A 60,948-nucleotide genomic window follows, 5' to 3' on the forward strand; every position below is an offset into this window, starting at 1 on the left:
AATTCAGACACCATAATACTTCTTCTTTCTGAGGATACGGCCACAGCGCACACACAGCTATACTGCTGGACACAAGAGCATTTACGTGGGCAAGACCTGCTAGTAGTACACGGTCTGGAAGACGAGTTTTGAGGTGATCTCCTCACAGGATGACATCTGCATGATGCAGAATTACTCAGGCTCTCCAGTGCTGCTTCCTAGTCATGCCACAACCTGCTGCAGGGCTCTGGGCAAATCACAGCATCCCTCTTATCCTCGTTTCTCAGCCTGTAAACTGGGGATGCTTTCTGCACTGAAAGGTGTTACATGGTTAAAGGATTGGAGTTATTTGGAAGGAAGGAAAGAACCTGAGCAGGCGGGTTATTTATCTCCCCAAGTTTGGAAGCGGCATTTGATCTCAGTGGAGAGAGCTAAAGGTAGGTGAGCTAAATCTCATCCCTAATGTCTATAAAGCAGACATTGGCTTGAGAATGCAGCTTTATTTATGGACAATAGAGAAAAGGGTATTACTGGGACATCTGTCTCATAAACTGTTTGAGATCAAATGATCATACCCCCACCCCAGAATTTCTGATGGGACTGTCTTCTAATATTGAAGAGTGTTCCTAAAGACATCCCGTCTGAATGGGAAATATTTGAGGAGGAGTGAGAGGAAATTAAATAAAAAATACTCCTAACCTCAAAACCCAACAGTGTTTAGAGACGCAAGATCACAGCAACAGAGCTGGGAAGAGATGGGGTTTCTGTCACACAATCTCTTCCCAGTCTGTGAAGAGGTAACTGGAGGCAAAAATGATCAGAGGGCCCCGGGAAGACTTTACTGGAGCCTTTCAATATATAAAGGAGGTCATAAGAAAGACGGAGGGAGGCTTTTTACCAGGGTCTGTAGTGAGAGGACAAGAGGCAATGATTTTAAACTGAAAGAGGGTAGATTTAGATTAGATGTAAGGAAGAAGTTCTTCATTATGAGGGTGGTGAGACACTGGCCCAGGTTGCCCAGAGAGGTGGTCGATGCCCCATCCCTGGAACCATCCAAGCTCAGGTTGGACGGGGCTCTGAGCAACCTGATCTGGTTGAAGATGTCCCTGCTCGTGGCAGGGGAGTTGGACTAGAGGATCTTTGAAGGTCCCTTCCAACCCAAACCATTCAAAGATTCTATGATTTAAGAACTCTCTTCTTTAACATTAACTATATTCAGGTGAACAATTTTTTTATTGACTAAAAGTATGAGATTTTTCAATAAATACGTAAGATGGTTAATTTACTGTTTTCAATTAAACAAAGAAAAACTGTATCAGAGAAGACATATTTTCCATTTAATAAACTGAAGATTTTTACAAGAAAATATTTTTTTTTCAGAAAGGGAGCTTTTTGTTGAAGAAAGAATGATGCAAACCTAAACTGAGAGAACAGTTCAGATTGTCCAATTTTTTATCGCTGATTTTGCCTGTACCTTTCAGCCAAGGCACAAAATGACACCTATAGAATTAGGGAACATTTCTAAAAATCATATGCGGGGTTACATATGTTTGGAGGCTGAAGGGAAACGGGGATCCGCTTCCTAACCCTACAGTCTGCATTATGTTAATGGCAGACAGTAATTATGAATGGAGTGAGTCAGGACTCCGCAATTACAGTCTTGCTTCTGCCACCAAATCACCACATGCACTTTGCCAAGTCCCTTAACCTCAGTGAGCTCTGTCTGACCTGTTTGCAGTACCAGAATGATAATTCCTCTCTTAAGGGACCTGGGAACATCCGTTATTCTCTGCAAAATCCTAAAGAGCTGGTGAACACACTCTGTTATTAGTTTCCTCTAAGGTGACATTAATGAGTTGGAAAGAGATTGGTGTCTTTTGGGAGAAATGTCTGTAGTAATAGGCTGAGCCTTGGGAGATAAAATTGTTAGCATGAAAATATTTGGCTAGGAAAGAAGATCCACAGCAACACATGGTAAAAGCACAGCCAAGCCCATTGGGGAACTGAGGCGAAGCAGTGTTGAATAAACTGATGTGGTCATTAAGTACAGCGTTCCCTTGATGCTTTTTGATGAGAAATATCCAAAAGAGCTTAATTACGGGAGGATGTAGGATCCTGATGCCCACTGATTTCACTTGAAGGCACATCTCCTGGACTTTCTTCAGGCTGGATGTCGAAAAATGAGTCATGTCATGGGAATGGTGTTAGGGAGGTGAGACCAGGATTTGACTGTACACCTTATCCTGCCTAGGCATGAAAATCTTTCAGGGGTCCTGTGGGATGAAGACGAACAGGTTATTAGTACACAAAGTGCCTGACTACCACACCATCCTTTTGCAACTATAGGTTCATATGTAAAAGTGGAGTCTACATCTTTTGTGCAGTTATACAGGAAAAACCGTGTAATATATAAGTAAGTCCCCAAATCCTGCAGCTTTTCATACGTTTCTCAGTAGGACGAGGAGAAGAAATGTGTGTTATCAACATCACAGTGACACACAAGTGTCAGCCACTCTTGGGAACAGTATTTGCTCAAGGTGCACAGTGCAGTACAAACCTCTACAACACCAGGTCTGTGGTGCTTAGCACTGAAACAGGCAAAACATCTGGGGAGGCAAGAGGGGAAAGTATTCATCACCCCTGCTTATTATCATCATTACTGCTAATATTGTTTCTGGGCAACTGAAGGACACAGATCCATCCCCTGCTTCTAATTTATGCACAGCCCTGTCCCCAGCATTGGTGAATGCCCTTGCAGTGAAAATGGCAGGATAAGCCTCAGCATCCGTCTTAGGATCACAGAAAAAAGGTAGGGTGATATTTATCCCACCTAAATTTAGGCACTCAGAGTTGTATCTCCATTAGTTATCTAAATATTACTATGCCCATTCCCTGCCCAAATAACCTTAATATTAAACTTCTTATTAGGGTGGTACACCTACATTCCCTATTGGGAATTGCCCCGATCAGTGCAAACTCCCAAAATGTGCACAGGACTCAGCTGGGTCAGTGTTGGCTGAGAACCTCCAGGTGTGGTCAGGGTATTTTATGCACCTGTTTTAAAATAAGAAAACGTGTCCTTTGTAAAAGTGCCTTTCATTCTTACTCCATTCTTCAATGTAGTCTCCAGGAGGTAGGAAGGGGAGCAAGAGCAGTGAGGTTGGATTTAGATGGCTCCAGCATGCTTCCTGCACTTAAATGAATCCCAACAACACATGAAGAGCCTGGAGCACCGTAGACAAGACCCAGATTCACCAGCAGTGTTTTAGTGCCTGTAAGTAATGTTACCATCGCTGAACTGCCAGAGGACTTCAGCCAGGGCCCAGCAACGCCCCATGCCAGCTTCTCTACAAATGCAAAACAATGACGACAAAGTAAGTCCTTCACCCCAAGCACTTTACAAACAGGGGATCCAGGAAGCTGAAATACTGAGTTAACATATTAATGTTAGGATATGGCCTCACTCTGACCACATGCTGGTTTCATTGAGTGCAGCCCCCTAAAGTTCAGTGCAACTACTTCTCATTTGCTTCCATATAAGCTCAGGCCCACCAGATGTAGTTTACTCCACCCCTTTCTTGCACCTTTTTAGCACCTAATCATGCCCATGTCAATGTGAGGTAGCTCCACTGAAGACCAGTTACCCTAGATTTACCGCAGCACCACACAAAATGGAATGGGGTGCTGTGATTTCCACCCTGAGACCTGCAGGGAAGAAACAGGCTGAGCGACACCAAAGCTCAGCTGTAGTGGAAGGAGATCTCAAGCCAATGGCGAAAGTCCTGAGCTCCTTGCAGCTGCTGAAGTTAATGTTTAGGCTCTTTGGGCCGTGGTCACACAATTCACTGATAGCTGTCTGCAAGAGACCTGAGCCTTTCTATGTACCTATGCAGAAGCAGCTGAGAAGATGGAGCACAGCCCACGGGTCTGCTAAGGTCCAGATTCTCTGTGACACCCTTTTCCTCTCAAAGGAAGCAAAGAACTTGTGTTTAATACACTTAGGGCACAAAGAACTTGTATTTAATACTTTTTAATGCACTTCTAATAGAAACTCTTGCAAGCCTGCTGAGGAGCTGGCATCTTCTGGGGCTTCCAAGGTGGAGTCTGGCCTTTGGTCCAGCTGGAAGCTGATCTTGATGTAGCGGTGTAAACTCAGAGGGGCTGAAAGTCAATGAAATTGCGTAGTACAGAGGAAGGTGGCTGGAAAACAAGCTGCACCCAGGGCAACAGCAAGGAGAAGTTGTGGGCTAAGTGGGCAATTGCAGGAAGCCTGGGAGAAGCAATCTGAAACCGTGCTGGAGGATAGATGGGAATGGGCAATTCCTATTCACATCTTAAAAAACAGGAATATAGTTCCCAGGGGAGAGCCAGGACTGGGTGGAGGTAACCAGTGCCAATCCTTTTGTTTCAGCAATGTGTCAAGAGGAAGGACGGGCTCCAGGGAGCTATTGGGTGGCTGTAGTAACATCCTGAGCAATATGGACCTGCTCTGCGGGCTGTGTCCTCGACTGGGACACATCTCGGGCTACACCCGTGCTATGAAACAGAACTGCAACAGCACTGACTGTCTGACCCTCAGGCCAGCAGGCATCATCTGGCTATGCCTTTACTTATTTAGCCTCCGAAATCAGGTGGGCCCACCCCAGCTGCCTCTTGGGAATGGTCCTTGGTCCGTGTTGACTCCTGACCTGCATCTGGGAATTGGTTGGGGTGCGTTAAATGGCTCAGACCAAAAACTTTGCCGAAGATTACAACTATGCTGTAATGGTGAGGAGAGGACTCACTTTTCAAGAGAAGGTTTTGGTAGGTTCCCATTGACGGTGGTCACAAACACCCTTTTCTCTCCCACACACAAAGCTCTCCTCAATCCCTCCTGCACTTCCCCACCAAAGACATTTCACTTGCAGGACACATCTGAGCCCACTGCTTCCTCACCAGAGTTTTGCTCTCAGGCCAAATGGCCGTCATGGACTTTTGTGGGTCTTGTACAGACTCTCTCTTTCTTGATGTCCTGGCCATACACAACGCAGATCTCTGCGCTTGCCTCCGTTCTCCACTCCACGCTACCAACCAACCACCATTTTGCTGCCACCTCCGTTTGCTGTTCCCAAGGCCAGGGTAGGGTGAGAGGGAGAGCACAGTCTGCTCCTCACTCCACACCTCCACTTCTTCCTTCAAACCCTCAGTTTAAATGAGCTTCAGCCCAGAGACATATTGTCCTGCCTTTTCTATGCAGAAAGACAGTAAAGGTCAGGGAACGAACCAGAAAGATTTTGTTTCCACTACTCAGACACTTGCTTTTTCATTCCAATTCATCTAGACATTGGCTGCTGTCAAGCTTAGATCTTTCTGTGCTTCAGCTGGCTTAGCTTCTCCAGCCCCTCACACTGGAGATGTCCTGCACTGGGGCAAGGCAGGAAAAGCCTTTCTGCTTTCTGAATACAAAGTAATTTAGAGTGGCTTAAAATTACAGTTTAACCAAAGCCGTACATCGTGGTTATAGTCATTAACCTCAGGGTTTCTGTTAAAAAGCCCCTTCTGAGCAGGGACGCTTTCTAGGCTTGTAAAGATAATAGGAGAGCAAGCCCTCTTCAGAGCCCTCCAACTCCCAACGTCTCATTGCTCCTGATCACCCATAGCTTCCCCTCTCTCTCTCAGTAGCCCACATCTCTGATTGCCTCCTTCGCTGGTCCCGGTGTTTGTGTGAGAGCACAAGCTGTCTCAGGACTTATTTTCAAGTATTAGTACTTCTGCTACAGTGAGAGATGGGAGAACATATAGTAATAGACTGAGAGCCCAGAAGGCAGTTTCTGAAATATCACACACACACACAAAAATGCACCTCCAGGTGTTTGTCAGGAACTCACAAAGTCCTCAAAGCTGTGTTTTCCATCCTGGCTTCTTAAACTGAAATGAGATTTTCTTTCATTTCCCTCTTCACACCTCCTCTCAAAAAAACGTTGTGGAAGTACATTCTGGCTCCTTCTCAGGACTTTGGACTGTCATTAGCATTCCATGCATTATTCAGTGGGCTGATTATGAATGAATCAGCATAGATCCCTCCCCTTTGAAAGCTAAGAAAAACTGCAACTTCGTCAGAATGCCCCATGGCCCTTCCCAACCCAGCTGACTGCAAAAGGAAATTCAATTTCTTAGTGATGTTTAATTAAAATTTAATTAATTTGTTAAGAAGCAGTGAATGTCCTGAATAGATTTTTATTTCAAAGGGAATGCTTGAAAATTGGTGCTCTGATCCTCTGTAGTGTTGGGAAAGTAATGAATGGATGCATTTTTGTAAGGAAGGTAGTCAGATTGTAAGAGTTGTGGGGCCAGAAGCCCAGGAGGGTTGGGGGGAGATGTTTGATCCATGACTGAAGTTGTATTATTTGCAAAACAAATAAGGAATGAATTGTTATTAAACATCCTCTGATCAGAAGGGTTAGCAAGAAGCAAAGATCTCCTTCAGGTTGTAAAGCCTTGGCTAAATTCTACTTAAACCTAGTGATCCAGGAGCAATGATACAGTGAAGTCCAGCTACCTTTCTGGTTGTGCTTCCCTTCTCCTCCTTCCTTCCTCTCAAAATGTACCCTGCAACAATTTCATCAGACTGAGATCTGATCCCGTATCGAATGTGCTGAATGGATAAAACCTGCAGTAGAAACAAGTTGTCTGTGAGATTAATTCATCTCTGAAATCAACATTATGCAAACAGGACCCACCCTAATTTGTGTGAACAAGCTGTGCATTATCTTATGATTAAACAGCTTTGTAAGCATCAAAATACCTAATCTCTCAGGCTTCCCTGTGCAGGGTCTAATCCAGGACAGATTAGTACATTCTTTTCTGATCTGCTCTGCACCTTCAATATGATGCTTAGGACCTGGGAGGGGAGGGAGTCCAAGTACTATGCAGGCACAGGTACCAGCTTTGTGTTGAGTCACGCATTAACGGCATCTTAATTTTATTTCATAGGTATTCTAAAAGCCCCAGTGGGCAAACAGGTTTATTCCAGCATCAGGGCAAAACCCTGTTATCTCTCTTTGGCCATGTGGCGGACATGGACCACCTCCTAAAGGTGAGTGAGATGGGAAGCCAACCAGCACATCATGCAAAATAACATGGTGCCATAGTACCATTCCCTCTTCTCCTTCCATCCAGTGCAGGAACTAGATAGGCAGATAACTCTTTTTTCACCCAGCTCTTATGTGGACATCTCCTGCTGAACTGTGTTGATGTGGCTTTGTTGCTGGTTTCTCTCATCACTTGCTCCATCCTTCTCGTTCTCAATGGAGGCATGAAGGAGAAAGAGACCATCCTCATCTCTCTCTTAGCTTAGATCTGATTCCTGCCTTATATGCATCAATTCAAGTAAGAAAGAATTTCAAAATACCAAGGAGATGGATGTAAAAACAGCCCAAGAGGAGAACAAACCTTATTACACCTTCTGGGGTGCAATAGAGTGTAACAGAACAGCATAATAGTGTAACAGAGCACCTGTTCTCCTTTGTATGGAAGTATTTGGTACTTGTAAGACACATCCAGAATACCGGATCTGGTTTTGGGCTTCCCGGTTTGGGGCTTTTCCACAAGGAGGAGACTGACAAACTGGAGAGAGTCAGACAGAAGGTCACCAACATGGTTAGGGACTAAAGGGCAGGATTTACAAGCAGAGGCTGAGGGAACTGGGTTTGTTCACCCATAAGCAGAGATGTCTAAAGGGGATCTTATTGCTGTCTTCAACTACCTAATGGGAGGGTATAGAGAAGGTAGAGTCAGGTTCTCCTTGGATGTCCACAGTGAAAGGGAAAGAGAAAATGGACTTTGATTGCAAGAACAGAAGGAGGCAGGGTGGGGGCAGGGGTTGGAAATCCACCATGAAGACAATAAAAAATTGGAGGAGGTACCCAGAGATGTTGGGGGATCTCCATCCTTGGAGATACTCAAAACATTGCTGAGTATGATCCTGAGCAATATCTCATAATTTTGAAATTGGATCTAACTTCAGACTCCCCCTGCTTTGAATGGGGGGGTCGGATCAGAGATGTCCCGAGGTCCCTTCTGAACTGCATCGCTCCGTGATTCTGTGAAGAGCCCAGGACAAGCCCCCAGCTGCAGGTGTTGTACCCAACACTGGATGTAAGGGAAGCTTTAAGGAAGTTCACCCCAAGCTCCACAAAGGTGACGGTCCATCACCGCTCAGAGGTGTGCTGAGCACACATCGGGCACTCCCAGCGGTGCAAAGTGACTCTGTTCTCTCATACGCAAACAAGGGAAGTATTACCTCTAATTTATTTCTTTGCAGCAAGTGGGGGCAAGAAAGAAACAAACTGCCTGACGATGTTTATAAATGGCCATAACAATGCAGATACTTCAAAGTACTCAAGTACTGAGTGGGTTTGCACACTCTGAAACCGCTAAGACAATGCAAACTGAGGTTCTTGCAGGGTAAAGCCCTCAAGATACCAATATATTCATATGCAACAAAGCCACAACCAACAGAGGCAACATAATATTGCAATATCTGTAAATCGAACAATGCCTTGGTTCCCCTGATACAGTTTGGCCATGTCCATACTGCTAAATTCAGCCTTCAAAACCAGGTGGTCCTGTACTAACTCTTGATCCATGCCTGGGAATTGTTTGCAAGAGTGGTGTAAGGTCATGCTGAAACCATGCCAGGGACTTAACATTAGTTTTAGTAGTAGCCAAAGTTCCCAGTGACTCAAGTAAGTGGTCTGGTCATCCATACACGTGCTCAGGGCTAATTCACTACTTCTATTTACCAGTGCATTCCTGGTGATCCTCAAGGGACTCCACTACTGGAAGTGAGTATAAAATGCTCCATTAAGAACCTTCACACCTCTCATTAAAGAGCTGGGGCCACGTCAGTGAAGAGTCAGAGCTGGGCAAGGCGGTGACATGCCTACAGCAGCAGGGGTGGAGGATTAACAAATTGGTTTTGGAAGAAGAAAAGTGTAAAGGCTACCCTTGTTCACTGGGAAGAACCCATCTGCTCTGGGGCTTGCAGCAGTGGCATAGTCAGGTTTCTGCAAAACTCCATCCAGTAGAACCAATTTCTCACTCCTGGCCAGACATGAACATAATACTCAGAGAGGGGCTGAGTTCTGGATTCATTTCAATGGTGTAAAACCATAGAGCTCCTTCAGCTTTAATCTGATTACTCTAGATTAATACTACCGTGATGGAGAATCTGTATCTAGACCTGATGCCCAAGAACGTATGTAAGTCCAAAGCAATATGATACAGGTAAAATCAGTAGCAGTATTTTTTGCTGCCATGTGAAGAACTGAAGTCCCAGGTTTTTATTTAACTTTTCACTTCTGACGTGGTATAAGTATAGTTTGAAAAGGTTGGGACAAAGAAATCACAAGGACAGTGTCTGGCAGAACCTGAGACCAGAACCCAAAGCCACGTTGCCTGAGCTAAACAGTAGTCTCTTGAGCCAGTCTTACAAAGGGGCACATTCTCACACACCTGAGTATTGCAAGTACGTGGGGGTTGAGTAAAATTGTTTGCTGCAGTGAACCACAGGCACGTGTAGGGGTGAGCACCATTTTGCCCCAGAGGAGCAGTGGTCAGGACCCCCTCTTGCCTGCCGGCCTCAGGGGAGCCCAGGGATGTTTACCTGCTGCACTCAGATCCTCATTTGGCAGAGGATGGATGGATGTTGTCATCTTTATTACAAAACAGGGAAGTTCTTCAGCAGCTCACTGGGAGGTAGGGTGAGGGCATGATTTCATACCAATCACACCGGTATGAATATGCCAGCAACCCTACCAGACTTGTTCTGCTGGGCTGTGCTCCCAGACATTTTGCCCAGAGTATAGCAGAGCATGACTGCTCCTGGTGTTCCCAGCAACCACGGCTCTAACAAACCCTTCCCTCCTGGGCTCTTCCCAGCCTGGGGCAGCTCTCAGACCACCATGGACTCTTCTGCCTGTATTTACACATGATGCAAATTGTACTCCCTCTCCGAAACAACATCTGCCTGCTATGGCCTGAATTTTGAGCTAACCAACCAAAGCTCTTTACATAAAACCTCTCTGGAGGCATCTTTTCCTTTCTACTGGCAGAGAAGCACAAGGACCATGCAAGGATGGAGCACAGTCATGTGGTGGGTGGGGAGGTTACAGTACTAATCAAGTCCCTAATGCTTAGTGCTAATATATCAGTGCTTTAGCGTATAAGGCAGTTCTCTCTTATGTGGATTTTGGGTCCAAGAACATTACTAGGAAAGGTCTATCATCTCTTGCCCTTGTGTTCTGCATCACACCCACAGCTCTCTGCACTGTGTGGTCTGTTGCAAGAGACAGCACCTTGGAGGGTGAAGAAATCCAGTCCTGAAAACCCTTACCATTACCCACTGCAGGTGTAACTGGCGTAAGGCCAGAGACCTTCACCTCAGCTCAACAAGGCTTGTGGTACGTCAGCTGCCTCCCAACGGCAACCTGAGATCCTAATCTCAGAGCCCACTGAACAGAGAGCGTGGTAAGTGCAGGGTTGTTGGACCGAGGCAGTGATATCACCCTGTCCATCTGCCCAGTTGTGTCACAGCGCTAAGAGATGAACCTGTGAAGATATGTCAGGGGCCGTGCTCCAGCTGAGATAAGATAAGAGCAGCAAGGCCTGGCAAAGCTCCAGCTCTCCTTTTGGCTGACCCAGAAGAGCCGCTGATGATGGAGGGTCCTGCTCAGATCTCCCACTGTGGTCACAGCCCCACCGGGACCCTGGGGTCGGTCTTAGAGAGGGGCCCAGGCAGAAGGTGAGGTCTGGGGAGATGCTCGAGCATCCCACAGCCATCTCTTATCTCTGTAACGGACCAAAGCAAGGTAATCTCGCTGTCCTGCCAGTCAGACTCCTCCAAGGCGACCGGCATTTTGAGACTTGTGGTTTTGGCCTCCCCGCTATCCACCTTGATGGGTCTAGTCTTTTTGGTGCTGTTGGGCAGCAGAAGACAGCACGGTCATTGCCTGTGGTCTGGCTCAGGAAAACCAGCTGGCTGGGTTCAGAAAGGTGCTGCCCACCCTAGGGGTAGCAACAACTTGGTAATAAACTTCATCCAATGTGCTTGACTTTACCTGTGCCCTTTTAACAATTTAATTTTTGATGTGCCTGTCCTGAATTAATAACATAACAATCCCCTTCAGATCCTGAAGGCTAAATTCCTCCATCAGCCCCAGCAGCGCAAATCCAGAGCCATTTTATGAAAGTGAGCAGAGGGCAATTGAGTAACTTCATTTTCACTCGTGCTGACCCCGATAGTTTAATGCATTTATACAGCTGCATTTCAGGACAGAACGGGGTTTCCTAGTTTGTTGGGGTTCCAGGTGTTTCTATTTTTATAAAACACAGGAGTGAACAAAAAGCTTTTTCGAATGACCCTGCATTGTTGAAGTACGATGTGTGTTTGGTGAGGAAGGAGGGGAGATTTGGAAAAGAAATAAATTTAGTCTCAATGGGAAAGAGGGATGTGTTGTAGCTAGGACAGAGGCCTGCCTGCAGCTGTATTTCCTAAGTTTCTAGACTCTCCAGAGGTCCTCATATAGTCTTGATAACACCTAGGCTTCATAGTCCTCCTAGAAGCTGGTCATCCACAGTTGGGATCATCTGAGCAAACCAGTCCTTAAGTACAGTCTGCCTAAAATTATACAATATTGACATATCACCATACATACAGGGACTGCAATGAGCGTTATTAGTTCTAGGAATTATTTTGGTAGAGAGCACTAACTGATAACTGAGACAAACAGGGAGGTCTACGCTCATTCTCTTCTGCTGTGCAGCACAATTACCTCTTGATTAATACCTCTGGGAGGCTGGGACCAAGATCCTTTTACTATATGTAAAATACTGCTATATAGAGAAAATGAGGCCCTATTCAGCAGAACCTAGGAGGAAGATAAGCACCTCCTGGAAGCGAGGTGCTGGCTTATATTCCTTTGTGAACTGGGAGTAAGTGATTTGCCCAAAGTAACCCCCATTGTACTGTACTCAGTTTTTCTGAGTGACACCTAACACCCTTGGTAATTTCAGCTGTTAAGCGTAAAACCTTTAAATAATGGATTAGAAACAGGTGCTAATAATACCCAAATGTAAGGAGGGGTTTATGGGAGTCAAAGAGCTTTAGGTTTGCCCTGTCTTTCCATCAGCAAGTTTCTCCTGTCTTCTGCTAAATTTCTCATTGTGGGGCAAGAGGTATTTATTAATGGAGGAGGGGGATTAGAAAAGGGGACCCCGGGTTTGTTGCATGACCTGCTGCCGTGTCACATTCAATGTGCTAGTTCCTCTGCCTTTCTCTCACTCTCAATGCAGATGAACATTGTGGCTTTTTCTTGGGCTCAGGACCTTATAGGACTCTTGATTTGGAGAGCAGACAGGGTCAGGGCAGCCACTGTGGCGTTGAGCTGGGACCGACAGTGTGATTCTTAATTTATTAAAAAGTCTTGAATGTGGGTTAATAGTTATCCACCCTGTGCGGAATTGACTGGAGTTCAGCCCTGAATTTGAGAAACATTCCCAGCAGAATTTTTCTCAAGCCTAACACGTATTCCAAAACGCCTTTCCCCCCTTGAATTCTCCCTTAACACTTAATAAAAAAAATCCTCAGCCACCTCTGCAGGTGAGTCCATTTTCATTAATGCCTTGAAGCTGCATGGAGATTTACAGGTGAAATAGGCCAGGGAGGCTGCCAAAATGCAATTAATGCTAATAAACAATAAATTATTAAGACAGTCTCGGAGGAGAAAAGTGCTGGAAATCCCACTCTGAGCAACTCAATGTGTAATCTTCTTTTGGAAAAAAACCCCAGTCAACAACTGCAGCATAAGGTCAAGCTGATCATGTGCAGCTTTAACTTACGAAGCCACGGCACAAGGTAAAGCTGAAGAGATTCCCCTCGTTCTGATGATAAACAACAATCAACCCCTCGAGAGATTTAACATGACACCTGCCTGACGTTACAGCCTGCAACATGTGGAGTCCTCACACGTATCTGAAGTGAGCCTTGTTTTCAGCTGTGGTTTGAACACCACTGCAGGTATGATTTCTTTCAGATGGGACAGGGGTGAGGAAGAAGGCGGGAGTACACCACACAAAAGGAAAATCATTTTACACCACTATTCTTGTGACCTTGTCTTTTGGAGTATTATTTGGGGCAAATCATGCAGAATTAGATTCTGCTGTAGTTACAGCTGTTGAATAATACATTGCAAACAGCCTCTGGTCTGTCACCAGTGGGGCAATAGTCACTTGCAAGGGTAGTTCAGAGCTGGCTGAGGTCTCTCCCTGTCTCCCTTCATGCAGAAGAAACAGAAGCATCTGAAGGTAGGTAGTCATTGCTGGGACTACTTATTTACAGCCACAGGTCATGTGGGGATTCACTGTATAAACTCAGACGTTGAAATCTTTATGCTTATACTGTATGTGTTTTGCCTGTGATGTTCTTCCTAGACGAGACATGGTCAACAGAGCCTGGAAAAGGGTTCAGCTCATTCTAAAGCAGAAGGCCCAGAGGTGTCTGTCTTCCCCTGGGTAAAATTCCAAAATTTACAGTTTTATTCCCTAATTTTTTCCTCCCCCAAAGAAAAAAAAACACATCAACTTGCAAGGGGGACAGTACTATTTCTTACTTCAGCACAAATCTAACTTATTTCACAGGCATCCACAGAGTGTCTTTAGGTTTAGTTTTAACAGTGTTGAACCCCTGTTGGAGATTTGCTGGCTGTCAGGCTCCTGGGTTGAAGCTGATCTGCATCTAAGGGGGGGTAAGAAGGCATCTGGCCTTGTTAAAAGAGTACTTCACACTTAGGAAAAAAAGATGGGCATCACCAACGTTTTTGTTGGTAAAACATGACAGAAGCCTTATTTGCAATTAGGATTCCTGATCACCACCAAAAGAATAGCTGCAGTTATTGGGTGATAGTTATTCAGTACTGCAGTTACCTAATTGCTTTCACTCTGGGATACAGAAAGAAAGTGCCTATCCTCATGAGCACTATATGACCAGGCAGGCTGAGAGTGGGCACCCATCCCACCTAACTCTAGATGTCTATGAGGTAGAGGTCAGCATCTGAGCTAATATCTCAGACTTCATTTATTCCCTGGAGAGAAAGAAGCGCTCTTGAGGGTGAATCAGCTGACCTGTTTTTGACATCAGCTATAGCATGTGAAGAATTGTGCCCTGAGGAGCATGCTGAGCAGGGAGCGTAGGCTGCTATCTCACAGGGTCCGTAGTTTAGACACTTCTATTCGGTCAGGTGGTTTCCACCCTTGCTGTGTCCCAGTACAGGGTTGGGATGGCTTTCAGCCATGGACCATCATCGCCGCATACTTTTGGTCCACCCAAAGGAAGCCCAGATGAGGAAGTGGGAATGGAGCCTCAGCATAAACTGGAAAGTTTTGGGGTAAATGATCATTAACAGGGACTGCAGAGCACACCAGCTTTGCAGGCCAGGCAATGTTTTTATTTAAGAAAGCATGAGAGTCTTTTGGCGAGGAAGCACGGTCTGGGGTGAGGGTACTGAGCGAGGCATTAGGACAGTTGGGGTCTGCACCTGGTGTGACTGTGGAAAAAATTCCGGAATTTTCCACGGGTGAATGAGGAATAATGTTTCCCCTCACCTCTTTGGGGTTGTGATATTTGTCATTCCTTATCATTTATAGGTGCCCTCTAAGATCCCCTGATGGAATATTTGAAACTTTGTCCTGGATTCTGAATTTTTCTTTTTGCTATTAACGAGTTTTTTTCCAGGCTGGGAGGGACCTTTGCAATCATTTAATTTGATTTATTTACTGCATATCACAGGCTGGAAACTTAAAACATGGGCTTTGTGATCAGAAAAGGCAAGAAAGCCTTTGCCACCAGGAGCCAGCTTTTCCCCTGCGTTCGAGCTCGTGACTCGAATACACGCGTATAGAGGAGAAGGAGGCACTGGGTCAGGCTTGTCAAGCAGCAGAGACCGTGATGCGCACAGTGATGCAAATTTCTCAGTCATCAGCTCTGTATGAGGAGCAAGAAAAAAACATCTTTAAAACCTCATTAGTTAATTATCGTCACTGCAGATGGTGCCCAGCTGTAAGCTCCTTTCTGCTCATCTTAATCCCATTCCAAGTGGCTACCCGAGGCGGAAAAGCCCATTTGGTTTTTTATCTGGGGAAGTGGTTGAGCACAGGAGCACATGGCGGTGGGGAAAGCTGTGAGAAGGGGAGAGATGTAAAGTTTTAGGAAGGGAGATGGGGGCCCATCCCACTGTGTAGGCAGCGGGTGAGCAGAAGTGTTCTATCTTTCTTTTGTAGGGCTTAGAAATGCAAACCAGGGAGATTTCTCTGCCTGGCTTTTGATCTCCACTGTGAGCGCTCAGGGGAGGCCTGACCTGAGATGGATTATTGACCAGAGCAAAGCGATGTACCTGGATTACCTTCACTGCGGTGAGTTGAATCTGCCTCTCTCTGTCCTTCTATGCGCTTGTGAATCAATACAGGGAAAAGGAGCAGTAAGGGAGATGCTGGACCAACGGAGAGCAGGCGGCAGCAGGAGGTCAGATGTTAGTATTGATTGTCTTTTTCAGTAGCTCTGTTGTCCTTTTTTCTTACATCTTCTGTTTCTTACTAGGGAAGTGGGATGTGATGGATGTTCACGTGGCAGAAATAGGTGCCCATGATGAATATGAGTTATACTTATGGGGGAAGGTTGCTGATGCGATCACACCATAGTTGGTGGCTCTATTTTGCTCTGTTGACCAATGCAGATGTTACCCCTGGAAGACTTCCAAAGGCTGGTTTTGTGTTTTCCTGGGAGGCTTTGTGGTGGGCTCCAGGTCCATCCTTACTGAGGCATTTCCCAAGCAAACAGGCATCCTTTCTGATCAGGGCTGGGTTCTAGTTTTCCTGATATAACTTGATGTGACCACTTAATGTCTCTGCTGCTACTCAAGGACAGCAGGAGATTGAGTGGATCAAGCCCATAAGAAGATATGGGCTCCTGTGCACAGAGAGGGGACTCCTGTCTGTTTTAAGCAGTGCTGCCCAGGCAGGGAGCCAGGCTGGTCACAGTCTTGCTCCAACACTGGTCCCTGATGGGAGAGATTGTGACTCTCTCCACAATCCCAGTTGGAGTCTAAACCAGAATTTCCACTCTGATTTTCTCCGTAAGATCTGAATAGCCCACAAGGCCTTCCCCCACCCCCCTTACCCCCCTTTCTTATTCTTTTGTTGGCAACCCCCCAGTCTCTCAAAGTAAAAGCTAAAATGGAGGCCTTGTGGTTTTTGGCTAATACAAGCCTCAGGTTGTTAACCCTTGACAGTTCTTCAGTGAATTACTATTAAAAGAAAGAATTCATTTTTTAGGCTGAAGAGAGATTCATATAGTTGATGACATAAAGATCATTTAGATCATTGGATTTGACCCCTTGAATAGTACAGGGCACTGAATTTCATCCTGTAGCTCCTGGCCTTTCATTTATGGCCTTTATACATCGTGTTAGGAAACTCATAATGTCAGGACCACATAGCTGTAGGGGCTGAATTAACATGGAAGGGAAGAAAAGCACTGATATAAATTTAATAGGAGGCCATAGGTCAGCAGCCCATTGAGCCTTTGAAGAGAGGAGCCTGGGCAATACTCAGTTGCCTCTTACTCAAAACCCACCTGGTTTCATCTGTCTGTTATGGAAGAATATTGCCCGGTGGCCGTACTCCTGATCTGGGAATTTCTGCAAGTCTGTGACTCTTCTTGTAGGGTTGGGGCCAAGACTTGTATTTGCCTTTGAACATCTGAAAGTACAGTGTGTTCTTGGCCTGTCCATAATCACCATTAATTATTGGCTGTGATGGTGATTGATTTGTATTTATCTTCTACTCCCCCAAATTGCTCCTTACAGCAACTGAGGGCACAAGATAATATTTCCATCTCTTGCTGGGGTTTTTTTTGTTTTGTTTTTTCCCCCTGCTTCACTGGATCTCCCTCTGCTCTCCTTTGAAGCTTTTACAGTTTTTTTTCTCATCTCTTTAATTTATTTCCTTGTAATCATGGCTGTCTTCTTATTGTGCCTTGGAGAAACATGAATCATTGGCCAATATGTGAGTTTTATTGCTATCAATTGTTATTATTAATTTGTGCCCATTAATGTAAAAGAGGGACAAACTGCACATTCAAGTGTAAAATGTTGCTTATACAGCTTAGGCGGTTTTAATAGATTAAAAAATCAGTTTGGAGAGATAACCAATGCATCTCTTAATCTCTTCCCTTCACAGTGTAATTTTTTTTTCTCCTAAAGTCTACTCTCTCTTAAAAAAACCCAACTTTTTTTTTTTTCCCTTCCTCAGTCTGGTTTTAAATAACCTGTGAGAAGGGGCTTCCACTACTTCATTTGAGGATTATTCCAATCTAAATGACCTCACTTGCCCTTTTCTCAGTTTTATCCCATCACATCTATTTATACCCTCTTGCTCTATATTAAGCAGTTCCACCGCACACCTGGGAAGAATTAGCACCTTAACATTTTGACCACATAGAGAATGAAAAACACGGGTGAAAATCAAGACCCAGGTGCAGCTAGTGCCAAAAAAGTTGTTTCAGAAAGGACTTGATTTCATCTACTTATTTAGTGCCTACACTCACCAGCCTCCCCTCAGCCTAACTTATCTCCTGGCTTGCAGCACGCAGTCATTCCTCATTGTTCACTTACAAGGGCTGAGAGCTCTTAACAATGGAGATCCTACTTCTTCCTTGGCTCTCAGCTGTCTCCTGCCTGCCAGCTCTTTTATTTTCCCTCGGGCATTAGTTGGCCAAGCAATGTATATTTAGTACTTTTGATATTTTTTTTTCCTTCCTCCTTCATCTAACCAACCCCTCAATCATTTTGTTGCTTTTCTCCAAAACCTCTCAAAATTGTCGGCATCCTGCAGGATTATGGCTGTCCAGCGTTACCCTCCGTCTCCCTTCTCCTGCAGGGCATGGAAGTTAAGTTTGTTGCCTCACTTTCTTAGGTGTTTCCACTGACGTTGGTGCCCTGGATTGCGTGAGAAGAGTCCTGCGTGTACTTAAAGGCTTAGAGGGAGAGGTGGGCTACTGAGATGGCAATGCAAATTCTTCCATGCTTGTTTCAGAGCAGCTCACCCAGAAACAATGCACTTTTGTCGGAAATTGGCTTTGTCTCTTTCCCTTTGCTTTAATGAGCTGATGTAAATCACTGTATCGGGACCAAGGAAACAAAGGTTGTGTTCCTAGTCCTGTCCCAATGGCCAAATAAGTGGTACTGAGCAAGTCACTTGATCTGCCAGTACCTCAGTTTCCCTTTTAGTCTCCCTCTTCCGTCTGATGCTCTGGGAACCGTGACTATCACTTAGGTTTGTGTCTATACGACTCTGAGATGAAAAGAGATCTTAAGCACTGCAGGGTCCCCAAGCTGCCTGCTTTCTACCCACCCTTTGTGCTGTGCGCTGGGCTTCCCTGGGTCTCGGCATCCCCAGCATGCTTGGAAGGAGCCAGGCTTGGCTATCTGGTGATGGCATATGCTGGACCACCTGGATGTTGCCAGCAAAGAGAGGTTGGCTGGTGTTAACAGCACCCAGAGAGCTGAGGTGACCTCTTTGGGCACGCGTGCCTGATCGCAGCGTGATGATGGGCAAGTCTGATCCTGACAGCAAGCCTGGGCCCGTGCCGGCTGGCGGTGTGGATGTCCTACCATGTGCATTTACTGTCAGCCATCTCGGCAACAGCCTCGGAGCGCTGTTGGAATCCAAAGGAGCAATAAATCTGTAGAAATGATATCTGCTTACTCAACAGACCCGATGCACATCTCAGAGCCAGACTGTGCCAGTTCTACTCCTTGAACAAACATGTGTTTCTAGACTTTGTTAGCCCGGTGCAGTCAGTAAAGCTGTGAGAGTGAGAACTGGATTTTTTGCTGCCTTATGGAGACATACATATGGGTGCCAGTTCATCTCTAGCTGCTGTGCTGGGTTGCACTGGGTGGCACTGGGAATGACAGAAGAGCAGAGCATGTTTCTCAGAGCCCAGAAGGCAATAAGGCTCTGGCAGGTAATAAAAATAACCTGCAGAGTTGTAAGTTTAGAATATTTGATCTAGCGTTACTAGGAAGAAACATATTTACAGTTACTTCTGGTACTAAAAGTGCACCTAAAAATAATGAGATATAACCTAAACGTAAGAGGTAACTGAGCTGCTACAGTTGGTTCAATAAATTACAACAGTTTGGTGGACTTTTTTTTTTTTTGGCCCTACTTGAGGGAACATTCACTGCTGCATCAAAGTTTATTTGGAATTATCCCATATAAACTGCTCGCAGGTTTCTTTTGCTCAGTGGCTTGGTTTCTTCATATTTGCATTCTTTCTGCATTAGCTGACCGGGCTTAGTCACCTGCTGTCGTCCTTGTTTCTTGACTGCACAAGCCAATCTTGTGTCACTGAGATCTGGCCATGAGGTCTTGCAGGGAGGTAGTTCTGACTTGCCCTCCATGAACACCTCAGCAAGCCCATAAGCACATTTGGCAGATGCCCTTGCCATTAAAGTTCAGGCAAAGTGAACACTGAAATCAGAAAAACGTGGCACGTGGCCAATCCATGGAAAAAAATCAGCACAAATAATCCTAGGTATATTTAGCAGTACTTTTCCAGACCTATTCCCTTTTTGTTGGGGATTCATTTACCCATTTCAATGTGTTATCACTTTAAGCTTCCTCAAAGGCACGCAAAGCCTCTTAATAAGTAATCTCGCTATTTCTTATCATATCTGCCTTGGAGTGAGAGACAGGACAAATGGGACAGCGTTCACATCTGAATCCAGGTCAGGATCAGATGTAGGCTGGGAGATGGTGGTGATGAAGAGCTGAGTGATGACTGCGGTGTTATATAAGCTTTGCATTAACTCCTACGTGTTTTAGAAGATCTGTGTTTTTAGGATGGGTATGAGGCCAGGGAAGGGAGGTGCACAGCAGCAAGGAGGACTACATCTCTCCCTGTGCTTTCACATATCACCTATTACCATTGTATCTGAACACTTTCTGCTCCATGGATTGCAAGGTGTGAGCTGAATTGCCCAACCCTGGCAATCTTCAGGAGAGGCAGGAGCGAGAAAGGAGAAGGTGAAGATCTTCAGAGTTGCTGAGGGTGGTAAGGGCAAATGTAAAAGCATGGAAAAACAGAGGGAAACCACCAGATTGCAGAAGCAAAGAATTTTACAGACACGATTTTGAATAGACTTTGCATAATATTGTGAAAGCTGGTAAAGTTTATAAAGGTTGAGATAAGCTAACTCAGAAACAGATAGGTGTGTTAGCAGGAAGGCATGGCAGGAGATTTTGGAGAGATTACAGTTAAGAATCTGCGGGATTTGGCAACAACCCAGATACGAGTGTTTGGTGTGAAGGAGATGTAGGTGTTGAACGCGACACGGAGATTGTGAGTTTGAGTGTCATACGAGCGCGGGTTATTCGCAGCAAGGAGGGCTGGGGGAGGGAAGAGTTTGTGGTGAAAGATAAGGAGGTGTTCTTTTAACCACGATAAGAGTTGGCAGCCCCACGTCTGGAAAAGAGCTCAGAGGAAGAGTCAGAGAGACCCAGCAGCGGAGAGTTACACCTGCTACCATGAATGTGGAGAATGATGTCACCAGCTGACATCACAGGGAGCACGAGGTCAACAGGAGAGAGAACGAGGATGAGGAAGAAGTAGCAGGGCATTCAGAGAACATGTGGAAGGCAGGCAGCAGCAGATGTCCAGTCTTTCACAAAGCAGACCGAGGCTAGCAAACGTGGTGTCCGTTGCTGTGGAGGAGAGCTGGATCTCAGCTCAAATAGAGGAGGGGCAGGAGCTGGCTTTTTTAGCTGTTTTTTTTTTTTTAATGTCAGGTTCAAATGTGGAGTCTTTTAAAGGACCCAAACCATTCTGTTCGTGAAGTTTTGAATGTTTCATATGAAATGTTTACTTTTCTTCTTTTTTTTTTTTTTTTTTTTTTTTTTACAAACATTCCTTCACCTGCTTTGGAAAAGTAAAAGGAAAATGAAAGTGAAGCAAAATCTTTCATTTAATTTAAAATGGCTTTGTTACCTTCTCATCTCTGAAAAATATCAAAGGAATGCTATTTGAAGGGTCAGCCCAGGAGGAAACATGGTGTTTCTTTTTGGCTTCCCCACCCCCCCATACCCCACCCCACACACGGTATTTCAGGTATTAATTTCCGGTAATTTTTTTCTATCCAATTTTTAAAAAAATATTTTTAAACATGTGCTTTGAAGGATCATCCAAGGAGATTCACCCACCTCCCCCTTCTTTATTAGCAATTCAAGTATTAATTTCTGGTAATTTAGCATCTTGAGCTTCTTTTCCAGGCAATGGAGAGAAACAATAGTTTTAAGATAGAGTTCACCTGGGACATCCAGTTCAGGAGGAGATGAACACAGCCTAAAAGACACCCTATCTTTCTGGGGACTCTGAAGGAGGGCTGGAGTGACTCTCTCGAGTAGTGACATTACAAACATCCACATCCAGCCTGAAGTATCCCACCCAGCTAAGCTGTATTTATTCCACGGTGCCCAGGCATTGACTGATCCATGTGCCCGCTCCCTGGTGGCACATGATGTCCCCAACCCTGTTTGGGGTTGAGCAGTTGTGGAGCCCCCTGACCGTACTACCCCACCAGAACGCTTTGTTCTTCCAGAATGGCCCCAACACATTTGGGAAGAGACGTGTGTGTAGGAAATTCCGCCGCCAGCTGCGTGACAATGGTGGGTGAGAAAGCTTTGTCCCTTCTGCTCCTGTACGGTGCCCAAAAGGAGCAGGTGTTCAGCAAGCGCTAATCCCAAGAGATCTCGTGAGCTCCAGTGAGTCCTGCTGGCTCATCTGATCTAAGAATCTGGCACTGAGACTCAATAGATGGGGAAAAGAAAGAACAGTTTATTGTGTTAAAAGTGTAGGTAAGCAAAAATTGCAGAAATCACCAAATTTAGACTTTGGCCAGGGTACCAGTGTTAGCAATGCTACCCTTGATGAGAGGTCAAAGTTCTGCTGACATGAATTAAAATCAAGAATAAGTAAAATTGGAAGGATGTAAATCTTGGGGGTAGAGCAAAAGTAGCGGAAAAAGCAGGATCATTAATAAATGAAAAAGGAGGACAATGATTCAAAACTGGCTGAGTTATTGAACTCCTTTAAAAAAAAAATCTCTCCTAAAGAAGAAAACTATAGGAGAGTAGTTTGGACAGGATTTAAAGTGAGGAAGGAAGTCACTATAAAAAAAAATATAATTGATAAAGAACAAGTGGAGGAATGCTTGAAAAAATTGGAAAGTGTACACATCAGCTTTGCTGATCATGTTGGACATTAGAGAATGAATTGAGAAGCTAGTTGTATCACTTCCCAAAGGCAACTGGTGCTAACTGGAATGAATAAAGGAGTAAGGGCTGGGATAATACCCCTGATTTTTTTTTTTCCTACTACTCAAAGCCAAAACGAGAGAGTCACTCCAGGTGAGACATTGTGTCTTCTGATATAATGGAACAAATATTAAGGCAGAAATAAGTACACAGCTGTATGGCACAAGAATTTAAGCAAAAGGCCAAATAAATACACAATGCCAGAGAAACTTGACTGCTTCTACTGTTTATCAGGTTATATACAGTGCCTAATTTGGCTTGGAAAACTATTTCAAAGGGTTTTAGAAGATACATTGTTAGATGAATAAAAGCTGTCCACAGATTCAGTAATAAACACATTGAAAAAGTGAGAGAGAAAGAGTATACATGTTGAAATCTGGAGGGATCTAATTTGATTTAATATCTTTCGAAAAAAAATTTTAAGAGTGCAAAAAACACATTAATGAAAATCAAAATTGATAATCATTTGGAAGGAACTGAGGGCATCAGAAAGGCAAGAGAAATGGTATAAAGGGGCCTAGAAATGTTAGAAATGGTCAGAGAAATTAGATCCATACTGGAAAAAAAGCAAATGTCACATATCAGAGGTTGAATAATCTCAAGTAAAAGTTTTGCTGGAAATGTAAAATTGGGAAATGATGGTGGTGTAGCGGAAATTATCTTGTGCTTTCCGGTGGATGAAAACACCAGGACGTAAGTGGTTGTTTCGTTGCACATGTGGATAGCCCCACGTTGAACTCGGGAGGTATGTGCAATGAAGTGCCTGTCTGTTTGCAGGGTTGGGTGCTCTCCTGAGGAAGAAGGGTTGGCATGGGTTTGCATGGAAACTGGAAAAAAAAGTTCCAACATCTGCAGTTGCTGGAACGTACAGCGAGTTTCTTCTACTGACATACAGCCTTTAGCTGCCAAGTCCAGATCCAGTTGTAGATCGAAACCTCCTCAAAGCTCGTGGTGACTTTCTTGGTTCATCTCTCAGTAATTAGCTCCTGGCTGTCACTTTTTAGGCATGCCTTGCCTCAGGTCCTGATTTTTGTGCATATTCCTGGTTCTTCAGCTGCTCACTCCAGTTAGCTGGTTTGCTTTCCTGGATATGGACATAATCATCTTTGCTCAGCCTCTTTCTTTGTTCTCCTTTCCAAACAGGAAGGTGAGGATGTTAAACTTGGATTGTCAAGGGGAGTGGGTGTGTATGAGTTAACCAGCCTAGGAAATCTCAGCTGGTTGTCTGTAGAACTTCTGTGCCTGAGCTTTTATATCCTCCTTGGTGATGGAAACAGTCCTGGAATGAGAGGTGGCAGGTGGAGGAGCCACCTTGTGTGGCTGTGTTGACATATCAAGGGACATGCATACTACAGACAGTCTTCATGAGAAGACAAAAGGACTGCTAACACCCTGCTAATCATACCATGCTTAATCATTATGATATATGTATGTTCCTGTGATCTTTTTCCTTTCATATAATCAATTGTGTCAATTCTAGGTTTGAATTTGGCAAGCTGCTCCAATCTTGCCATGCTGTCTCCTCCATCTGATGTGATAAATAGCACATCTGTTTATCAGTTTCCTGGCACAAACATGCAGATCAGCTTGGACATAAAACTTCAAGCCCATCTCAAAAGGAAATGCAAAGTTATTCTCCCCAGTGTTGCCAGAAATGTCAGTAAAGGGCAGTGCTGGTTACCTAAAATCCTGGATCTTTAAAACAGCAATATTCCCAGGAAATGCCTGGCTACAGCACTAGAAATACCCTTGGCAACAAAAGCATCGTCCCCAGCTTCTAGGGATATTTCTGAACTGTTGGTGGAGCTGAACTGTGTGCAGTCTGAAACACCCAGATGCGACTGTTGCTGTCAGAGCCTGCTGCAGACTCGCGTGTAATCAGGGCTGCGTTGCAGAACTGTACTTCAATAGACCGCAGCTGGGTGTGAGGATGCGGCAGAACTGGCCTCTCTGCCTCTGGTTTCTTAAGCCCCTGTTTTCGTTTTAGGAAAGGCAAATCCTACATTTCTTCAGTAAATGAAAAACCAATCCTCTGTTAGGGCTTGTCTGCTCCCTTCAGTGGAAGAATGCTTTAATTTCGCAGTGGACTGTGATTAACGGCATCCCGGGGGAGCTGTCGCAGTATGATTGTGTTGAGGAACTGAGAGAACTGATTGATGGGAGACAACAGGATACGCAGGGGAAGGAATAATGAACGGGCACCACCGTCTCCCTTCTCTTTCTGCTCACCAAGAAAACCTAACAGATGCTCCGTGTGCCATCCGTCATCTTGTTTTATTATGTTATACTCATGTACAACTAGCCTTACATTTCCTCCTAAGCAGAAAGCAAATCTCATAACTGAGGAGGTTGAACAAAGTCTTAGTATAGAGCTGAGGACCCAGCCTCGGTCAGGTCTGTCGGGTCTGAGGTCCCGATCCTGTAACCAGATCTTTATGCTCAGTCCCTCTTCTCTGAACTGCTACTGGTACCATGAGCTTTGGTCTTCAACTTCATAACTGTGCCTGTTATTTGCATGGTGAGGGTGACTCTTGGCAAAGTAATGATGTTTCTCAACTGTATTTTATCTCATGTTGAAGGGACTCAAGCTCATAATTTAAGTCCATGAAAATGGATGTATCACCTATAGAGATATTATCTACAGAATAAATGCTTTTAAAAGTAAGGAACATTGAAAAAACCATATTTTTTAGCAATTTCAGAGGGTTTTCTTTCTTTGCACCCGTGGTTGATGGCTGAAAAACTAAGTAGATAATGAATCTAGAATAGGAGGGAGATTTGCTGTAGGTGAATCTGATCCCTGAGACTAGTTCTTATCCTCCAGAAAGCTAGGCTTCTTTATTACCTGGGTTAAGTGCAATGTAATCCTTTGCATTGAAGGCTGTAGCTCTAAATACAACTCAGACTGCTGTGCTTTGAAGATTGACTTGTTTCAAACTGATATGGACCCAAATAAAGAAAAAGCAATACATTCTTTCAAAAAAACCCCACCAGCGCCAAAATAAAACTCCTACCAAAGCCCCCCAAAACAACAACAACAAAACCTTATCTACTAAGATCTGCCTCACATTTATAAATGAATATTTAAGTTACTTAGAAGAAGATCCAGTAATCACAAAAGGGAAGAGCTAATAATATTAAATTAATTAGAAATGGAGTATTCTATCAGATCACAGAAAACATCTCTGAGGATGGAACAGTTCAGATTGCTACAAAGGATGTATCACATTAAACTGGCACTTAACTGGATCTTAATTACCACATAAGCCTGAGCCAAGGAGAGTGCAGACAACCTTCGGAGAAGCTGCCTTGCCTTCACTGAAGCATGGAATAAACTAGGCTGGAAGGGACTTTGGAAGTTCTCTGGTCCAACCACAGACTCGTAGCCAGGCCCAGTAGATCAAGTTGCTCAGCTGAGTTTTGAATATCTCCAGGGTTGGCTATTCCTCTACCTTTTGGGTCCCAGTCTTTGATCACCATCGTGAAGAATTTTTTCGAATACTTAAATGGCATTTTGCAGGCTGCTACTTGTATCTGCCAGAGCGCTTTGCTATGCACTTCTGGGAAGAGTCTGGCTCTCCATAACCATGTCCTAGGTAGTTACAGACAACGATATGAATGCCTCCAAGCCTATTCTCCAGATTTAACAATTTCAGTGCTCTTGCCCTCCCCCTGCACATCACGTGCTCCTATTTTGCCCTATCATCTTGGTGGCCTTTCCTGGACTCACTCCAGTATGCCAGTATCTTTCTTGTACTACAGAGGGCAAACCTGGATGCAGTGTCCAGGTGTGCTCTCAAAAGAGCCAAGCAGAAGGGAGTTATGACTTCTCTTGGCCTGTTTAGCACACTTTTGCTAATACATTGCAGTATGTGGGTGGTGGTCTTTGCCGTGAGGGCTCACTGCTGACTCCTGTTCAACTTCTTGTCCACTGGGACCCCCTTATCCATTTCTGCAAAGCTGCTATCAGTCAGCCTAAGCCTGTGTTGCTGCAGGGGGTTTACCATCCCTGACACGTGGTTGTCGTTTTCTTCTCCTGGGGGTCACGTCAGCTAATTTCTCCAGACTTTCAAGGTCCTTCCAAATGGCAGTCCTGTCCTCCAGCACGTCAGCTGCTCCCAGCAGTTTGGTGTTACTGGGGAGCTTGCTGAGGGTGCCCTCTGTCACCATCCAGGTCACTAATGAGGATTTCTGAGGAGCCATTTCTAGTGCTGCCCTGCGCCTACCATTCCAGCCCTAGGGCTCTGTGAAGAACAGCCTGCCTGTTATACTGTTGCTTAGAGCAAGAAAATATCCAGATCATAGGCACGGACAAGAATATAAGAGCTTGAGTAAGTGCATACTCCAAGAGAGGACTTGAGAGAAAGTAATAATGTGCTTGTTTCTGCTCAGGACCCTGACTGTCCTCACCTGTACGGAATGGGACATGGGCACAGTACAGCTTAGTAGCCGAGATAGCCATATGGTAAATTCCCAACTGAATCCCAGAAGAGAAGGGAAAGAAATAAATGATCTTAGATCCAATGAATCCGAAGACTCCTAGACGGATGCGCCCATGTTCTTCTCTGGGAACGGTAGAGGAAAAGGTTATAAGCTGTAGGTGCCATCAAATCCAGGCTGGTTTTAGCACAGAAGATAGAGGCTTGCATCTCCAGCATGCTTTCTAGCTTACTGGTCCAGCGGTGTGGTTCAAGGGATGGTCACAACGTCTGTGATTACCAAAGCACTGTTCCTACCAAGAGGTGGTTTTCCTTGTATTTAACACCAGCTCTGACGAGGACCTGAGTGAAGAAGAGCGCTCTGTTTTAAGCTCATTCAGCCATGGAACAGAATGACAGGGTTGGCTATTGGAAACCTCTTTAGCAGACAATTAAAACTTCAAGTCTGACACAGGGTTTGACAATCCTTTTCAAGTAATTTAAAGTAACAAATAAATTGAGGGGAAAATATATAGCCTACCTGTTTTGTTTGCAGGGAATTCTTATATAATCATAGGCAAATGGATCTGCTGCCTTCCAATTCAATGCTTTTCTCTTTTATGAATCAAAAGTCTCAACTTTTGTCATTTTCCATACGATACTTGGCTTGGTCAGACCATAAATACTCCTTGTTAAAAAGATTGCTTTGACATTTAAAAAATATTTTTCTTTCTCAAGAAGGGCACAGAGCAAATTAAAATGAGCCTTCTTAAAGAAACATGGTTAGACCTTACAAAATGATGATTCATCTTTCTTGCCAGAAACTCTCATCTTTTTGGGGAAAAAAATCAAATTAAAGAATCTTGTTCATGATTTCCCTAGAACACACAGCTGGATTTTTCAACCAGCCCCATTCTAAATGTTAATGGTGACCTGTAAATTTTTCTTATGTCTGGAAGAAATGAATTTGTAAAAATGGAAGCTACAACTACTTGTATGGGAAGAGAAAATTCCAGTAAAAGTCTGCACACTAATTTATCAACAAAAGCCATACAAAAATTGACACTAGGCATATTCAGGCTAGAGAAAAGGCACAGATGTTTACCAATAAGTGGGACTATCTATTGGAACTGTTGCCTCTGGACAGGGTAGACTCTTGATAATTTATTTAAGTCAAGTCTGGATGCTTCTCATAAAGGCCTTCCCATCCCCTAAACAGAGGTTATAGACCTGGTGCCCAATTCTTTGAGTCAAGTTCTCTGTGTCAAGTTCTCTGTCAGGTCCCCTGCCTCAGCTCAGGCAATATCTGGATTCCTCTCCTTCTTCTATGTCCCCAGCAGAGAGAAGGCTGCAAAAAACCCTCAGAAAGAAAAATTCTGTTCCTGAGGGAACAGAAGGTGAAGGCTGATGTGAAGAGACATGCTGTAGATGTTTTGGGGGTTCCAGGGGATTTTGGCTAAGGGATGATGGATGCCCAACCACATGGTCACACACCTTCCTCTGTGTGAAGTTTGATAGCAGAGGTTTGATAAGGTTTAGAAGCATGTGACTTGCCTGCCTGCTATGGCTTATTCTTTTTGAGATGTCATTTTGAACTGTGATGGGAAATTGAAAAATAGGGGCCAGCCTGCCTGGCACAGTCCTGATTGTGCAGAATGGGCTCCATGAGGGGCTCAGGCTTTCCCATGCATGGACCCCTACAAATTTTCCAGTAGTGCTGCTGACCTCTTATAGTAGATGCAAGCCTACAGAGAGATGACCTTGTTCTTCTGGATCCAGGATCTCACAGGAATGGTCTCTGGACCCTGAAAGGTGTGCTGTCCACAGGTGGAAAAGCAATGCTGTGTAAGAAAGACGACCATGTAGTGGCTCGAACACTAACCTTACATTTGGAAGATTCATGTTAAGGATCTGAGATGTAAAACTTGCTGAACCTATTCTTACAGGATTCCCACGTCCCTGCCCTTCCAATAAAAGCCCTTTATGACTCTGGTCTCTCTGCAAGTAATTGCTTCCTACAAAAGAAGGTCCCTAGTGCTGTAAGTGACATTGGTGCACAGGTGCAATGGCTATGCAAGTAATGAATAAATATTGCTAAAAGACAAGAATTCCAGTTCATAGAAAAGTGGGGTTTGCCACTGATTTTGTACTTGAATGCAACTGATTCATTTTTATTGTTGTGTGTCTATGTCTTCTTTGCAGAAAGGAAGTGTGAGAGAAAGCAGGAAGGCTCTTATAGGTGAATTATGAAAGAACAAGTAATTTCTTATCATTTATCATTGACAGGTTGATCGTCTGTCCTTATTTCATGCCCAAATCTCAGTGATCCAGCTGTTGAGCATTATCTGAGAATCTGACTTTGTCATCTGCAATGAACTTGAAAATATTTGGGTTAGGACTCACCAGACTTTCCTGTTAAGACAATATTTCACTGAAAAAATTGTTATGAATCTCAGCCATCTATATCCGGAGTGACTGACTATCAGCCAGCTGAGAAGTAACAAACATATACACAAATACCTAAAAGCTACCATCACCTTCAATCTAGCTCCATTGATTTCCCCGGTGTTACCCAAAAGATAAATCTGATTCCAAAGTGTTGCTGACGAGTGGGTGGGTTGATGAGTTGATGAGTGGGGTGGCTCAGGAAAGTTTTCCAGATCTCTGCAGGCCTTTATGCAAGAGGAAAATATTACCTCTTTGGCCTTGACTACTGCATTCTCATTTATACTGTTATGATTTGAGAGGAGTGTCACTGAATCAGATTTATACCTGAGTTACATGGGCACAAGCAAGAGAAGGATTGGGCAAACTGTGCCTAAAGCCCCAGTGGATTTGAGAGCCTTCTCCAGCAGCTTAGGTAGCTTTTCTTTCTATCCTTAGCAACACAGTCCTGATTAACCCTCCAAGCTGTGGTCAGTCATTTTGAGGACAGTTTGATTGACAGCATGTAACCTGCTAATGCTTTTCCCTGCATTGTCCAGTGCATTACATCCTGAAGGTGGTTGGTTGGCTGTGTTGGCTTTTTAATTATTATTTTGTTGATTTATTTTTAATCTCTTGGATATTCTATAAGAAAATTCATCCTGAGCAAGAGGCATGAAGTATTTCAATGTAAGTACAAAAAAAAATGCATTGAGACTCCTCTCATATATCTATAAAAAGATGTATTTGGGCAAGATGACCATTTTTGTTGCCTTGCTAGATATATAGTAGAATCCCCTTCCCATTCTGAAACTTCAAGTGGACAATACAAAACTTCTCCCTGTGGGAACTGTTTATATTTCATGCAAGGTTTTTGTGGAAGGCTCTTTCTTCACATTATATGCTGCTTCATAAGAGCAGATCTGACAGACCATCTAGGCTTGCATGAGTAACCAACTCTATCACCCAAAACTTAAGGGATTGCTGTTCCTTTACATTGGTGATCCCTTAACAGTTTGTGAAATTATTCCCAAAGAAAAATAGTATTGGGAAAATATGTTACGATTTGTCCCTTATTTTAATTTTTTGTACTTCTTTCAATATGATTTAACAGCTTGAAAAAGTAGAACAAATCCTTGGGAAGCAGTTAGATTTCTGGGAGTGCAGCCAGCATATTGTGGACCACCTTTGGTCCAGGGACTACAATTTGGATAATGGGTTTGTTTGGAAATTATGCTGATGGTGTCTGAAAGCTCTAATGTGGGACTCATGGAGAAAAAGTTAAAGCCACCTTTCTGAAAGCTGTTGAAAAATAGAGAAATGAGATATTTTTTTCCCTGGAAGATAGAGTGATGGATTGACCTTTAACTGGGAAATAAATAAGTGAATAATTGCTTGGTGAAATATGTACATGGAAAGAATAAATCATACTGAAATCTTTGTCAGCATACATGGATATAAAAAAGCAAAGATTTGTCAAAATAATAATCTTTCAAATGGTGCCTAATGTCTTTTCTCACCTAGCTGAAGTTAAACTTCCATTTATTGCAGGAGTGAATTTGCTGTAGTACAAAGTGCACAAATATTTCACTAGAGAGTAACATAGTAAGAAAATAATGGTCTTGTTCTAAAATGTGGAGAAAATCAGCATTTACAGCTTTTTGAATGCTGCACCTCTGCAATCAATGACAAAATTCCCATTAATTATAGTGGTCCCTGAACTGGTCCTCCAAAGAATAATTTGTGAGTAGCATGACTATTTTCTTGAAACTAGAATTTTATTCAGCTGCTGCAAGAAGCATAACCAGGAGCAAACTGAAGGAAACATGTCATTAGAAGCATATTTATTGTTTTCTAACTCATCTGTGAACACTAAAAAAATTCCTTTCTTGTGAGAGATTTTTTTTTAAAGTTGCCATAGAAAACTGCTATCAACTAAGAAGATAATTTGGAAAGTAAATTGGATGTAGGTACTTGTAGCCAGAACCACCTTCTGCAAGCTACAAGACAAGCTACTGTATTCCTTACTAACAATTCAAATGGTTTGCTGCCTACCTGTGAGCAGTAAATTCTGATCAGAAGATGACATCTCTAAATGACATTTTGAGAGTCTCCATTTAAGTTTGAGTAATTAACTCAAAGTGAACTGTGGAATCACTGTTCATATTCATGAAATAGACATTTGTCATACTCATTACAGCCAATATTTTAGCAGTTGTAAATAGTGGTGAGGGTTTTTTTTTTCCATGTCAAAACCAGTGTCTTCTTTTTTGGCATAGTAGTTTCATTCCATGTGGGGTCTGAATTTTTTAGTGATTACTTCTAAGACAATGCATTTGATAAGGGTAAGCAAGAAAGAGTAGAATCCAGTCTCTTTTCCACTTGTGTCCGTCATGGCGAAGACATTAAAAATCTAGGGTTCCAAAAGCTGGGGTTCAGCCTCCAGACTTAAACACCAAAGTCAGTTTTGCTGTAAAAGTGAAGGACACCAGCTGTTCTGACACAAATTGGGCAGACCATTCTCCTCACATTTGTTCTTACCAGGCTTATTTCAAATTTTCCCACTGTTTAGCAGAACCAACTCTTGTAGTTCTGTTTGAGATCTTGTGATATTTCTTACTATTACTTGTTTGCATAACTGCCATGGATTTTCATCCAGACCTTACCTTAGCACACCACGGGCAGCTGTTCTGAAACCAGGCTACTCTGCCCCTCGGTACACTAAGGACTGGTTGTGTGCTACAGTGTGCAATCACTCCATGAACAAATTCAGTTTTGTTTTGGTTTTTGTTATGTGCCAGTTCACGGGGTTAAAGGGTTACATGAGAATCTCGGCTCTCTGCTTGTAAAAATAAAACCAGAATAATCACTGGCTCTGATAGTTTCTGAGAAAACCTCAAAAATATAAGCAAGGAAGACACAAAACTCAAAAAGACAACAATACACAAATATAATTTTTTGTGGCTTTTGCTTGGGGTCTGACTCATGCTTTTTGTGCCTCAGGGTTGACTAACACTGACTGAATTCTCATTGGCATCTGCAGGACAAGGATGGTTTAACTGTGAGGAGCAGGGTTACGGCTACTCTTCCTGCTGTGTTTCCTCATATCTACCTGAGCCAGTGAGTTCATAACTCTGCGTTGGTACAATCTGCTCTTGATCGAGCATAGACAGTAAAACTGTTGAAAGGAAAACAAACTTTGCTCCTGTGCTAGCCAGGCACTGATTCTGCATGACTCAAACAAACCCTACTCTATTTTTGCTTCTCTTGTAGTTACCTTTAAGAAAGAGGGATGACTCAGGTGCCTGCTGACTACCTGTCGACCACCAGCTCCTACAACTATGAGCAGCCCCTTCCCTCCTTGGCTCGGACCAGCACTGTCACCAAGGTACCCCCAGCCAAAAAAATAACCTTCTTCAAGAGTGGAGATCCTCAGTTTGCAGGAGTCAAGATGGCCATCAACCAGCGAAGCTTCAAGAGCTTCAATGCACTCATGGATGACCTCTCTCATAGGGTCCCACTGCCATTTGGGGTACGGACCATCACCACCCCACGAGGAATACATTGCATCAGTGAGCTGGACCAGCTGGAGGATGGAGGATGCTACCTTTGCTCCGACAAGAAATATGTCAAGCCTATTAGCATTACTTCTGGGGGACATAGGCCAGGCCCTCCGCGAAATGGTCGTCCCTCCAGTACCTTGAGAAGAGCAGCTCAGGAGGGAAAGCTTGAAGAGTATTCCACACCTTTCACTCAGCATGGCCCCAGAATACCTAAGAAAATCACTCTAGTTAAGAATGGAGAAAGTGGTTTCCGGCGCTCAATTATCTTGAACCGCAGAAATGCCAGGAGTTTCAAAACGCTCCTGGATGAGATTTCAGACATCCTGCAGTTCCCAGTGAAGAAGCTTTACACTGTTGATGGGAAGAAGGCAAGTATCTCTGATACCTAGTGCTGGTCACTTATTCTAACAGGTGTTATCACATCAGTGTTTGCACTCCCTGTGATGCAAATCCTTTAGCTCATGGGGCCATTAGTTTACCCACTTTACATTAATTCTTTTGTCTTGTGTAGTTATTGTCACACAATGTACTTCCCCACCACTTAAATGAATGGGTGGTGTAGAAGAATCTTGCTCAGCCATTCAAGATCTTCATACATCAGTTTTGGGTCAATGGGAGGCAACTTTTGACAGAAGCCCAGAAGCTCAATGTTTTACAGCTGGGTATAAAACCCTAAATAAACTTCTGGTAATGGAGTTTCCCACCCTCTCCTGGGAGGCATGTCCCAACAGAGGCTTAACTTTTCTATACCTAACAACTGGGAATTCAACAGAGTAAGACGGCCCTCAGGTAGAACCGTGCAGTTGCATAGTTCTTAACAGAACAGGGTCCTGCTCATGATGTGGGAACCTCAGCAGTAATATAACTGATAAATGCATAAGTAATTAGGGTATGAGTGGGATCAGGTGATGCATTTGTATTGATGATTTGGTGAATGTGCCAGTTGGGGTGGACTCTCATAATAAATTTGGGACATGACAACTCCTTTGTTCTTCTGTTCCCAAAGGAATTTCCTGACAAACCTGAGATTCTCCTGATTTCTCCTCCATCTCTTTGTAACGTAGACTATAACCTGTATTTAATTTCTTCTGAAAAGGTCTCACATGTTAGCCTGACTTGTCCCTGGCAGTGCAGCTGAGTGGAGTGGTTACCCTGCTCCTTGCCACTTTTTCCACCTTTACAGTGCTGTGTGCCAGCTCCTCAGTGGTAATGTTACAACCATTTGTGGTGTCACTTTCTGAACCAGATGACTGAAATGACTTGGGTTCAAATGACCCACTATACAGGAGGAGAAAAAAAAAAAGGAGGAATATCTTTAACCCAAATAATTTTGACCTGGCACAGGGGCAGGAGTGTGCAGCTATGAAGAAGAGAGAGAGGGGATAATGGTGGCTTAAGTCATCTTTCCTGGTGGAGGCAACACGTCACATCACAGTGCTTTCTGCTATGCCCACCACTCTGGAAAGAGCTTCCTGTTCTCAGCTGAAGGTTCCAAGGAAAATATCCTTCCCGAACATCCTACTGCTACAGCTTTCCCAACTCTACTGATCTAGAGGCTAAAAGAGTGTCAGCCTGACTGCAGTTAGATGAGATGAGATGAGATGAAATGCCAGGGAAAGGACGGTGCCACTCCACATATGCCAGATAAGTAGAACTCCAGTCTTGCTCAGAAACTGAGGGTCCTGTAGAAACTAATGATTTATGAAAAGAGACCCAGGAGCAAGAGAGGAAACTTAGCTATGGACAACCCAACATGGCCTAGGATAAGCAAAATAGATAATTCATGTCCTCAGACTTCACGGCCTAAGAGCCAGTTGTCTAAGTAAAAGGTGAGCAAGCTGGCCACCCTACTGTGGCATTCATCTTTTCTAAGTGTGTCTAGAGTCTGTGTTTCTCCTAATGGGAGAGTAGAAAAAAATGGCTCACTTGTAGGCAAGACAAATCCCATGCCCAAAGTTATTTCAGCAGTCAATGGAAAGAAATAGGCACTTTAGACAGCTACTTTCCAAGTAACTGCCTAAATGACTGCAGATATCTGAGGCCAGATTCATTTCAGGTTCAGCATGTCAGTGTCTAAATGTTTCTGTAAGTGAAGCAAGTGGCTAAGCTCCCATATAGCTGTTGAGCCTAAGCTGACAGTCCATTGAACTTGGAGCTGGCCAAAGATAGGTGTCTAGAGGCCTTCAGAATCAGGTAGGTTCTTTTTTTCTAGCTTCCATCAATTTATTTGCAAGGTGAAGTTTGCTGTGTACGACAGCTACAACTATACTACTAAATTAAAAAATGTCAGAGCAGGATCTCATCCTTCTTTTCTCTATTCTGCTAAATTCTTAACATCTTCCCTGGTTTGGTCTTGGCCCAGAGCAATGGTCTGCTGACACTTTAGATTTAGTGCCTGGGACCACTCACTGTAGGTGGTTTCGATGTGGCCAGCCTGTGTCTGAGCAGCCAGGCTGCTTCAGGTGACCTCCATTCTGAAGAACAGAGTCTGGCACTGATTGCTTTACTACTACAAATGTAGTCAACTCAATGTAGGAAAAAAACCCAACAAACCCCACCCTGCTGCCAAGATGTGTTATAATCTATGGAGAAGTATTTTATTTTGTCACTGATTTCTCCAGTTTTCAAGACTTGGACTCCTGTTCAGTCCACATGGAGATAATAATCTTGTGTAGTGGTAGTAACTTCTTCTTCACATCTTCCATTTTTGAGAATTTTCACTCATTTCTCCAAAGAAAAGGTTTGCTTTCTACTTCTCAGTGCAGTCTTAATGTTCTCCTTGTGATTCTTAAATGAGTTTCCCACAATTTTCCTTCTAGTCATTATAAACACCAATATTTTAGCTGGCATATATACTAAATACACACTGTAAACACAATATCTTCACTATTATTAGCCTCCACCTCTTTTTCCATCTAAAGACAGGCAGTTATCTTTTACATTTTCAGCTCTGTGGTGGTGGTCATGCTGTCTAAGGGTCTCTATTCTCCCAGAGTCAGATCTCATCCCAACGTGCCAAGACGTGGCAAGACATGGCTAGAATGACATGGGTACCGACTGACCAGAAGCGGTCACTGGGGAGTATTTGAAGCTGATGGCACCTACTAAGTTTTACGTGCTAACAACTTTGCTGACAGTTTAAGTGACAAGCTATGTAGGTCTCTTCAGGAGACAACGTGTCAATAGCTTTGTCACTTGTTTTGCATCCCCATTCCCAGTTCAGTCTTTGTTTCTGGAAATGGTTCAGCCTGGGCTGCACATGAACATCACTTGAAGAGATATTGATGCTCTTTGTTGCAGCTAGATTATCTTCTCTGGCATGCCACGGAGTTTAAAATTATCTTCTAGGTAGTGATAATGATATTTTCCACAATAAATCCTCACGTTTTCCATCTGCAGAAATGTGGGTGTGGATCAAACACTATCACTTACTTAATCTCTCCACAGTCCCTTGGGATTCTTTTTTTGGATGTGAACATTTTCATTACCATCTTGTCAATAGGCAGTTCATCTTCTGTACCTTATTAATTTAATCTGCAGTCCTTTTATGTAGAATATCGCAGTGATAGGTGTCTATGGGTCCAACCGGATCAATGTTATCAGCTTACACATAGCTAGGAAATATGTGATTATTAATATCTTTTCTGGGGAATCTTTTAAAGTGATATTTTGGCCATTCTTCATTTCAACCATTTACCTCTTGCTCTTTAACTGTTTGTTACTGCTCATTCAATGGTCATTGCTGTTAGGACTTCCTGGACCTGTTACTCTAGTCTTGGGTACAAAGCATTTAAACCACAAAAAAAGTCACTCTGTCCTGGATTTTCCCATTTTTTCCTTTCATAAGGATTGTCTAAACCACTTTTGTTCTTCTGTCTAAGTTTTCTTGTTGTACCTCATCTTCAAGATCTCTGTTCCCTATAGACAACTGGTTGTATCCCAGGGTTTTCACCAGATACTAGCAGTTTCTTTGAGGGGTGAAAATGGCAAATTTGTCACACAGTTTGGGGCATTTCCTGAAATAACCTCCTTCGACTGGTGCCAAAGATTAATTTTGACTGTATGTCTTGCCTTTATATTTACATTTGAATTTTCTGTTAGAGACAACGAAAACAAGCATCCAATCTTCCATGACTATTCAAAGGTGTCTGGATGCTTCATATTTCTTGGGTATTTCCTTGTTTCTCCTATTATAATCTTTAAATAATAATTCAAATTATCTTTTAATAATTTTGTAAACTGCTTTTATGACATGTCTATGTACATTTTTCACAAGACTTATTACAGAGGCCATTATTTCTGGGAAAGAGGGCTAGGATTGATGGGAACAGTAACTTTTGACATTCATTCCCATGATTTGACAGATTAACTGAATAACAGTAAAATTCATTCCTAAGCAATGCATCTGGACTGCTGCTTGACTGCCTTTGTATTTGTCTGGCTTAGAACAACACAATTCATGGCATTTAATAGCAGGTTCACAATGTCTCTTTTGCTGCCAGTTTTTTCTTGATCTCTTGAAATCTGAACACAAAAACTGAAAAATCTCATCTCCTACAGGTGAATCGTTCTCTTCCACCAATGAAAGTGCTACTCATAGACCTGAGAGTGTTGTCCCTTCGATCTCCTTTTGTTTTCCTCTACTACTATAATTCCGGATCTGAACTCAAATCTTAAAATAAGTTAAGTCACCTCTGAAACATAATGTATGGTTGGCATATACTGCCCAGTGGCTCTGTTTTAGTATCTTTACTATTTTATTTTAAAAATCCAGAACATTTGAAGATTACAAGTCATTGGTTTCCTATTATACCTTTAGTGAGTATAAACTTAGACACACATGGAACAGGCCTGTTGTTTTGTGTTCCTTTCATGTAGTATTGATTTGAAAAAGCAGAGAAAAGTGTTTTCTTCATTTTGTAGTCTGCCTAGTCCACAAATGTTTCCAGTAAACCTCTAAGTTTAATTCAATCATAACTCACAGGGAACTAAACTTTTTGGACTGCAAATCTCGCTGGTTTTGCACATCAGTACATTTTCTTCTCCAGACAAAACTTGTATCATTTATTTTTATAGCCCTCATTTTGTCTCATTTTTTTTCAAATTGGTTTTAGCGTAAGGTTTTACCCAAAAAAGGAAGAAATGCTAGTGATTTCATGAAGCCAATAAACTGAACATTTTACCTATTTTTCTTTTTCATGGAAGAAAGTCAGAAGAAGGTCATGGGCAGCTATGCAGAATCCTAACACAGATGAAGTTCATTGTAAGGCCAAAAGTGGTGGTGTAGCATCAAGATCCATTGGAGGCCAGCAGAGCTCTTGCTTTTGTGATCACACTTATTTTGCTGTTTTTGTGTCTTTTCTTGCTCCCATTTATCTGCTTATTTACCTCTCACATATTTTCAAAATAATACTTTATGAACTTCCTAGGAAAGGTCAGTGTATTTGCTGGTTGTTTCTTCTGTGGCCTGGATTATGGGCCTTCATTGCTCTTGGGCCAGAGAGTCTTTCCATGCTATGAATTCAGAATTAGCCTATAATAATTATGCAAAACTCAGGTCAGTAGAAACAGTTATCGAAAGATCCTGATTCCAATGTTAGTAGAAATCCAGAGTGGTTCTATTGGTATTTATACATTTGAATTTTCGTTCTAATTCCCGAAGCCTTAAACAAGGTGAAACTGATATTTTTACTCTTAAGCATCAAGGAGACTGCCTACTAGGAAGGAAGAGCTACTCCCACTGAAGTGAATAGGTGTTTAAGTATTTGGGGACCAATATCAGCAGAGCCAAGAGCCCCTCTTCCCAAACTAACCATGATTTTTGTTGTCAGTTTCTAAAGCAAACTAGTAATTGGATGATTATGGGACTAGAGGCAAATTTAATTTGATTTTAGCTTAGAAAAATCAGTTAAATTTTCAGCAAGTAAATAGCGTAAATCGTATAGTTCTTCTCCGGTCAAGCCACCAGTTACTGTTTTCCAGGTGATTAACTGGAAATAGTGCCCAAATGGAGAAATCTGTTATATAGGTTAACATTGACATGTCATTAACTTGTCAGTGACACTTTGTGCAAGTTTCTGCACTAAAAGATAGACAGGCCTGGACTTAACTGATCTAAATCTGATCATCTTATTAGGCATTTAGGATGGGGGGTGATTTTGCCTGTTGGCCTCTTTTTATTGAATATAGAAGAAGATCAGAAGACTGACTCAGACTAGTCACCTAAAATTAACCCAGGCCTAGATTTTCATATACTTGTTTTAAAGTACTACAGATTTTTAAATGTTAGCAAACATAAGACATGGGACTCTACATCTGAAGATCACTTGGCTGATGAGACAGTTGAAAATTGCAGCTTTCCTAGTTTTTACTAGGGACATCAGTTCTACGCTAAAAAAGAACCAGGTGTGTTACTAAGAGCAGATATCTTAATAAAAAAAGGTAGAGTAAAATTTGTAGGTTATCTTCTCCATCACATGGACTTTCATCTCTGTTCTGGGAAGTTCTTATACAACCCAGTGCATTTTCTTTCTCCATGGTCTCAACCACAGGAGAGTGCACCTATGTGCAGATCCCCACCGCCTGCCTCTGGAGAGGGAAGGATGCCTCTAGGGGCAAAGAGACAGAGAGAGATCAGAGAAAGACCAGAAATCCTCACAGACAATTAAACTATAAGAAATGACGTGTGGGATTACGTGACAGCAACTGCGCAGCAACAGAGGATTTCCCTGACAAATGGCAATTATCCAGGGTCCTCCAGCTGAAGAGTCATTAAGACTTCTTTAAGTCACAGGAACCCAGCAACATGACTATATGTCTAGTCACAGATGTCCTGATTTCTGCACTTACTCTTGAATCACTAGGCCTGCCTTTTACTGACTGTCTTAAATTAAAACAAAAACAAAACCAAGTTCTTCCTTAAAATCCAATACTCCTTCTTGTATGGCATTTGAAACCACATTGTGTTATGGTAAATAGTCTACATAGTTTATGGTTATTGGTGGCAATTACCATGAGCTTCTCAAATGGGATTTATCAACCGTCAGAAGAGTTTTCCAAGGGATGTGGCTAGTTTTATGTTTGTTGGAGTCAGGCCAAGACTTAGATGGTTTTTTGCTTAGGCGCGCTCAAGGCTGACCGTAAGTTGTTATATTTAATGAGTGAATCTGATCCAGACTGTTATGTAGAAAGGCAGAGTAGATGACCAGAAAGGCTCTCTTTTGCCTTAGACTCTACAAGTGAGAACATTGTAGAATGAGCACTGTATGCAACCAAATTTCCTTGAGGGATCAGAGAATTACTGTGCGAGTTAATCAGGGGAGCAATCACGAGTTAAGGAATGCTTCCTCAGGCACCACTAACTGGAGACTGTAAAGGATTAGTTATTAGAAACTCCTTGGGGTAAGGACCCTCATTTTCCTTCTGTGTTTGTGTAGAGTTTGGAATGAGACACACCAGATGCTGTGGCAAGACTAACCGTTCTGGGTCAAATCAAGCCATCTTTGGCAGTGGCCAGTTGTAGCAGTCTTGGAGAAAGACAGAAGGGCACATATGAAGCGATGCTTTTCCCAGTGTGTCTTCCCAGTCTCCAGCAACCTGTAGGCTAAGATATTCCTCACCCAGAAGTAGCACCATGGGCTACAGCTATTCTAGTAGGCAGAATAGTATCAGGACACATACTCTGGCCCTGACACCGAATGGCACTATCTATACATATTCATACTATGTAGCCTCCAAAATAGGGTCTAATTCCTACAGCCTTTGTAATTGGGTGGCCACATTCAAGCTACTCCTTAGGAAAGGTCCCTGGTGTATGTTAACTCCCAGATCTGTCCAGGAATTTCTTGGGAGAGTGCCAGCTGATCCAGGCTTTAAATGCACTAAAGACCATTCGAAGAGTTTAACAGTACAGGCAACTCGGTTCCAGTGCCCTGGATCCAGAGTTGTTTAATTTAGGAGTAAAGACAGAATTTTTATTTTTAGCTGTTATTAGTAAAGGTGTTGGTCTAACTATTATTACTAAATCATCCTTGATAATAGTGACTGGATTTGCAGTGACCTCAGGGTGCAAGGCCAGGAAACAGGCTTGTCTGACATATTTCCTGGCTCAGATTTACACAACCATATAGCCATTTCTAGGACATCTGTAGACTGCCCGCAGGCATCCTCTAGGCCACTCATGTTTGGGCTGTCTACCAAGCTCATCTGTCTTAATGACAGGTGTCATCAAGACCCTGATGGAATGGGATAGATGGAGGCAAATAAGCTGTTTTAAAACGTGGTACATATATAAACACTAAGAGAAGAAAGGTGATAATTTCCCTCCTTGGGATAGTTAATTTTCTGGTTCATGTTGACATATTCACTGTGACACTTGGTTTCATGCTGTGTTCAGGTATGAGTAACTGCAACCAGTTTCAGCCCCTCATCTGGTGCAAACCGTTGTTATCAAGTGAGCTGTACCACTTTCCACCCACCGTGTGTGTGAGTCATAGTCTAAAAACAAACCACAGGTTTCAGGTTCAATATTCTCTGATTCCATGCCAAAACCACAATGACTCCAATGAGATTTACACAAGCGATCTGTAAACCTCAGCAAAACTTTCCATGAACCTGATCCATAAGAAGACTCATATCCAGGTGTGTTTTATGAACCTTTGAGATGCCCTGAAATCATTTGGCCCAGTGCCTTACAAGATGTAGTTAAATGGACCCCATGTGCTAGCCACTTTCTTATCTAACATATACCAAATCTAATACTTTCTTATCTAACATATACCAAATGCAAATGATTCCCTTAGCCTGAGGAGATTTTGTTCTTTCAATAATAATAATGTAGCACAGTGTAATTACTTTCTAATTCTTTTGAATTTAATCCAGGGCAAAGACATTTCCAATCATATTATTTAGTATATGCAATAATATTTGTGAACCTAATGCTTCTATTTATTCATTTACCTAGAATACAAAGAATAGCAGAATTCCACCCTCTCCTGGAAAAACTGTGAATTTTCTTTAAGTACGTTAAGTAGAAATCACTGTTTCTGCAAAGAATTTTTGCAGGAAAGGCTGTTTTTTTCATAGGGATATCTGGTTTTCCAAATGCAGATTTTGGAGTTTTTACCATTAACAGGAGAGGAAAAGAGAGGATGTTTTGCATTTTCATCAGTTTGCTTCTTCCTTTTGGGCCCTGAACAGAGAATTCAAAGGATTCTGCTGCAACTCTTAGAAAGGTCTGGTTTTCTTTCAGCTTGCATCTTTTCTGAAATAAATTGAGCTAACATCAGGGGAGCTACTTCTGCTGTGTAGAAGTAAACAACTTTCCAGCTTTCACATTTGTACTATGGACTCTGCAAATTGAAAGTGAAACCCTGGACTCAGTAACAAGAAAACTATTCCATTAAACCAGGGTTTTCAGCTAAATGTGTTTCTTTTTATGCCCTGAGCTTCTGGAGTCCATACACTATATCCATAGTGCTCAAAGAAGCACAATGCACAAATGTTTACACTAGGAGACACCCTGGATGGTAAGACCATGGAACAACGCCGTATGGATCTATGAGCTTGATCTAGAAGCGGTAGGGTTTATATACTCAGTCCCAGCTCCTACAGCTAGTTGGAACACACCTATGCTGTGCTTCCCTCTTTTCCCTCTCAGCTTCCAGCTGGAGTAACTTTTCATCTGTGATGTAGATATTCCCCATATAAAAAGAGTAAGTTTTGAGATTCTGGTCCTGGGGAGAAGCTGGAACTCATGAACTGTATCCTTCCCACTGACTCAGTCACCACGAGGCTAATCGCAAGAACCAAATGCTTAGCATTTTTCAAGACTTGTCAACTTTTAAGCTAATCCTGCCCTCGGAGGGCATAAGGGCAGGCGCTTGGGGTGGGGTGGATGTTAGTCTGACTCATGGTTTTCAAATCCTGAGGTTGGATGGACCAGATTTAATGAACCTGGTGCCAAAGGAGCAGGTGGTGGACTCTGATTTCCCTGAGGAACTGCAGTGTGTCAGAAGGTGGGAAATATCTGCAGCAAAAACTTTCTAAGAAATACCTTCCTCTCTTGTATGTTGAAATTTGCACCCTTAACAGCAATTTTCTGTTCCTCTGCCTGAGTTGCAGCTAGAACTGTCTCAGACCTCATTTTGAGCTGACAGGGTGGGTGGGTAGGGAAAAGGCCACCAAAAGTTTGCATATGAAGTCAACGCATTGTGGGGACCTCCCCAGTTCAAACCAGCACTCAGTGGAAGTCCTTAGGAAGCTTCCCATAGTCTTCATCAGGAACCAGCTCATCCCCCACAGAGGCAATAACCATGGCACCCCTCATACAATCCTAGCAGCCTGTCTTCCAAACTGAACCAGGCTGTAAATCAGGTTTTTTCCCCTTTTTGTCATCCTCACCTGTCTCTCAAAACCTTTTCTGCTTTCTTCATGCCTTTTTTTCAGTCCTTCCTCTTCCTTCCCCTTTTTCCATTCAGTGGTTCTCTTCTGCTGCTACCCAGATGATTTCCAATGGCCACTGAACTTCTGGTTGTAGTATTTCACCTGGACTGGTAAAAGACCTGTTCATCCAGACTATTTCCAGGGCCAAACTCAGAACATTTTCTTTATACATGTGCAAAGTGTCACACACAGGGAAAAGGCATCTGTGAGTACTCCAGGAAAAGCTGCCAGCAGTGAAATAGCTAAACATGATCTTTGCCTGTGGTTGACTGAGAAAGCAGTGCAGTGCATTATTCCTCTGTCTTTCACATATTTTACTTGGCTGTTTGAGTGCTTCATGGCCTGATTTCCAGATCACAACTCCCAAAGCTATCATTTTTCGTGCAGCTTTACACAGTGGTCAAACCAGAAAACTAGACAGCTCATGTCTGAAAAGTTCTAGAAGATGCTGATGTTTTCAGAAGTGTTGGTATGACAAATCATTTTATAGTGCTGCATTTCACCATCTGGAGCAATGCACTGGCCCATATTCCCATGATATAAGAGTCAAATAAAGGTAGCAGCATGTAATTTATGTTTAGCAGATTACCTGCTATTGCAGGAGCCTAGGACACTGGCATCTGTCCTGCTTCCTGCATGTGGATTTTGGGACCTGATATTTGATTTAGTGTGTAAGAGACCATGTGAGTTTTGATTTGCTGTGGGAGATGGAAGGGATGCTGCATACTCTCTTCTAGACTAATCACTGGGGTGCTACAGTTTGCAGAGGGTTAGATCCATATTTCCATGCAATAGTTCCGTAATTTAAGTTCAGTATTAGCTCTTGTTCTGCGTTCCTTCTGATGGGATGGGGAGAGTCTTCTGGCTGCTCACCAAACACACACCCATGCCACATCCACCAGCCTCTCTGCAGATGGGGAAAGGGGTGTTCCACTGTGGTAGGGTGTGGGGCAGGTTGCCCATGCTGATGTTGGAGAAAGTGAGGTCAAGTAATTCACTTTCCTATACCTTCCTCCTTCTTTTCTTCCGCTAACTTGCTAATATGTATGTGGGCATGGAGTGGCAACGCCCTATGATTCACCTTCTGACCAACAGATTAGCATAGCTTTAAAAAACCACTCCCCAGAAGAACCACTCTAATTCCTCCAGTGCAAAGTCTGGGGAAGGGCATGAATAAAATACAAAATTTATTATTGTTAAACGAGATACCCCAGTTCAGAGCCAGGATCCCCCTGGACTGAATGTAGTACAACTACAAAACAAAAGGGCTGTTTGCACTCCAAAGAGTTGTAAATCTGAATGAAAGACAAAAGGGAACAGATGAAAGAGCGCAAGGAAACAAGGCAATGAGTCAGCATGATAGGCAATGAACTCAGCCCGTTAGCCTTTTCTTCAACATGTCTGTTACAAGCTTTTCCTGTTTCTCCCTTGCATCTCTGCACTCTTTGGAAGGTGGATTAGCTTATGGACCTGTGATCTCAACCATGCCTTGCGTTATTTCCCCATTCTGTCTTTCTCTCTCTAACTCTCAAATGTCTGTGGCTGGCTGGTAGACAGCACAGTTAAAACAAAAGATGTTTCCTACATTTTACCTTAATCAGAAACTGGTATCCATATTCAGCTTCTGAGGTGAGTAAGGTTTTCAAAGGTTCTTTCTTCTCTGGGAAGAGCCAGAGGATAGCATGTTCTCCACAACAAGCAACAGATTCCTAATTTTAGAGATGTTATGTTTGTCTTTCTTCTGTTTAGGTAATGATGACATTTTATTATTAATTGTGTTGCAGTAGCACCTAGAGGTCCTTGCTGACATCACAGCCCCTTTGTGGTAGGTACTGTACAGTAACATTCATGGAGACAATCCATCCTCCAATGGATAGCACCCAAACTGAAAAAAGTAGACATAGTTCAGAGGAGAGGATGTCCTTTCATTTCCACCTTGCACATGGTGACCTCCCCAGGGGGGGCTGAGGGTAATGCCTATGAAACATTTTTATTGGAAAGAACATTTGGCTTTTTTGAACCAATCCATACGTGACATATCCCACTGTGACAAGGAGTTCCTGTGGTACGAGATAATGAAGTATGCAAGTAAACAGAAGTTTTACTGTTTTGAAAAGTCAGAATTTTATTGTCAGAAGTACAAAAACTTCAATGAAACCTAAAGACATAGCTGACATTTCCTTGGAAGAGTCTGTGCATGTAGGTTTAACACACAGCAAATTGCAATTTTTTTCACATGGCAGCACCTGATCTGTAAGACACCACAGTGGGTCAGAAGTTGACTGATACAAACAAAAATACTTCAACAGAGGCAAGTACTGGCAACAAATTTTCTGCTTTCTTGTCCAAAACTTCACTAACAGCCTCCATAATCCTCTTGGTTCTCGATCCAGAGTCTGTAGAGGTCAGCAAGTTTCCCTCCATTGGTTGCAGTGGGATTTGGATCAGGTTTTGCAGTAAGACTGAGAAACTTAATTTCATTTTCAAGGATTATGCAATAAAATTTTAACGGGAGTCTATTTCAGCCCACCAAACTGCTAGAGATTGTTCCCTGTGAATTTTGCTTAGAGGATTTTTGCCTCTGAACATCAAGTGCCTTAGCTGTGAGCAACCCTTCTCATGAGCTCATATGACAGGGTAATTACATTGAGGGAACTCAAAAGAGGGCTTGAATGGGGCCTGAGTTATGCATAGGAACTCCTTCCTAACCCATCAAAGACCTTTATCATCAGCCATTCATTTTCTTCCATTTTACTCCTGACTGTTCACTTATCATGGATTAAAATATTCTTGGAAGTTACCATGTTTTGGGATTCAGCTTGCAAATGAAGACACTTCATTTTCTAACTGTCTCTATATGAATATGCTAGATGTTTCCTGCTTAGCTTTCAGGTGGTAGTCTGGTAGGGCACAGGTCTCATATTTAACTTGTATCCTGTCTGCCATCCTCAGGCGCATATTAGATACTCTAGAACATCTCAAATTGCTCTAGTTATCTACATTTAGACAACTGCATTGAGATGATTGACTTTCTCTCTAGACAGTGAAAGAGGCAGGCATGTCCAGTGGGGGATGTACCACCTGTATCAGCTGGCTTTCCTGGGGCGAAACGACCTGTCCCCCAGAAATATCGATTGCTCTCCACCAATGCGCAAGAAGCCTAGACTGTAAAAGATGACTTACAATCAGGTGTGATGAGTTAATGGAGAAACAATAGGGCAGGGCATTCCTTTCTCCATCACAACTCCTTGAGGTGATCACCAGATTTTAAGTATTCACAATCAGTTGCCTTTGGTTTTTATGGCTAAATTGGACTGGGATGTAATACTGTTTTCTTGTAATATGGTATCCTGGCGTGGGTACTCAAAAATCTTGCTGTGGCAGCCTGAGGGAGGAGAGGAATCTGTTTACCAGAAGGATTTCCTTACAGGCTACTGCTCGGAAGAGATAAATGGCATCTCTGAGCAAACAAAGAAAACTTAAATGTCGGAAAAAATCTGTGCTGACCAACCAATAGCCACCATTTTATTTCACTGGGGCATCTTCTGATCTTGCCCACACACACAAAAAAAAAAAGAAAGCACCAACTATCTAAGGTTTTATTGCTGCTTTAAAATGAAACACATCCCACCCTAATGATATATATTTTTCTCCAGTAACAGCTAAGGCAGCTAAGAACATCTACCTTCTACTCTTTCAGTTCCACCACACTTTTCCTCAGGCTGAGGTCTATATGACAATAACAACTACCTCTCCTACAAAAAAATCACAGAATCACATTATTACTGAGGTTGGAAGAGACCTCTGGAGATAATCTCATCCAACCCCCCTTTTCAAAGCACAGTCAACTAGAGCAGGTTGTCCAGGTGTCCAGCTAGGTTCAGATTGTTCCGGTGTCCAGCTGGCTTTTGAATATCTCCAAGGATGGAGACTTCACAACATATCTGAGCAACCTGTTCCAGTGTTTGGCCACTCTCGCAGTGGAAAAAAATGGTTTTCTTCTGTTTTAATGGAATTTATAAATAAATAAAAAAATAATGCAATACAGTAAAGGTCAGACAACAACAGTCTCTAAAGTCCTGGGGTTTCACCAACTGCAAGAAATTTAAATGACCCTTTTAAATAATTTAATATTTACTGCAGTGATAGTCTCCCTGCTTCAGGACAGACCTATAAGGTTTGTCCCAGCATGTTCTATTACTGATCTTACTTATGTTAGGATTATGCCACATTCGATATTATACAGCTGAAGTTAATTATGACTGTATTCCTAAAATAGTAATTAAGAGCAGCAACTCATTGAAATAATATGGCCTTCAAGAAGGAGCACAGGCCAGGGACCCTGGAGCTGATATTCAATATTCAGCTCAGATGATGCTTCCTGGTAACTGTTGAATGGTCACGTTGGCTGGAGTTAATCTGCCTTAGCTTAGCTGTCTACATCTCTCCTAATCATTCCAAGGTGCTGTATACCAAGGGAGAAAGGCATTTCCAGAGCATGATTTGTCTCACAACAGAAGAGATGTCCAATGCAGGATACAGGAATTGCCCTTTCTACATGGACTACATGTTGGTAGTCCTACTACTAGTACTAAAGGTTGGTTAGCTAGCTCAGTCCTACACACCTAACTTTTAAATGTCCAAAATCTGAGGCCAAATCTAGCTATTATCTTTGTGTCCGTTGATTTCAACATTTAGAGAAGGATGCCTGTTCCTTGTTTTCCAGAACTTACCTAAGAGACATGATGACAGTATGTTCCTTTATAGAAGTTGCTTATAAAAGCATTGCTTATGAAAGCCTAGGTCCCAGAGCAAGCCACTTTAGAGTAAGATAACTCCTGAGAGTTAGACTAGGATCATGCTTGGGGAGGCACATCTCAGCCTTGAACAACATCCCATACGCTGGAATTCACACTGTCATCTCTGCAAGAAGATTCCCTCCTTTTACCTATCCTGAACAGCAATTCAACATCAGGTTATTTTCTCATCATTTAATCAGATCTAATATTTCATCTCTTTCTCTGGGGCTCACGTGCTTCTGAAATATGAATAGCTACTGTGTCTGCTTTTTGCCATGGTGTTACTGCCAAATCTTGCAATCTTATCTCTCAAACCACTTTACCAATTTTCTGTTTGATGTCCTGTTTCCTCCCCCGGCATGAAAAATCAATGCAGAAGGTGCATGGAAAATACAATTTCACAAGCTGTAATAACTCTTTGTCTGGTGGTTGTTATGTCTAAGCAGAAGAACAGGATCACTTCTCTCGCAGGATAGCAAAAGAAAGCTCCCGGGTTTTGTGTTGTTTCCTAGTTGTTACCAGTGTGATGCAGATTCCAGAAAAGCCAGGGGAAATTCTGCCACTGGTTGAAATGGGGCCAATATTTCTCTCAGCGCATTCAGGAGCAACAGTAGACACTGGCCCGGCTGCAGGTTCAGGATCTGATCCCTTCTCATTAGAAATAATTTTTATATATTCCTTAAGAAGAAGCAAATCTGAGAAGCAATGCATGGATCACATCCTGGGACATGCTGGGTGAGCTGCAAGTTGCTAAACACCTGAGAGGGGACATACTGTTTAGAGATAATTTAGCGCTAGTAAGAAATGCCATATTGATTGCCCTGAAGACAGATGTCCTCTGTATAGCCCAGGCAACGACGTGTTGTTGAGAGGATGGGATTCATGCAGCAGTGTGGGAAAGCTCTGTGCTGAGCAAAATGAGATGAACTATTATCCCAGCTCCACCGTACTGCCCTGACAGAATGAACGTTGCATTAAACCAAATCAATGTGAGAAAAAAATCGTTTATTTAACACTTAGGAAACATTCAGTTGTATTTACAACTGCCAAAATGTTTTTACAATGAAGCGTTATGAAGTGCTGATTTCCCAAATATAGATGAATTTCTACAATTATAATTCAAAGATATTAAGCTTGCAATTTATTAGGAATAAAGGCTATGTTATAGGTATAAACACTGCTAAAGAGCTGATGATGCCAGAAATACTACATGACAGACCCTTTATTTTAAATCACATAACACAAGTATATTCCATATGAAAGTATTTGGTTTGTGGAGCATATATAAATTCAATAACTCATCTGGCTCAGCTCCATCGATTCCTGAAGCTGTGTCATTGGCACCATCTATTTTCTGCAGACACAACGCACCGGTGATGAGTGTGATTGAAGTATCTATATACAGACACAGTACCATGTGAGAAAATGTCCTGGGCAAAAAATAGCTTTCACTGAAAACATGTCCCTTGCAAATAGGGATAGTCCCTACACTTAGTGGCTTTTTAAAGTCAGGTTGTTTTACATTAAGATCAGGAGGGATTTCACATCTATTTTTCTTACTTCTCTCCCTCTTTTTCGTTTTCTCTTTCTCCTTTTTTACCCTCATCTTTTTTCTACTTGTATAAGGACACAGCGAAAGATCTCACTAAAGGAATAACAAACAAAAGAAAAAAGACCAGGCAAGTAAAGAAGGAAAAGAAATATACAGGTGGCAAAACCCTTCTCAAAATATTGTCATTTATTAAATTATAGGTTTTCTATAAACTTTTTGAGTGAGCTAGAAAGATGTTTCCTTTACAAATATATGGACCAAAAGTGGATTTATTGACAAATGACAAGCAGTAGGGATAGACAGACTGAGATCTGTGGGTTATTTTCTGTTTCTGTTTCATGGTGCTTATCACATAGACTCAGGACTTTTGTTGCTTTACACACAGTGGTGCTTAATGTAAGCTTTAGAGAGCAGAGCCTCACTTACTGTGGGTTTTTATAGCACCAAATGCAATGGCCTCAGCTTCTAACTGTTGTTACAGTGCAAACAGTAAATTAAAAAAAATGGGAAGACGATGGGATTTTAGTGTATGCCCACTAAAAAGTTGATGCCATATGCTTTACTGTAAGAAAAATTACCGCAAGTGTTTAACTGGACCTTGAGTGTGATTCTTTCTGTCTTGTTCTTTCACCCTCCACATATTCACCCTCCTTTTATTTGCACAAGATCCAGCACTATTATCTCAGTACCTCTCAAAGCCCTGGTGGTACTAACTAATCTCCGAAAACCCCGGAGGCATTTCACAAACTCAGGGCTTGGGCTCCAAAGGGGGCCTGATTCTTCATTCTGATGCTACAGCAACATTTAGAGAATGAGGTCCACCCTTCATGCTCTGTTATGCCAGGCACGTGTGACAACTGCAGAATTGTCATCACAGCTCCTCCAAGATTTGTTCTCTTCCATACTCGGCTGCTAGTTAATGGGCTGATGATTAAGTGACACAGTGAGGTCAGGGTGCATCTTATGAGCAAGATAGTGTTCAGCCCACCACCGGTGCTAGCTAACATCTCGGTAGCCCATTGCATGGTCACTTCTTAATGGTGAGACCCTGTATGCTCTAGAGATGTTCTCCTGATATAGCAGTCTAAGGAGGAAGGAACATCCTAGCTGGATTGTGGAGACCCCTGACAGCACAAAGCTGCCAGATGTTGGCCACTCTAAAGACCTTTCAAACAGCAAGAGAGCCCTCTCATCCTTTTAGAAGCCAACGAGTGGTTTACCTGGGAGCTTAACTTCAGTCTTACAAATAAGGGATTGCAGAAGCAAGATGAAAGAGGGTCCAGGCTTCGTCTAGCCAGTGCTCATCACAGGACTGATTCCTGCTCCTTTAGATGCTAGGTAAACATTGTATTTGGGTAAAAGTGACTTTCTGCCGTGTCTAGCCCTGCTCCCTGTTCCTAGCTGCGGCTGACATGAAGGACTTGGTGAGTAATCGAGACACAGGTCATGAGGTGAAGATGAAGAGGCAGTGTGTAAGCCTGGGTTCTTGTGGAGGAACAGAGTCCTTCACAGGCACTTCCCACGCTGAGGGACAATGTCCCACATTGTCCCTCATTGAGGCAATACTTGAGGTAATATTTGAGAGAGTATTTGAGGTAATATTAGGGGAAGTCACAGTTCTTGTCTTTTCCTGAGCAGAGGAAGTAAGAGAACTAATGGTCAACCTAGAATGTAGCATTTACCAGGGAGTATTGCTGTCCCATGCAGGAATTAGAAGACTTGAAGAGTATAATTCTCTGTAAGGGAAACTGAGAAGCCTTTGGTTCCACCCCCTTCCTCACTACCACATTGATTATGCCTAAATCTTTCCCAGAAGATGTAAAACCTTGTAATAAATGAGATATCTTCTCCCTTAGGCAATCTCTCCCATCCCTTCCTTATCTTAGGAGATCTGATTAAAACATAGCAGAGTCTCTCTTTCAGTGGAAGAGTACTGCAACAGAGTCTACCAACAGGCCCTGGTAGACCCTGAAGTTCTCCAGAACCATGTTTATTTTATTTTAGGTGACATCTAAATGTCCTGTGATTCTGGACCTGGAAGGCAACAAGTAGTTCTGCTCTATTGGCCTACGGTGACCCACTTGCTCTTCTCTTTCTAGATCGACAGCATGCAGGCTCTGCTTCACTGTCCCAGCGTGCTGGTGTGTGTCGGCCGGGAGCCATTTAAACCTGTCTCAATGGAGAATTTGAGGAAACACTCGGTGGAGAAGCTGCCCAACCTGGCTCCCCGTTCCAATGGCAACAATGTCGATGAAAACAATGAAAGTAAGAAAAACTCCGGCGCATATTGCACCGTCCTCTCCAGGCCTGTGTCCCACAACATGGAGATTACAGGCACCTATTGTATGGCCCCAATGCGCAGATTTCACGTGGAAAATGTACTTCCCTCTCTCTGCCTCCCAGGCCTTTCCATCCTCCCCTTCTTTTTCTCTGGTTTCCTTCTAGGATTTCCTCCCTACACCCTCCAGTCTTTCTTTTACATGCTCCCCGTGTCTGGCTGACTTCCCTTCCTCTTTCATATCTCTGTGTCTCCTTTTCCTTCCAGAACTCCCTCCTTTCCTGTGTCTGCCTCTGAGGCTCCCCAAACCCTTGAGATTTCCCACGAATCCTCTATCGCCTTGTCTTTATGTCATATAATGCCTGCACTTCTGCATTTGCCTGCACCAGGACCAGAAGATGCCCTGGTTTTGTCAGCAGGAGATTCAGTTGCTCCTGCCGGTTACAGCTGCAGTGTAGCCTTTTGGGAACAAAGCATGTTTTTATGGAAAGGTTATGTTCAGGAAGGAGTATGTTATAGGTTATTCAGGATGATATTTCTTAGGCACTTCATCATGAGTTATCTGAGGTCACAGGTAATTAAACCAGCCACCGTCAGTAGCCTATGAAAAGAAACTTCCCATGTCCAAAGGGCAATTCATCTCACCTGTATTAGGGATTTGTTTCAGCATGAAATGAAGTGTGCTCTGGAGGAGCACCTGTTTCTCACCATTGTCAATACCAGGACCCGGGAAAGATTCACTCATATGTTGACAACTAGTTGTAGAAACTTAAGGACAGAGGCATGCCACACTCACTCCCTGAGACATAAAAAATTGGAGGGAGCAGTGGGAATAATCTGAAGCTTTGTCCATCAGGAGACTGAGCAAATACATCAGTTCAAATGCATAAGGATGGTTAGATAAGAGCTATATTTCATGTGTTATTGATCTTGGTTGGTGTGCTCCCTGTTCAACACTACCTGCCTAAAATGCCCTCCATTCAGCTGCATATCCATGTGCCCACAGAGGCATATGGTTGTCTAGATATATAAAAGTAAACTTTGAACAAATCTGTATTAGAAATGAGATAGGTGTGTATCTTGCAAAACTGCATGATAGCAATGTACTCTACTTGAAATGAAGGGTCAAGGACTTGAATAAATCTATGCAGATCACTGCACTGATCCATAGAGATGTGCTTTGGATTACAATTCTTAAGATTCCCGTACTATTACTGATTCTTCCATAATTACCACTATTTCTTTTTGTAAGTATCACCAGCTTACAATTCCTTTTCCATTTATTCTTTATGTTTTAATAAGCGTTATAATTATTCATAGTGCCGCATCCCTGCAGGGACTGAGTGCTGCTCTGGTCTACACGGCCACATCTGTGTTTCCCAGCATGTGAGTGAAGAGGTGGATGATGCACAATAAATGTGTGACACTTGACCTCTAGCTAAGGAAGAGGGTCACTTCTCCATGTATTTTTCCCCGACTGAATAGGAAGGATGAAAACTCGCACAGTTAAATAAAGGGATATTTGCAGCATGATAAAATACAGAAACTCTGAGACTAAATTGCTCTGTATATATATTTCTTTTTCTTCCTGACGTGCACTCAATATGACAAAAAAAAGTGTTTGTGTTTCAATTTAGATTAAAAAAAAAATAAAGTTAATGTATAGAAGATTTTAATACAGATTATTAATTCAAACTTAATATTTATGGTCATCACTTAGCCAAAGCCAAATTTTCAAATTATGTAAACTGGCATAGGCTTAGCTTTAATGGAATAATATCAGTATTCACTAGTTTCAGGGTTTGACCTATATATTTTGTGTCATCTTTATATGAGTTAACATTTCTCTCCATCTTTCTTTTCTTTACTTATTTCAAACTCCAGTGAACTTTGGACTGAAAGCCAAAAAAAGTGTTATCCATCCACGGTCAGCATCAAGCAATCGGTCAATGAGATTTTCTTTATCATCAGAAAAGTCGTATCCTAATGGTCTCCTTGCCTCACCGGATAACGGTGCATCTTTCTCAAACAGTTTCTCACATTCAAAACCTGGGGACCTGGTCCATTCCTTGGTCAATGACGACATAGAAAAACGGGTACATGTGAACAAGGATGGTAGCCTATCCGTTGAGATGAAAGTCCGCTTCCGCTTGCTGAATGATGAGACTTTGCAGTGGTCCACCCAGATCAAAAAGTCCAATCTGATGAACCAGTTGCCTTGTGAAGAGTCAGGTGTAGAGGAGGACAGCGGAGTAGACCCCATACAGAAAATGAACCCAGAAGCCAGCTCAGAGGCAGATGAGTCATTATATCCCTGCGATATTGATTCTTACATGTCAAAACTTGAGGAATCAGAATGTGACGAGGCTCATTGTCATAGCTGTGGAAAGAAACACCAGGACTATGACATTTGGAAAAACCCCATGCACACATCCCAGAGGGAAGAGCCCAGTGTACGAAGCACCTGGCACACACGGTCGTCATGCTCCAGCACATCTTCCCGGAGGAGAGTAGTCCACAAAAAGATGGCTTCTGTGGATAGCCTCCACACCACATCCAGTGAGGAGTTCTCTGAGCACATTGTGCAAGAGTCCTCATCCTACTCAGAGACTATAGAGAACAGAGTGGCATATAGATCCATTAAAAAGTGTATGTGTCGAAGTGATTTGTCTACAGGTGTTTCCAATGGAGAAGACCAGCAAGAATACACTCGGACAAGCACGAGCAATAGTCAGAGACCTTCGTCCTTGGGTTTAATGTCACATTCAAGCTGTGAAAACAACCTGGATACGCAAGATGCCCATGAAGACCATGAGGCCAGCAAAACCAATTCACAAAATGAAGATGAAAATTGTTTTGAAGTTTCCTCTGTGAAGTGCTTAAAGAATGATGCAGAAGAGATTGAAAGCAGCAGAGTTGGGAGTGTCTCATCAAGGTCATCTCTGCAGTCCAGACAGAGCAAGAAGAACGTATGTGAGGAAACAAGTAGCACAGGTAGGAGCATGTCCTCCTCAAGTCTTCAGAAGGCAAATCAAGAAGATAACACTAGGTGCTCCACTTCTGCCAACAGTGAGCACAGCAAGTCTAGTAACTGTACCACGCCAACAGCAAAGAGTGAACAGAATGACCACTCTGATGACAACGTAGTGGTCTCCTCCTTCTCCAGTGAGTCCTGCCCTAAGAAAGAGGCTGAAGAGGTCGAAGCAGAACAAGATGAAATCAATGAAGTCAGCTCAGTGTCAGCAAAAACAAAGCCCAGCCGATCAATTAGAGATGAGAGCAGTGAAAGTGAACGATGCTCTACACAAGGTACCCCCCATTCCAGAGCTAGTGACAGGAACAGCAAGAGAAGTGACAGTGATGAGATTCTGTGCAATGCCTCTTGCTCTTCCAGAGGATCCAAAAAGAGCAAACACAGCCATATTCATTTGGATGCACGGTCTGAAATATCTGTGTCTTCACTTGAATCCGCTCGGAATAAAAAGAAGAATTCCCTACATGCAGATGATCTGAGATCATGCAGCAGGGCATCTAATTACTCCAAAAGCTCATGTGAAATCAAGAAAAAATCTATTGGACGCCCCATGTCTCATAACTCAGGATCTTTTCACTCAAACATTTCATCTACTAGTGAAGCACAGGTGATTACAGGTTTTACTGAGGAGAAAAGCTTGAAAAGTACCACCAATGGCTACAGTGAATCCTCAAAAGGCTCAAAGAAGAGAAGCCATAGAGAAGAAAATAGTAAGCCATCATCCCTCTGCTCAAGTGTTTCAAGCCCTAAAGGAAAAGCTGGAGAGGGTCATTCCAAGATTAATTCAGAGGCCCCATCTTCAAGACAGGGAAGTATGAGTGAAAGTATATGTTCAAAAGGTGACCACTCAACTGAGACTGGGATTAGGAATGGAAACCCTGCAAGTGTCTCTTCAAGAGTCTCTTCAAAGTCAGAAGTAAAAGATAAATGCTTGTTGACACAGGTATCCCAGGAAAGTGATGATAGGTGTTTACAATCAAACATATCTCAGTCTTCAAAATCAAGGCAGGTAAAAACTAGAAATCTCCATGTGAGGATGTCAAACTCCAGCCAAGCATCACTGTCCGAGACTTTGTCAGTATGTAGTATGCATTGTCCTGCCCCACCAAAAGGGAAGCCAAACAGCAAAAAAATACATTCAACCATGTTGAAGAACTCTTCCCTTAGCAGCATAGGTACTGAGTCAGTGCTGACCACAGGAAAAGAGCAGAAAGAAATCGTAGATTCCTCCAAAGCAACTTCCTATGGGTCTAAATCAGCTGCAACTGAAATAAATGATCAGAAGAATAAAGAGACTGATGATTCTTGCAACAGAAAAGTGGAGGAAGAGTTAGAAAGCACAGGTATGCAAGAGGAAGGGAGTGATTTAATGCCATCTACTCTACCAAATACAACTCCAGAAGAAGTTGTGCAAGAATGGCTAAGTAAAATCCCTTCAGAAACATTGCTTATGAAATATGAAATGGAGGATGATGCAGAAGAGGAATGTATAGAGGCAACCACTGAGGTATCATACTGTCCAAATGCCAAGGAAACCTCAGAGGATGAAAACGCTGAGAAAAAGAATGTAGAGGAGGCTGAAAATGAAGCAAACGATGAAGTGGAAAAAGAGACAGCAGAAGGCACTGCTATTAATGAAGAGACTGAAGAGTGTGTGAATCAGGAACAAATCTCTGAGGTTGTGTCCGAAGCTGCTGAAGCTGCCGAAGCTGCCAAAGCTGACCAGGCAGAATGCAGCCAGTCAGTTACATCCAGCCAAAATAACAACAGAAGAGACCTGCCAACCTCTGTCCAGACTTCAGTCCAGATCATGAAGGCCTTGCTCAGTTCAAAACATGAAACAAAATTTGACCGATCAAACAGTTTGCCTGAAGTGTCCCCCACTATGGGGAGAAAACTGAGTAACTCTGCCAACATTTTGATTACTTGTCTTGCGAGTCTCCAACTCCTTGATGAAGAGTCAGAAGATCCATCAGATAAATCAAAATGTTTGAATAAGCCAAGGTATATGGAGCTGCTAAACATTTTTCAAGCCCTGTGGTTTGGATGCACAGCTGAAAAAAGTGGTCCAAGTTCAGGTCAAGAGGCAAGTGAGCAGCCAAAGACAGCCTCTGGGTTTAAAGCTCCCAAATCTGTAGATTGTGACTTCACCCCCATGTCCTCCTCTGGGGTTGATGTTGGCAGTGGTTCTGGTGGCTCAGAAGAGAGCACAGCTGGTGCCAGGGACTGCACCTTAGCGGCACAGAAAACTGCTGAACTCAAATCAGCTGGACACTTGGAAAATGTAGAGACTGGCACTGAACTGACTGAGGGTGAGGAGCAAAGTAAAGAGGAAGAGCAGTCATCCCGACCTTCAACAGCCTGCTCAAAATCAAAAGGAGAGGCAAAAGCACAGTCTACTAAAGAGGACTCTCTAATTCAGGAGGCAGAAGAGAATAAGGAGGATCAGTGCAGTAACTGTGAAAATGGTCAGGAGGAAGGGGGAGAAAATGAAAACAAAGAAAACAGCAAATTAACTGAAAATGGAGAACAAGAAGATGAAGCTGTGAATGATGAACTCCCAAAAGAAAATCTTGAAGAGGAAGCTGATCAGCTACCCACTAATGATGATACAAATGTCAATGATGCTGATTGTGGAACAGAGCTGAAAGCTGATTTGGAAGAGCAGCTTGGAAAAGAGTCTCCAAATGACCCAGAGCCCAAAGTCAATATGGCCACCACTATGGGTGCATCCTTTGTCCAGCAAAATTCAGTGGATCCGGACCCAATTTGGGTCCTGAGACTGCTCAAGAAAATTGAGAAAGAGTTCATGACCCACTATGTCAGTGCCATGAATGAGTTAAAAGTCAGGTGGAACCTGCAGAACAACCAGCAGATGGATGAAATGATACTGGAGCTGAAGGAAGAAGTGAGTAAAAGGATACAAAGAAGCATAGATAAGGAGATGAGGAAGATCAAAAGCAGAGCAGGGAAGAAGATGCCAAGACCTCCAGATGAACCACTCAAGCGTGAGTCAACACTCCAAACTGAGCAGAGGAGACGGCGGTTGCAAACTATGCATAAAAAGTCACTCATCAGTGACAAGAATGGAACCCAGACTGGGCTAGAGGACACATCAGACTTATCATTTGATGTAAATGAAGATACAGCATTTAGTGCAGCTTTTGAGGCCAGTCTTAATGAACAAACAAGTGAGGAGGAATACTGCCCATGTGACTCCTGTGTGAGGAAAAAAATGGCTTCCAAGCCTGCAAGAAAGCCAGTGGTGGCCACCAATGCCCCAGTCATGAAGGCATTTGATTTACAGCAAATCCTGAGGTTGAAGAAGAATGATGATGAGGAAGCCTGTGCCTCAGAAGCAGCCCAGGACATCAAAACAATTCCAAATGAGGAGAACGATGAGGGTGAACCCCAGCCAAGTGAAACGGAAGTGGAGGGCAATGAAGAAAAGGAGCCAGAATTAAACGAAGTGGACAGCTCAACATTGAACAGAGATGGAGAAGGATCTGAAATATCAGAGAGTCAAAACTGTGAGATGGAGGATGAGGTAAAAGATGAAGAAACCAAAGAAGAAGAAAAGGAAGAAGCAGAAGAAGTGGGGGAAGAAACAAAAGAGAGAGAAGAAGAAGAGGAAGCAAAAGAGGAGGAGGAAGAGAAAGAGGAAGAAGAAATAATGAAGGCAGAAGAAGAGGAGGAAACAAAAGAGGAAGAGGAGGGAGAAACAACAGAGAAAGAAGATGAGGAAGTAAAAGAGGAAGCAGCAGAGGAGACAAAGGAGGAAGAGGAAATAAAAGAGGAGGAAGAGCAGGAGGAGGAGGAGGGAGTGAAGGAGGAGGAGGAAGAAACAAAAGATGAGGAGGAAGGAGAAACTAAGGAGGAAGAGGAGGAAGTGAATGAGAAGGAAGAAGAAACAAAAGAGGAAGAGGAAGACATGAAAGAGGAGGAAGAAGCAAAAGAGGAGGAAGAGGAAGTGAAGGAGGAAGAGGAAGAAACAAAAGAGGAGGAGGAGGACGTGAAGGAGGAAGAGGAAGAAACAAAAGAGGAGGAGGAAGTGAAGGAGGAAGAGGAAGATACAAAAGAGGAGGAGGAAGTGGAAGAAGGAGAAGAAGCAACAAATGAGGATGAGGAAGCAAAAGAAGATGATAAAGAAGAAAAACAAGAGGAGCAGGAAGTGGAAGAAGAGGAAGAAAACCCAGAAGAGAAGGAGGAAGAAACAAAAGAAGAAAAAGAGGCAGCAAAAGAGGAGGAAGAAACAAAGGCAGAGGAGGAAGCAAACGGGAAAGAGGAAGAGCAAGAAGAAACTCAAAAGGAAGAGCAGGAAGCTGAAGAGAAGTCCAAAGCTGAAGATGAAGCTGACAATGAAGCTGAAGAAACAGAGGAGCCAGAGGATGAGGACATTGGGGCTGATGATGAGGAAGAGACATCGGAATGCAGAGGAGATGCTGACGGCTCTGGAACTGACAACAATCCTGAAGGAGATGCTGCAGAAGGAACTGAAGAAGCTGAGCAGGATGAAGCTGAGGCAGTGGAAGATGCAAATCCAGAGTCAGAAGATGAGGCATGTTCAGCTGGGGAGGAAAACGACACTGAAGGAGGTGATAAATATGATGAGAATGATGAGAAACCGACCAGTGATGACCCTGACAAGGCACATGAAAAGTATGAAGACAAAGGCAACAACAAGGTTTCTGAGAGACCCTCAAGGGCCAAAGGCAAACAAAACAGGAAAAGGCTAAAGAGTCTGAACAAAGCAGCTGTCTTTTCTTGTTATTCTTCTGTAGGAAACTTCTCACAGCAGTCCCAGAAGGGGTCTGAAGATGAAGGTGAAGAGGAATGCAAAGATGACAATAACCCCATGAGCAGCCATCCCAATGGAGAGGTTCAAAGTGATGAGAGCAGCAAACCCTCACAGATGTATCCTGACTGTGAGGAAGAAGAAGAGGACAAAGAATCTTCATGCACTGATCCTTCGGGAGATGAGGACCAGGCAGATGCTGAAGGTGTAAATCCAAAGGAGGTTGAACATAGTGATGAAGTTCAGGCTTCTAAAAAGAAAGAAGACTCTGATGAGATTGGCCAGGATGACCTGGACTTCTAGAACTGCTTATCAAAAACTGCTTTTTTCTTTCTTCCTTTCTTTCTTTTTTTTAAAAGTATATTTTCATTACATATTACAGTATCTCCAGTGAGTTAAGCCATTATAATTGGCTTTTCTTCTGAGTTAAATGTGGTAAACTTGATCTTGAATCCTGTAAGTAACGTTGCAATTACCTGCCCTCATTTCTAGAGGGCTAGTAAACTCATTAAAACTTAGTGGTTTCAATAGAGAAGTGGTTTGGGGAAAGGGAAGGCTGTTTTGTTTGTGATACCTTCTTGTTGCCACTCCTTAAGCCATGCTGCTTGCTGCTTGAGTGATCTGTGGCTCTGCTGGGCATCATCTCTGAGTGACTTCAGGATGCCTTTCATCTGTTGCATGCCATTTTCCTGGAAAGATTGCCAATCCACAGAAACATGACAAAATCTGGATTAATTGCCAAAGTCTGGTCAGAGCCCACAGAGATGTATATTCATTTCTTCCCTACCCTACCCTATCTTCTCTGTACCCAGAAAAGATCTGAGTTATCAAAGTCTTTCCCCACTTTCCCTATTTTTCTTTAGTAGAGGTTGAAATCATTCCTCACTTCACTGGAAATCCTCAACACCGAGAAAGGTCATTCCAGTAGATCTCTCCTTTTCCAGACCACCTACCTGTTTGTACTGTGTTCATCACTGTAGTATGTAATCATGTAGCAGTAGATAAATAAGATGAGTCAATTCACCTGCCAGGTATCTGAGAAGTGGTTGAATGCAATATTGACCAAATTAGAAATGAGTAAAGTTCAATCCCTTGTGATTACCTTTACTATGCAAATGACTGTATCTAAGCACTTTACAATCATATGGGATCCCTGAGACAATTTTGTACGAGGCCCTGTTCCAAAGCTAATAGGATTTGCAATTGCTCAGTGCCTCGCCCTTGCAGACAACCAGTAAAATTTAAACTAATTT

General features: G+C 42.9%; 1 protein-coding gene across 1 annotated transcript; it reads left to right on the plus strand.

Annotated features, from left to right (window-relative positions):
• The first annotated feature begins 32,523 nt into the window (after positions 1-32,523).
• On the plus strand, positions 32,524-59,998 carry RP1L1 (retinitis pigmentosa 1-like 1). The gene is made up of 4 exons (XM_010583206.1): positions 32,524-33,162; positions 51,688-51,853; positions 53,751-58,447; positions 59,219-59,998. The coding sequence occupies exons 1-4, from the start codon at positions 32,524-32,526 to the stop codon at positions 59,996-59,998; spliced, it is 6,282 nt and encodes a 2,093-aa protein (XP_010581508.1).
• The last annotated feature ends 950 nt before the right edge of the window (positions 59,999-60,948 follow it).

Source organism: Haliaeetus leucocephalus, unplaced genomic scaffold (assembly GCF_000737465.1).
Source record: "Haliaeetus leucocephalus isolate CR32 unplaced genomic scaffold, Haliaeetus_leucocephalus-4.0 Scaffold871, whole genome shotgun sequence".
Classification (NCBI taxonomy): domain Eukaryota; kingdom Metazoa; phylum Chordata; class Aves; order Accipitriformes; family Accipitridae; genus Haliaeetus; species Haliaeetus leucocephalus.

Coding starts and splice junctions, on each gene's coding strand:
- RP1L1 (XM_010583206.1), top strand. CDS start 32,524: ATGACTCAGGTGCCTGCTGACTACCTGTCGACCACCAGCTCCTACAAC. Junction 33,163..51,687: donor ACACTGTTGATGGGAAGAAG/GCAAGTATCTCT, acceptor TTCTCTTTCTAG/ATCGACAGCATGCAGGCTCT. Junction 58,448..59,218: donor ACTGTGAGATGGAGGATGAG/GTAAAAGATGAA, acceptor AAGGAAGAGCAG/GAAGCTGAAGAGAAGTCCAA.